The following is a 72,089-nucleotide window of genomic DNA, read 5'->3' as shown; positions in this document are numbered from 1 at the left end:
TTTCTCAAAAGAACGAATAAATATAGTTTTAGGAAACACAAAAAATTGTTTTTTTTCTGAAATACTTTAAATCGAGTTTTCAAAAAAACAATCCTAGGGAGTATTTGAGATGGTATAGAAATTTCTAGTTTGGATAAAGGGGAGGGAGTAACCGTCACAACGACAATTGTAATCGACACATGCATAGACCTCTTAGTTGCAATCTTGATCATGGGCGTAAACTGCGGATCTGGGCAAACAGTACATATTACAAGTTGTTAAAAACCCTACAAAATATTAATGAAATGAAAATGTATAGTCCATAAGTGAAAATGTACTAGAGAATCAATAGAAATGAAAAATACTTATATTACTATCTAGAGAATCCAACTTTTTCATTTTGCTGAACATAATGTTGATATCCTTCATCTTTTTCTTCAAAGTCTTGTAATGTATCTTCACATTACTGGCTAATAAATCAAAAGCAATTTTATTTAACAAGAAAAACTCAAGGAAACCTAAAGTTACAAGTAACTGATTTTTGATCTACACTCAATAATTACCCTTTTACTAAGCATTTTGTTCAGAGTATTTACCTGTTGTTAGGTTCAATCTCGAGATCTTTCCTGATTTCAATTTCATCCAAATCCAAGTTAGCCAACTGAATATATGTTTGAGCCCTTCTATAAAGTGCGTCTATGTTTCTGCTCTCGAGCTCCAACAACAGTTTGTCCATGTAAAAATCAGTTTGAGTTGGTTCAGTTTGGTTCGGTTTGGTTCGGTTGGCTTTTAGAAATAAAACCAAAACAAATCATACCAATGCGGTTTAGGTTAGTTCGGTTTTTAAAAAATCATTGAGCCATACATACACATATAGATGACGACATAACTTTTTACTTAGTCGTTTATGTGTTATCAAATAACAACAAAACTCGTCATATTTGGACAACAACTTTTCATTTAATATACAAAAATAAAATTATATAAAAATGGAATACATAAAATAGTAGCAAAAAACAAGATAAAAAACACTATAATGAAATAGAAAAAAAGAGGAGTGAAAGATTAGAGAAGATGGAAAAGAAAGAGTAAAAGAGAGGAGAGATTAGGGAATAAAAAGAGCATTAAAAACGTAATTGGAAGAGAGAACATTAGAATAAAAATAATAAGATGAAAAAGAAAGAACTTAAGAGACGAGAGACTAGATACGAAGAGACGATATGTACTTGGAAAAGAAGATGGGAAGATAGCGTGATACTGCTAGGCGAGATTTGAGAAGACTTAAACTGAAACATAAAGTGTGTGGAAGAGAAAATCATTCGTAACCTAAAGCTAAGGTATAATAGGTTTGAGTTTGGGTTGGACGTGGGTTAAATGAATGTTGGTTGTAACGTAATGCGGTTTGGTTCGGTTTGTAAATTAATAACCACAAACCGAACCGAACAATGCGGTTTCGTTATAAATTGACTTAAACACATCCGAATCAAAAGGGATTTTTTGCGATTTCGATTTGATTTAGTTTAATTTTATAGTTTTTTATTGGACCGGTTTGGTTTTGAACACCCCTATGTGAAACAAGTTGGTGATTTTAAATTTTTCACTTTATGTATGTCATCTCTTTGCCAAAAGAATCCTAAATTTAATTTCTATGATTTGTTCAAATGGTTGTGGCAAAAAGGAAACTATACTTCGCCTATTTTTTCCTATGACTTTTTAGGTTTTTGTAGAATTGTATCATCAATTGTGTGGGAATTTCGTGTGGGCTACCTAACAATGTTGGTTTGCCTCCTTAACAATTTTGTAGTTTTTTTTTTGTTTCGAAAGATGGTCACATTTGTTTCTAATTATTTTTGATGACTTGTACTTGAATTATCTTGAAATAGAGAAATTTGATAATTTTTATGAATAAACAATCATCTCTCGTTCAAATGTTGGACAATGTTAAGATTCTTTCATGTTCATAGCTTTTGGTGGATTAATTATGCTACTAGTATTGATTATCCATGAACACTCGAAATTTAGTTGGATAATAATATCTTCATTCAATTAAATAAGTTTTTTTATATTATTTTTTAATATTATTTTATTTTAAAATAAATAAAAAATAAATAGGCTGAATTGTTTATTTTTTTGGCACAGATGCACACAACCATGTTTGAGGTTGAATTTTTATTTTTTTTTGCGCATATGCAAATTAATATTATTATTTGTTTCTTCAAAGTACTAATTTTGCTGCTCCCCTTCAAATGAGTAGGCTGGCATCACTGATCCCCTTGAATTCCCTTTAGCACTTGACGGTTTGGTCGGCCTCAATTTGGCATTTAAAGTCAAGTGGCAGCCTTCATAGAACAATGTTACTGTTGTATCCATCTACGAAGACAAAGCTGTCATCAAGCAGCTAGAGGATTCAATGGCCCAAGCTTTGGTAATCTATTTTATATTACTAGTTCATTCCTTCCAAGGCTATTTCAAATACTAACTACTAAACTTCTTACTGTTTCTTCTTTGCTACAAGGAACCATCTCTATCATCTCCAACACCAAACAAAATGCAGGTATCAAACATTGCCGGTTTTTTCTCCAACTTATTTATTCATAGCAGCCAAACTATTTACGCCACTCTTTTATTTTGTATGTCGTAGATTATTGAAAGTGTGACTGAATCTTTGCCAATTGACGATTGGAATATGGTTGATGTAACTATTTTTCCTTGTTATCTTTCTTTAAATTATTAACGTATATACGCTGTCATAAACTCCGATATCATCGTTTCTTCGTAATGTTGTAAATCGCAGGACATTATGTAACCTCCAACCAGATCATGCTGACGCCTACCCTAAGTTCAACTTCAAAAAATGATGCCCCCCATCTATCTACCGACCACAGCCCTCTGCCAGCTACACCAACCGCAACATCGAAAAGAATTGCACCTCAAGTATCATCTGATGACACACTGTCTACTGTTTTCTGTGAAGAACAAGGTTCTTCTACAATTGAAGAAGATAATCAAGTTGGAAAAAAGTCCTCAAGACAAGTTACAAGCTTAGAAGATTGATTCTATCTATAAATATATTGCTTTTGAAATTATTGGCCTACGTGCCTGGTTTATTTATCTTTTGAGTACTGGCCTGGTTTTGTTAATTTAACATTAAGCCCTTATATTCCAATCTATTCAACAGTTGGCTTAGACTACTTTTTTTGTGTAATTTCCGTTAAACCTACTGAAAGTTAATGGCATACCATTGTGTTATACAAAATAAATGGTTATTTCAATATTTAACTTTATACAACTTTTTGCCTCTTTTATCTGTAAGAACAATGTGATGCTGTTGTTGCTGTTCAGCACAACGTAATGAATAAAAATGTACTGAACCTAATGAAAGTTAATGCCCTACCATTGTGTTAGACAAATTAATCTTGATAATTTCAATATTTTACTTTCTGCAAGTTTTGTCAAGACAGTGTAGAACTTTAAACTTACTTAAAGTTGTCAAAACTTTTCTTAATTCTTAAGATTAAAAGTCTAAAATAATTTTATGTAAGGTTGCTATTATTACAATATCTTTTTAATCCATACTATTATTTGAATGTAGTGAATTTTTAATATAACACACACATGTAAATATAGGATTGAAAATAGTCAGTGAATTACATTTTTACAAACTACTCAAGTTACATTTTTTTTACGAACTCAACATCAGTAGCACCATATGCTTATAACAATTATTATTACAACATCCAACATGAACATCTAACAATACATATCCACCTTCTTCAATGGTTCCATTATTCATACCACACAGTTACTGATATCAAGATTAATACGCCATCTAAACATCAGGTCAGCGGTTCATCTATAGCCATCCTCCTCTTGCAAGCTATTTAGATATGCATCCTTCAAATGAGATGTGCAACGAAACACCGACATCCAGGGCGAGAAAGCGAAGGAGACTAACTATAGGTAACAGAAATTTACCCACAGATGATGAAGACAGAAAATGTCAACCCATCACACACAAATCCTCAATCAATAACGCCTGTTTCATTCAACATTGCACCCCTTCAATGTCCTCCGGCAACGACTTCAACAAATCCACTCCATAGTAGGTCGTCTGAACGACATGACAACCTAAAAAGAACTTTGAAGAGAGCAAGAACTAATAATCAGCATGGAGTCAGTCTTATCGACATGTTCCTTCCCGCGCAAGCTTCTTCAAATGAATGTCCTAATGTCGTTGACAAAGAAAATGAAGCGCTATCACACACAATGGCTCATCCAAATACTCCTGTTTCAGACAATATTCCACCCCTTCCATGTCCTCTAGGAAGTTCATCAACTTTACCGGTTCATACTCGCTCCTCTGAACGTCATCACAACCTAAGAAAGACTTTAAAAAGAGCACGAGGTACTACTCAACGTGGAGTCAACCTTATCAGCATGATCGACTCTGCACAACCTTCTCTAAAGGAAAGTCCAAATATACCGTTGTTACAGAGCCATTATTCACCACATTCGTTAATTGTAAACATGCCTACAACATTCCCTCCCAACTCACTCCAGCCCGTAGATTCAGCCGATGACAATTCCAGCCATTCAGACTCTGACAACTCTGATGAAAACGACTCCGACTTGGATGATTGTGAAATACCAGTTGCTTTAGGAAATCCAAATGACCAGCGTATAAGTCTTTTCAATACCACCACTATATTTATTAACAATATATGTTGCATAACTAAATAGCTCCTAAGTCATATGTTTTACTTAATTTAAGTTTTAATGTTACATGCAGATGTGGTATCAAGAACATAAAGATAAGTCGAGACATACAACTGTCCCAAAGTTTCCACTATGTTGCAGGGGAGGGAAAATTGTCCTTGATTTGCTACAAACACTGCCACCTGTATTAAATAGGCTTTTGTTTCATCACAATCATCCCGACGCCGATAACTTTCAACAAAGCATTCGAACATACAACGCCATGTTTTCATTTACATCACCTGGTATGAAGTTGGACACTACACCTTCCAAGGGGGAAGGTCCTCCTACGTTACGATTACATGGTCAGACATGCCACCCAATCGGTAGTTTGTTACCGGAAGAAGGACAAACGGCAAAGTATGCTCAGCTATATATCTTTGATGTTCGGTTTCAGTTTTTCCCATAATATTTTATGTTTATACTAGCAGTCCCTGTAACCTCATAAAATTTAAGAAACAAGCTAAGATGCAGTAGTGAGAAATGCAGTATCACAACTTATGAGCAGATCATGCTGAATAATATAAGTAACAAAATGCGTGTTAGAGGGATCAGTAAAAGTTAAAGCATGGACTTTGACAGTTTGAATACGGTATTGACAGATAGTAACAGATTGATCAAAAGTAGCAGTTACACAACGACAAGTAGAAGCAAGGAATTGTCTTATAACATAATTTGCTCTAAGGTTCCTGTGATTGATTTTTAGATTGACAAAAAGATAGGATTGGATGTGATTGACAGAGTAAATGTGGTTGGATAATATGCACAACTTTTCTCAACAATGATACTTCTTTGTGTAAATACACAACAATATTAAGGCGGACGTGTTTCGGATGCAAGATTTTCACAAGTCTTCTTGCACCTTCAATTCCTTAGCTTCACCGGGACCTTGGCTTTGGTTAAATGTTGTATTGCATCATGAAGTACATATCGGAATATCAACGTGACTGCAATTCTATTGAAAAGAGGTGAATTTTATTGTTTTATTTTATTTTAATTCTTGAGTGTATAGACAATGAGGATTTGGTATTTATTGTAGTTCTGCGATGCATGTATTATATTGTTGGTTGGGTTATCGCTGCCTATACCTTTTGACAGTTGAAAATCTTTGTAACTACATTTTTGTTGTGCTGTGATAAATAGTCCATGTCAATAGGATAATAAACAGAAATACTTAAAAGATAAGAGATTTGTGCCATTGGTTTGCTTTAGGAAGTATTATGCTGTGATAAATAGTCTAGGTGTTGTGTTTGAAAAACACCGGAATTATGCTGCTATGTCACAGTGGTCAAATTGTTAAAAAAGAGTTCAACAAAAAGCTTTGAAAATAATCAATTAAGCCTACTAATGATCCTTTGTTTGAAAGCATTTTACATTTGATTAAATTTCATGGTAAGTTCCAGAAATATTATGTAACTACCAGCATGTTCGAATCATTCTAAATTTTTGATGAACATCATTCACATAATTTTTAACACCTAAGATTCCAAACTCTCAATCGTATGAACCAAACATCAAAAACCACGACAATTTTACCATTAGACAAAGTTAATTAACTATAAAATACAAATAAACTTTGCAAAGAAACTAATACACCACATGTATTTTAATGAAAATTTCTTTAGCCACCTCCCTATGGGGTCACCCCCAGCGAAAATTCCAAAATACCCCTGCTTCGGAAGTTCATTTCCGAAAGCGTCTTTTTTTGAAAAAATTGACTTATTTCGGAAGTTCATTTCCGAAAACAACATTTCAGAAGTTCACTTCCGAAATACTGCGATTTCTGCAGATTTATCAAAACACTCCCCCTCCCCCAATCATTTACCCTAAATCAAAACAAAAAGTGGCAAAGGCGAAAATTTGTGCAAACAGAATTCCAAAGCTGCATCAAGGCTCCAATCACACTGCTAAACAACATTCAAAAGCCCTCAATCCTAACACTTTGTAAGTTTTGAAATTTTTAGATCTATTATTCAAATGCATGTTATTTAGGGTTTTAATTGCATAAATGATATATGGTTAGGTTGTTAGTAGTATTTAGGTTGTTTAGAAGCATTTTGATTTGGTTTGAAGTTTGGTTTAGGGGTCTGCCATGGAAGTTGCAGAAAACTCCATCGCAGGGGTGTTTCGGAAGTTCATTTCCGAAAACACCTCCATCCCAGTTTTCGGAAATGAACTTCCGAAATGTATCAGAAGTTCAAATTTTTTTGTTTTTTATTTTGTCTCGCATATTAATCGATTTCAATTGTTTACAGGAACATGTCAGACAATCAACCAGCACGCAGGACTGCGTCTTCTAGAGAGGGTAGGGAGTGTCCGTTTTAATTTGCAAGTACTTTATTTTTAACGCCTTTGTTTATTGTGCCTGTTTCTTTGAAGTTTGTGTCCCTTTCTTCTTTTATAAAAGGTCTCATGGACCTTTCTTTCTTCATTTTTACGCAGGAATGGGTGGCGCTAAGGGAAGAAAGGGTTCTTCAAAGAAGGAGGTGAAGGAGGTGAAGGAGGTGAAGGAGAAGAAGAAGGTTTTGACTGGTTCTGCTTCTCGTCCCCTGGGGGTCCATGGCTCGGACGTGCAAACTCAGTCTTCAGGCGTGATCAACGCTGATGGTTCTGATACTGAGTGGGATGAGGATTGGTATAATTATCTTCATTCGGAGGAGTTCGCTCTTCGGGAAGAATAACGTGTTTTTATTTTGTTTGATGTGTATTTTGTAACGCTCGTCGGGCAGAATAACGTGTTTTTGTTTTGTTTGACGTGTTTTTTTTTGTTTTGTTCTGATTTCGGATTGTATCGCACAGTGTTTTTGTATTGGATTTATCATCTTAGTTTTTGGATTGTTCTGATTTCAATATGTAGATTCTTGGATTTCATCGCCGCGAACACTATCCATCTTCTGGATTATAAACATAGAACTTTGACTTTCCCAGCGCACCCCTTTGTTTGATTTTTTTGTAATGACGTCCCCTGATCAGGTAAGAAATGTGGACACATGTGCCTACGTAAGCCTTCTAAGACGGTTACCTTCTAAGAAATGTGGTAACACTTTCCTACTTAAAAGCCTACGTAACAAAAATTGGGAAGCTCCACATGCAAGCCCTATTTAAAAGAATAAAAAACCTTTTGAAATTTCGAAGTTCCCTTTTCCTTCTCCCCACCACTCTCAGACGGTTAACTTCTAAAACACTTTCCTATTTAAAAGCTTCTCACCCATTTTTCTTTCAAAATATCCCAAATCATTTTCGATCCTAAGTCTTCTTCTTTGCTTTAACGTTTTCTATCTCTTGTTACTGCTTTCATCACAATGTCTCGCCGCGGTGGAGGAAATCATCCCGAAAATCGCCGGAGTCAACCATCTCCTGCACATTCTCAACAATCATCCATCAATGCTGCAGGATCAGGCCGTGGTGGTGGTGGCCGTGGCTCTCGCGGTGGACGTACCTCCAATCCTTCTTCCTCCGGACATCCACCTCCTCCGTCATATGCTCCGGCCCCGGTTACCTGTCCTCCGTCTGTTGTTGCAGCTCCGGTTGTTCGTCCATCTGTTTCAGCGCCGTTTGTTACATCTGTCGCAGCGCCGGTTGCTTCCTTGAGTTCGGCTCTGATCTCCATCGAGAGCCTGACTGCTGAAGTTAAACAGAAGGCTACTCTAGAGTCGGCTCCGTCGTCTCAGAAGGAAAATTGGGAAGGAAAATTCAAGTTCGTGCTAATCATTTTCAGTTGCGAGTGGCTGATAAGGATCTACACCACTATGATGTAAGTATAGTTTGCTCATAAGTTTTTTGTTGTTGTTTATTATGTTGGTAAGTTACAATGTGGTATGGATTTCTAGAGGATCAGGACTTTCTAACCTGTTGCAGCGTCTCCTCCATCGTCTTCATCCGATTAAATAAAGCGAATCGTTCTTGTTTGTTATTTTTCTTCTGTCCAGACCTTTTTTCGGAAGTGAATTTCCGAATTCCTCCAAGGGGGGTGAGTTCGGAGATGAACTTCCGAAACACCACATTTTCTGAAAATGTAACTTTATTTCGGAGATGCATCTCCGAAATCAATATTTTATATTAAAAAAAACACGTTTTCGGAAGTTCATTTCCGAAAACACCTTTTTTTCAAAAAAAAGTACCTTTTCGGAAATGAACTTCCGAAACAAGGGGTAGTGTTGTAAATTCACCAGGGGTGAGCAAGAAGGTTAAGAGGTGGGTGAAGAAATTCTCATTTTAATATCACTTGTCCTCGTTACTTCTTTTCATTTTTCAGTGTTGTTTGTTTACTAAGTAATATAAGATTAATATAATTACAACTTTTAAAATTTTTTATTTGTCAAATATATAACTAAATATGATACTCAAATATTATTAAACATATTTTATTTTATGCTTAATAATATTTTAGTAAATATATGGTTCTTATTTTTTATTCTTCATTTCATTTGTTTTATTAAGAAAATGCGTGTCCCCTACCAGAATCCGTGCGTATGCGCGGATTTGTTACTAGTTTAGTTGGATAATAAATAAAAAATTAAAATTAGTTTTCAGTAAAAATACGGATACTCAATCAAAACTCATAAATACTAAATAATTTATATTTATTATTTTGCCTTGTAATTTCACTGTATGTTTGGATCAGTACAGTGTTTTAAAAACCGGACCGGACCGGCCGGTCGGACCGGTCGAACCGGGAACCGGTCTGGTAATCGGTCTGGTTCAATAGTCAGATCGGGTATGCCATCAAACCGGTGGGAACCGGTAAAAACCGGAAAAATCGGGAAAACCGGCGGTTTAATTGCTTTTTTTTGTTTTTTTTTTAAACTTTTTTTTTTAAACTTTTTTTTTAACATTTCTTTTAAACTTTTTTTTAATTTTTTTTTTAATATATTTAGTAGTGTATTACTTAAATAGCATTCTCACATAGTTTTTTTCGTTAGTGACAAATCAAAAACTTTATTGTCTATTTGTTATCTTTGCTAATAAATTTTGTTAAATAGCATAAACATATTAAATTTTAATTTAATTTTCTTTTTAGGAGGATCCTATTTTGAATTAAATTTGGTACACATCGGAGTTATTTTGTTATAAACTATTCAATTAGATTATGTTGTAATTAGACTTTGCTTGCAATTAGACTTGGTAATTTTTTACTATTTTGTTATGTGTGATACCTTTGTTTAAAATTTGAATTTAAGTTATGAAATTGTGAATTTATGACATGATATTTTTAAAAAATTTAAAAGTTAGTTATATTTTTTTAGAGACTGAATCATCCGGTTCGACCGGTTTTATACCTATATAATGATAGGTCTATTCAACCGAGTTATCCGGTTTAATCCGGTTTGGTCGTGCGGTTCGACCAGTGACCCAGTGGTTCGACCGATAAACCAGTGACCCAGTACCCTCACCGGTTCGATGACCGGTCCGGTTTTTAAAACACTGGTTCAGTAGTCTAATTTTTCTAATATTTGAGATTTTCTTGTTTTGTCCTTTTCTAAACACTCCTTATGTAGTAATGTTTGAAGGATAGTGATCCCCTGCATTCGCATACTGTCACGCTCATATATTTAATTAATAAAATTACAATAATATCAACAAGAGGACATCAAATTTTTTTAAAAAAAAACACACATCAAATTCAATATCAAATTTTTACAACCATTTCTTCCATCCTTAATTACAATTTTGAACTTGCAAAACTCTAGTCTTTCAAGCTACATTCATCTTTATTTGTTTTTGTTAATTATATATCTCTTTCATTTTTAATCATGATAGCATAATAAAAGAGAAACAAGCATTTTTAGTCAATTCAATATTCATCTTTAAAGTCTCATGAACAAAAATAGCTTCCTGTCACCAATATACCATAACTTACATACAAAAACAAAACCAAACAAGGCCTAAGAGATTCATCAACCAACAAATTTAACATTTACATATTATCATCTGGTTTTTCATCCCATCTACTCTTGCGCCTTTGTATCTGAGGACCTTCCATCTTACCAATCATTTTCTCTATATGTTTTGGTAATGATGGAGGAGGAAAGTATAAAAGGTCCACATTATCATCACTACCAATCCATCCATGACAGCGTCTACGTCTATTGCATGGAAGCTTGTCACTTGTTTTTGAGGATTCAATCATAGAATTCTTCATAATAGTGGTTTCAACATTGTTAGCAGATGTTTCATGATTGCTTTCTTTTACATTGTTCATTGGCTTTGGATCATTTTTAGATTTTACACTAATGTCTTGTTGATTTCCACCTCTCTTAGTTGGCACATCAGTATCCTTATTATCTGCAAACATTACTACAAAAGCATTAACAAAATAATAGTATTTAGAGTAAGGTTTTGACTTAACTTAACATTGCTCTTTAGGAAAATTTAACATCTTTTTCACAATGCAAATATATTTTTTGGAGTTAGAAAATCATGCATCTGACGTAGTCATACCATTTTAATTGTGTGACTAAGATTGACCAGTTCACATTCTAACTTTGATAAATCATGTCCAACACACGAAGTTGAAACATGAGTAGTCTTATCTTAATTCAAAACAAAGTTGAAACATGAATAGTCTTGTCTTAATTCAACAACTCATATCGGCTATGCATGATTGTATCGAGTAAATTCATATCCAAAATACTTGACAAAAAACTTTTCAAACTAGGTTTAGGTTTCACTCGGCCGGACCTAAACTTAACCGGGGGCAAACTTTGATTTAGGAACTTATGTTTAGCAAGCTTGTATTTTCTTAGCAGTGAAGAGTAATGCAAACAAAATCAAATGAAAGGAACTAAAGAAGGTTAGAATCAAATTACCAGCTTCTTTTTCTCGAATGATAGTTAGAGCAGAATCATGATGATAATCATTTGTTTGAGATGTAGAGTTCAAATCATCACTAGCACACAATAAGGAGTCATGATCTACAAGACGAGAAGAGCCAACTTCAATCATTCCAATTGTGAGAGTAGCAGCTGATGATGTCTCACCAACATCATTCCTTCTTTTATCACCCTGCAAACAACCCTCTCTTTTTTTGTTATTAGTTCTAAATCATAAAAAGTACCATTTGTATAAATAACAATCTATGTTGACTCAGACACTCAGCGTCAAGCCAGAAAGCACAGACATAAACACCAGACACGACAAACATTGTTACGTATACATAAACAACAAACACTAGTAAAAATTTCCCTTATGAGTGTTGAATGCTAGCAATCTTTTAGTAGTGTGAGTAGTGTCATGTTAGCAGATAGCTGAAATACAGAATCTCAAAAACAAAATCATTACACAATAGTATATTGCAATGAAACTATCAAAATTTCCAAGAAATAAACACATTAGCAAAATGTTTACCTTGTCATCAACACAAATTAGTTGATTGCTAAGTAAAGTTTCAATTAACAGCTTATAAGAACCCTCTTCAATAAAGGGCCATCCTTGAGTTCCTTCATAAACCTAAAAAACAATGAAAAATCAAAACTTTATATAAGAGTAATCAAACCAATGAAAAAATCAAAACTTTTTAATAAGTATTTCAAGAAAAAAAGAAAAAAAAAAAAGAACCAACATGAAGAAGCTCCTCAACCGTTTTCTGAACATGTTTTTTCCTAAATCCAAGCTGTCGCATTGCATCCAAAGCAGCATCCATTCTCGTATTACCAGTCTTATTTTTTCAGACAAAAACACAAAACAACATTAAAAAAAAAGGTAAAATGCCATGAAAACTAAGAAACACATAAAGGTGAAAGGGAAAAAGTTGAAGACCTTTTTGAGTGGTCTTCCTCTTGGCGCCATTGTTGTTGTTTTTTTCTTTCACAAAAGGATTTGAAAAATGAAAAACAGAGAGAAAGAAATGATTTTTTTGAAATTTAAATGATGTTGATGATGATTATGGTGAGATTGAAAGAATGAAATAAATTAAAATAAAAATAAAAATTGCTATTTTTATTTTCGCTGAATGTTGCTATTTTTGTGACGTTTTTCTTAGTCTGAAAGAGTGATTTTGGTCTGAAAACGTTACAAATAAGGAAGAAGAACGTACGGATACGGAGCTGGTAAACGACAAGTCATGTAAATAAGTTACTAGTACTATTTAATTGTCATTTTTATATCTAATCTTTGTTAACCACTTCTTTGGATGACAATTAGTATGAGAAGTGGAGTTTTGAATGGTTGATACATCATGCTAGAATCCTTATTATCCGTTACATCATATTATCATTTTATTTTATATAATATATAAGTCAGGATCCATATCAGATATGAGATTAAATCTCAACCGTTAATTGTATTTTATTAAACGATTTTATAAATAGTCTATTTTTTAAGAGAAAATATATGTTATTTATATTTTTTTATTTGATATGACTATTTGATTAATTTTGTAACGGTTGAGATTTGGTGTCAATCATTTTGACTTATATCTGGTGTTAACGGATCTTGCCTCATATATATGTATATATATACATTGTCCGTCAACAAATCACCATCATGTATTATCTCAAGTTATACTGATACTTGTAAATTAGTTGTGTGACATGACTGAATGATGAATATTTATTAAATGATAATAAATTTTACACTATCAATGCACAACATTTAATCTCTTTGATTATATATAAATTATTTATATTTTAAAATTTTTAGAATATTTTAATATTATTATGTGCAATTTAACCTTTTTTTTAATCAACTTAATCATTTACTATATCAATATCAAACTCAATAACATTACATCTAAGAATTTATTATTCGTATCTTTCAATAACATAAACACTGCAAAATGATAATTGTTCTACCAATTGTTAGTTGGTCAAATGGTAATTAACGCTAGGCTTGGTAGAGAGAACCATGATTCGATTCCCCACAACTACAATAAAAAAGAGACTAGAACCACTTGAAGTTCTTCTTCTCCTCTATTCAATCAATATCAAAAACTAAAAAACAAGTCCACTGAAAACTTCTAATAAAATTCTTTCTCTCTTTTGTAGAAGAACACTAAAATCTCACCACATATATTTTGACGAAAAAATCATTCAAATTTACATAGTTATTTTTCTTCTCTTCATCTAATTCCTTAAAACCAACATCAAAAATTATTTTACTTTTGAGAAAGATTTATATCTAAAATTTTGTTATTTGATGTTTGTAGATCCAACTTTTTAGATCTAGATTTTTCTAAAGTTGAGCTAATTGATTTGATTACTACTTTGACACAGTCAGAATCATGAAAGATTAGCAAGTGCTAAGCCTATAACAAAAACAAAAATTTGTAAGCGACAAATTTTTAGATAAAATTTTGAAATCCAAAAAAAAAAAAAATACTTGAATTTTATTATGATCAAATATAACCTTAGAGATCACACCCAAATGTGTTTAAATACATAAAAAGAAATCTCGATAGGCTTTTAATTCAAAAACAAAAATAAAACAAAAATTCAAAAACAAAAATAAAATAGAAAATTGCATAAAATATTAAAATATTGTATTTGGGCCTGGAACAAACTCGAATGACTTAATACTAGTCATTCTTTTGTCAGACGTCCAACCTGTACAATTCCTGTCGAACCTTTCTAACACATAACTCTTTCTTCAATACATGCAACATGTCTTCCTACATCACTCTCCCCACCTCTATAGAACAAGACCTCAAGTTCTCTTCTTGATAAAGAGCCACATCTGTTGGATAATCATGAACATCAACAACATTGAAAATATTTGATATATTCATGGAATATGGGAAACCTACCACATAAGCATTATCAGTGGTCTTTCGAGTCACTTTGAATGGATCATATTTGCGTGGTTGCAGCTTGTTATAGGTACCAACTAAGAAACTCTCCTTACGCATAAATATCATCACATCGTCTCCCACATTGAAAACTTTAACCTTCATGTGATTATCTCGCATAAGAGACAAATCATGTGAAAGTTCATTTGCGATTAACTCCTTAAAATCCACTAGGATCTCAAGCACTTCTTCTAGAATTATTGTTTCCTCGTTTACATCACTCATCAGCCATTTGATCACCACTGGACAGAAAAATTCAGTTTCTTCAAAACCCTCATCAAGCTCTTTTTCACTTTGCGTCATCACCTAAAAACTAGACTTCTTTCCTCCTTGATTCTTATCAAAATGCAATAGAGGAACCATAGCAATTTTATGTGTTTCTCATGTAAACATTATCACGTTATCCCGCCCTCAATAAGCGATATCATTATCAAACTGTCAAGGCATACCAAGTAAAATATGACAAACATCCATATCAAAAACATCACAAAATACCTCTTCTTTGTAATATTTTCGATGGAGATAGGAACTCTACATGATAGTGTTACTCAAACTTTGGAGTCATTGCTTACCCAACCGAAGGTGTATGGCTTCTCATTAAGTTTTGTGGACAACTTCAAATAATCTCCCAATCTTCGTGACACTAGATTCTTCATGTTGTCACTATCCACAGTCAGATTACACACCTTATTCTTGGTAGAACAATGTGTTTTAAACAAATTCTTGCGTTGCCCTTCATCTTTGGATGCTAGTAAAATTTTCTACAGTAAAAATTTTACCCTTTCATTATATTCTTCATCTGCAAACTCAACCCCTATATATTCATTGTTCTCAACTCCGTGCCCTTCTTTTCCTCTTTATCATCCATTTCTTCCGCAACTGCAACGACTCTCCTTATTGGAGAAACATTTGATATGCGACCTTTTCCATTACAATAATAACATGTGCCTCTTTTAGGTTTAGCATTAATGTTATTCTTCCTCTAGGTTGGTGTTTTACCCTGGTGCACACCGCTACAGCTGCTAGTCCCCTTTTTCTCAAGGTTGTAATCCCTGGTTGTTGCATTATTTTCCTTGTTTCCTACTGATTCAAAGTTATTATGGGGCGAATACCTAAAAGATGAGAAATTTCTAGGGGATTTCTCTATCAATTTTCCTTCAAAGCTAGACTGGATGCCTCAGCTACGGTCCATACAATTTGCAAACCTAATATTCTCCTACAAAGATACCTTTAGTCCACTGATGTATCAAGCTACCTTCTAGCTCTCTAATACTCTTATTTCATTACGCTCAGAGAAATGCGAGGAACTCAATTGTGTATTCTATTACAGTTCTCTTTCCCTAAACACAATTAATATACATCTTATAAAGAATCTACTCTAAATCCTCAAGGTGTATTGACGAACTGCCTAAGTTTGGGTGCTTAAACCATTTCATGGTAGGACCAGGGATGTACATTCATCCTCTTGAATATTTATCTAAAGAAGAGAAATATTAGAATAATAAGCTTACCAATTTCTAGGAAGGCCTTGAATTTTTTGACGGTGTTGGACCCTTCGGTGTTGTGTTTGGGAAGAAGAATAAATGATATATTGAGACTCGTCTGCTGGTTGTGGTGGTCACTAGAGATAAGAGGCATAACATCTTTGGTAGGAATGAGATCTTTTCATCTTTGTTTAATCATTATGTATTGAGTGCTCTTATCAAATTTCCTTTGCATCACTTTATAGATAAGACATGATGCCTCAAAACAATGCACCTGATGAGAAATACTCAGGATAAATAAACCCTCACTATTTGGTGTCGTGGTTGCGCAGAACTCAAATGAGGCTCCTCCGAGAGGAGGTCTTTCAAATCTCACATCTTCATCTCTTTCTCAGTCGGAGTAACGTGAAGTATGAGGTTCTCCCAGTCCATATATGATAAAGCCCTAATATAAGGGTCTTTTATTGGGCGGTGGTTGAGAACGTTACTAAGTCATTGTTGAGAGTAATTGGTGAAGATTCACAAAGAATAGGTGCCAATGGTGATTCTTTTAATTAGAGTGAGATAGGCTATAAGATACCTCAAGATGAGGGGCCATATTAGAGAAGGTAAGGCCACAAAGGAAAGTCCATTACCAACCTCAGAAAACATGTCTTATTCGTTTCTTGTCTATCCTGGTCCCATAACGGCTAAAGAGCACCCATCCTCTATTTTTAAAGAAGACCGTGCATACTTCGAAAGTAAGACCGAAGCGATTCATACAAGAAAAAATAGTAGAAATGTTCTATCAGATGCGCAAGGTTGCTAGTATATTGTCTTTTGAAGCTACATGGAAGGGAGAGGTTTTGACTCCTCGGTGTCTTTGAAAGGAAAATTAAAGGCTAGAAGAGCGTCTTGGTGCGCTTGTTATTGAGAAGGATGAGCTTCTTCTTGAATGGATCATGATTTTCTACAATCGGCAAATTAATGGAGTCATGCAATCACATATTTTTATTTATTTGATTTAGATCTAACGGTCTAGATTTAATAACAATATTTTTTACTATACAGTAAATATTCAATATGCATTATTTTAAACCATTAGATCAAAATCAGACTGTTACTGATGTCCTAATTGTGTGACTATATGAAATATTAGCTCATAGAATCTTATTTCTTCACGAACTAGTGGGTCGATTAATCTCTTGAGTGAAATAAGTTTGTGCATCTGGGCACCCCTCTTTATTAGTTGAGAAGATGGTTATATTGCCTCTATTAATAAAGGATATGGTTCAGAAGGCTTTGTTTAACACATAAACTGATTCAACCAAACTAAACAAGGCTTTAGATTCTTCTCATAATATGATACAGGAGATGGAGAAATCCTCGAGTGAAGTCCGAGGTACGGTTAGAAAAGGTTCGTCTGGCCAAAGAGTATGAAAAAATCCTAGAGTTTAGGTACTCCATTATTCATATGGCTCTCAAGAATGCCTTGAAGAAAGTGGAATTCTTTTAGACTGGAACGAAAATCTCTAAGGAGAAAATTCATCCTGAGGCGGAAATACAGAAGAGTGGTAATTATAGGTGAGAAACTGGCCTCGTAGGTTGTGCACCATATATCTTTTGAATTGTTTTCCTCTAGTACTGTCTTTGTTAGAATATATCTAACGATTGAATCGTGATTCATGTTCTCTCTTATTTGTATGGTATTTTTTATTTTCTGGCTTCCATGTTTCCTTTAAAAGTTTTAGGCACAAGGTCGAAATTATAGGTCTCTGTAGTTGTTACAAGGTTGTGCTTGGAATCTTTATTATATATCTTTGGAGAATGTACTTGGTAAGGGTCTGCTCTTCTTCACTTATTGCACTCTAGAATGGCTAACTACCAAGAGGGGGTGATCCTAGATCATCATTTTTATGTTTTCCTCTCCATCAATCTAAGTCCACTTTAGGATTCCATATTTCTAAACAAACCTCTAGACTTGAGGATAAGATAGAATTAAAGGGCTCATGAGTGATTAGTAACAGGTAAGATTCGAGGAATGGAGATAAAGGTGAAAGGTATACAAACACCTAACTCAAATAAGCCTCTACAAAACTCTCAATTATTGTCCATAAAAATAGGAACATTATTTTTTGTTTCTCTCACATTATTTCTTCAAGTTGGTTTCAACATGAAAAAAGATCCTAACCCGAAACGTCATATCTTTCATGCTTTGGTATCATTAATCTTCACCAACACAGATATCTAGTCTAATAATACTAGATATGTTAAGGGAATAAAATCAAATGATTCTATCTATGTAATTGAAAAGGCATACATCTTAACTTGGTATCAATCACTACATGCCAATTACCAAACACCAATCCTATATATGTTGGCTATAATCAAGTTTATAATTATCTAAAATGATAATGAAAACATTTCCTCAATAAGAGGACAAAAGCATTACCAATAATGTATCTTTATAGATATGAAAAATAAAAGGAGAGGGAAAATATGAGTGAAACAAAGAAGATAGAATAGTTTTATTCATGTGACATTTTTCAGTGATGCATAGTGTGGTTTGTTGAAGGTGCTAGTTTTGGTGGACATTGGTAGCATTTAGCAAATAGTCCAAATGTGTCAACTTGTTTGATGAAGTTTGTCATACTAGCCCAACCTCCAAATCCAAAGCCTACAATAGTAACCCATATCACCACAAATGTATTGATCACATACATTAATGTCCAACTTGGCATAAATGAGGGTAATTTCTCTGCAGCATTCTGAAAAGAAAGAAAAAAAGATTAAAAAAAAAATAGTAACAAGTAAATTAAGAACAAACTTTCGAGAAGATAAATTGTATTCAGACATGTAATTTACGATATTGATATTTCCCCGTCCGTCACTTAAAACAGTAGTAGAGTTGTTCACAATTCGATTCAGAAAAAAACCGAACAAGTATTATAAATTGATAATGACCTAATAGGGCTGTTCATAGTTCGATTAAGTAAAAAAAAACGAATAAGTGCTGTAAGTTGGTCATGTCCTTGCATATTTAAAAAAATGAGGGGGCATGTGATTTAAATAGTATTAATGGTACTATAAGACTATAGCATATAACTAAATGAAAAAGAGATGGCACCAACCTTATAAAATTTTAATATGAATGATTAATAGAATTGGTGGGACTAGAACCTATATTACCTATGACATGGGAAGTCACTTCCAAGTTAAATCATGAAGCTAGAATCATATTCTCAAAGCAAAAGTACACTATTGTAGCATTCTTCATTGAAAGTTTTCTTCTAAAGTTTTTAGGTTTTTCCTAGGGTAGGACAAGAAAAAATAGTGCCTAATTTAATTTTGTTGTACACTTTGTACTACTACATGTGGTTACCAGCTGTACATAGAATTTATGGCAGCATAATAGTAACCATGTTGACTATGAATCTATTTGGACAAAATTTTCAAAACACAATTATTGAAATGTAAAATTGATATGATCCTACAATGATAATGAACCTTCAAACTAACAAATTATTCTCATAACCTCATGTAAAATTATTTTATGAAGTCATATAAATCTTTGGTTTAATCGTGACAAATTTTGAATTATGAGCGATAACATGATTTCCGTGTCCTTTAAGACGGCTCTGATGATTGAACCTTATGAATAGAATTCCACTACTTATATTGGAATTATATTGGAAGAGACATGTATTGAGTATATCATATGAAAAAAAGATAAAGATGTGAAGAGATAAGAGCCTTTACCTGTCTTGCAGAAGCAGACCTATAAGTGAGCATATGAGCAGTGGCAGGAATGACATAGACAGTGAAACTAACCAAGAGAGCCCCAACAGCTGAGTTAATAGGACCAAAGAAAGGGAAAATGATAGCCAAAAACCATATTGGTATCACCACAGGTAACCTTGCAAGTGCCCTTAAAAATATGCTCTTTGTTTCATGCATTCCTATCACTTTCTCCCACACAAAGTACAGTGGTGTACAAGCAAATCCAAAGGTAATAAACTGCCATTCACATACAAACAAAACCACATCATCATCAGTCTCTAAAAAAAATTATTTATTTAGTATATTACTATCATTTTAATCGGTCCTAGGACCAGATACCGAACTTACCTGGTGAATGAGCATCAAGATAACACCGGCATCACGCCATCCGTTACGAGGAAGAAGAGAGAAAGCATTGGAATGATCCAAAAGTTGGTCACCAAAAGCCCAATAAACAGCAACGGAAGATGGTAGGGTAAGCGTAAACACATAAATTGTTGCATAGAAATAGATAGATTTGAACTTTTGAGGTTTCCACATTGCATGCATGATTTCTCTGAAAAAATAATAACATTAGTCATATGTTCCACGTTATTTTTATAAGCGATTAATGTGTCAATTGTTATATTAGTATTTTCTCATTCACCAGAAATCAATCAATGATTTTTCAACTAATGATGACTCTGCACACCTATTAACCGAACTGATATTTGAGGATTCACGTGATCCATGTTAGTTTCATATTGAATAAACAAAATGACACAAACATATATGCTCTGCTTTTTTAAAAAACAAATTCCTTCTATTTTTACTATTATGCCTCAAATAATTGTTCATGTCATATGTTGAAATGTGTTGGAAAGGTTTTCTAGCTAATTTTGTACCCTTTTGTTTTCTAGTGAAAATGCAATGTATTATCCCAAGTGGTTAAAATATTATACTAAAGTTATATACAAGCTGTCCAATAAAGAAATTTCCTTACATGGCAAAGAATAATTCATTTTTAGTACTATGTACTTATCTTATAAAATCCATGGCCCCATGCATCAAGCATGGACGTGTCCAATTTCCTCTTAGATGATACATAAATCTAAAGAGCAAGTGCATATATAAAAAATAAAGTGAAGAACGTCACATTGTGATCTCTTAAGAAAACATAAACTTGACTTTTAAAAAATTAAAGCAATTTTTAATTTCAAAAATAAATAAATTTGACCATCGGCTAGCGAACAGACATGAAATTTTTTTTTTTTAATTTATCTGTTTTTAGGTCAGATATCAAATTTTGAAACAAAAATTAGAGATACAAAAAAAGGTTAGATAAACAAATATGTCATGATTTATTTATTTTTAGAAAAATTAAACAATATAGGCTCACTCTATTAATATATTATTAATTGTTCAAATATTTTAAGAATATATATAAATATAAATAAATGTTATTGTCAAAAATTAAATTATAAATCAATTATTCACACTCATTTATTTCAAATAACACGTTGAAATCCATTATTCACCAATCTTAAAATATTAAAAGCTATGTATATTATAGTACAAAATGTCACTAACTAATAAAGGGGTAATCTTAATTCACATGGTGAGGTAACATGTCTGATTAGGGGAAGGCATAATCTTAATTCAAACCTTAACATTAAAAAATATTAAAGGGTATGAAATATTTTATTGCTAAAGTCAGAGAATAACTGTGAACCAAGATATAGTGTAGTGCATAGTGGGTGCTCAAAAAAAGTGCCAGATTTTACTGTTTTGTCTCACATAACAAGTCCTCATTAGAATTGATGCAAAAGCTGCAACTATAGTATAAAATTATTTATCATTATTATTCTTGTTATAAACTTCTCTAACTAATTTTGAATGTTTCATTGAAATGAGACAATAAAGAAAAGCATGATGATTAGTTAGGAAAATAAATTAATAAAAGATTTGGTGGATTACACTGTAACGGCATGTCCGCCGAAAGTATAGAGTATGTTTGTCGCTCCAGTGAAATACCAAACCATTTTCTTTGGACCCGAGTGAACCACATTTTCAACCTGCAAAAAAAACCGGGTTTAAAAGTTTTTATTTTTTAAGATTTAATTGATGATTTGATATTAAAAAAAAAAAATGTTTTTGGTTTTATTTTACTATAACTTACCTGGCCATGAGCAATGGCTGCAACAGTCATATACCAAGCTGTGTATGTGGTCATACCAAGTCCAAGAAAAGACCAAATTCTATAGTTATGAAATGAAGGTATGAAGACTGTTGTTGCACAACATGCTCCAAATATGTAAGTCCAAGTTCTCTTGTCCAAGTGATCATTTATGTAGTATATGTTACTGCAAAAATCAAAACCATGTTATTTAAGTCCACAAATGTTTGTATACTTCAATTATCTAAGATTAATGAATGTTAGTATAAAAAAAATGAAAAATTCAAACCTTGCACAAGCTATGAGCTGGATAACAGATCCAAAGAGAAGGAAAGTGCAGTTGAAAGCCAATCCAATTGCTTTCCAATAAGGTCCAAGTAGTCCCTCCAACACTTCAAACCACTAAACAAAATCAAATTAAACCATCAATAATATCCTTCTATAAACATTTTAACCTAAAGTTCTTTAAAATAAATTTAAGACCCTAACGACAAATATTTTGGCGTCTTTGCAACTATAATTACAACCGCAATCACTATAACTAACCACAATTTTGTTTGTAAAATGGATAATTACGACAAATATTTTGATGTCAATACAACTGCAATTACAACCGCACCAACTATATGTAACCAAAAATTTAGTTCGTAACTGCAATTAAAATTTTAAAAAAACTCTAAAATTTAAAAGAAAAAAAAGTTTTAAATTTTATATGAGGGTGTGAGTGTGACCTGAATGACATGATTTTTGAAGTTGACATTCTCTTTCTCTTTCCTGCTTCTGTACTCAATATACAGAATGCTAATCAAATAAGCAGTCCAACTACCAAGCAATCCATAGAAGATTTGGAATATGATCCCAGAAATCATTCCCAACTGAGAGAATGAGTATGGCAGGGTCAACAGAACTTGAGCAACCTGCACAATAAATAAAAATAGTCTCGTTAAACCAGCGCAGTTCTCAGTCGATTGTTCAAGGATCAGGGGTGCAGAGACGCAGGTTCGAACTCTTAAACAGATAAAAAAAAAATTAAAATAAATAAAAAAGAATCAAATTCTCTTACAAAAAAAAGGGTCACATCACAGTCAAAGAATCTAAGTTCCAATGATGAGACTGAAAAAAAAAAATCTAAAAAATCAGTACCTGATTTGAAGCACAGCTAAACCAAGCATCATAAACAGAACCACCATGCCAGAGAAAATTCTTCAAACCAGAAGTTGAACTTCCACTTTTTGCTTCTTCTCTTTCTTCATTCATCGCCTCATTTGTTTCATTCAGGCTTGACATCATTATCTCTTCTCCTTGTTTCTCTGATAACATTGTTTCTGAGATTATAAAGATCTTCAAAATCAAACTTAAAAAGAAACAATTTTGACATAACAAAAAAGTTAAAGACGAGATTTTGTTACCAACCCATGAAGTAAAAACATAAAGGGTCATCAAAACTCACCTGATATTCTTCAAGTTTGTAGTGGAATTCGAAAAGGCTTTTCAACTAGATTTATAGCACAAAAACAGAGAAAAAACAGAGTTTTTTTTTGTTTTTGTTTTTTTAATAAGGTGTGTATGTGTTTGTGATGTGAGAGAAACTTTCTTGTAACTGATACCAAACACAACACGTAACACTTCACAATGGAGGCAAAAAAGAAAGAAGGTAAACAAAGGAACCTTATTGGGCAATTGTTGCGGTAAAAAAGTTGAACTTCACTCTCTCTAGGTTGAGTTGTTCACCAATAGAGAGATGAAAAACCAGTCTTAAATATGGTTTGTTAAGGTAACTGAATCAGAGTCATAAATGTGGGTTCTGTGGAGAGAATTGGCAGAGAAAAACAGTTTTCAAAGCATGAGATATGATGGAGAAAAGCTCAACATGCAAGAAATAGTTTATGGTTTTATAGAGAATAATTTAAGAGGTGTAAATAAAAGGTTCAATTTAGAGGATTGAGATCTACCCAAAAAAAAAAAAAAAAGTAGTACTAATATATAGTACTACTTGAGATGAGAGAGAGAGGGATATTTTAGTTGAAGAAGGTTGAAAAAACTAGAGGTTAATTGGAAAAATGGGAAGAAGTTGAAACTATGTGTTTGGATTTATGGGTGAGAGTTTATAGAGATGTTTGGTTGTAAAAAGGCTATTGAAAATGTTTGTGTTTAGTCACTATATTGTGTATTTGAAGGTTAGTATAGTATATTGTATATGAGTAGAGTAATAATGTTTATAAATTATTGGTGGGGTTAAAAGCAAAATCAATTATCACTAGGGAACTCTAGTAGTAATACTCTTTGTCCCCAATGAATAATAAATTATTATTGGAAAAATCAATAGGATTGATTAAGAAAATAAATTGTTGATTTATTTCTATAAATTATAATATAAAATATGAAGAAAAAAAATGTTATGGCATAAATAAAAAATGTACAAAAAAAATTTATATATTAAATGAAAACTAATATATCGATAGCAGCACAACTACACAAATCATGAGGGAACAAAATCACTAGAACCAAATCAACTCAGATAATTATATCGGTAGCCCAAATTTGAACCATAATCTTGTTCTTCCATGCAATCCTAAAACAACATGACACCAACGATAGGAAAGCTATTTCGTATGGGGTTTAGGAAAGGTGACATGCCGTCGTACAACTACAGAGAAGTGTCACAACACTTAATCGGGAACTAATTTTGACAGCAAAGGTCATTCATTGTCGATCTACGCACAACATCCCCATCAGGGTGAAAGGTGATCGGGAGAATCAGGACGATCATAACACCCTTTCTTAGCCAAGACTCTGTTTGGTAACACCAAAAAAAGAGCTTTTAACTTTTTAGCTCATATTAACAAAAAAACTCTGTTTGAAAACTGTCATTTAGCTTTTAGCTTGTAGTTTTTTTTCTCAAAAGCTATTTGAACTAGCTTTTGAGCTTTTAGCTTGTGACTTTTTATTTCATTTATACCCTTCTTATTTTAACAAAATATAATTTTACCTTTATATATATATATATATATATATATATATATATATATATATATATATATATATATATATATATATAACAGTTTTTGCATTGTATAATTATACTCGTATCGATTAAAAAAATGCAATATTTAATATTTTTTTAACGACATTAAAATTACATGCATTGTAATGAATTTAGAGATAGTGTTGCTAATTTTTAAATTTGTGAAACATTAAGAGATTATTACGACGACGAAGATTCGTAATAATATTGGAGTTTTACCGTAAAATTGACAGTAAAATTATTTTAGATTAATATAATTGAATTCAAAATCGTAATTACTATGTTATTTTATATATTTCATTAAATTTATATATAAATTTTATTATATAAGTTCATTTAAAAATTTTTATATAAATTTTATCATATAAATTCATTTAAAAATTTATATATAATTGTTCGATATATTTTGATGTTATTTTTAATTTTAATATTTATTAATTTTTTTTGCGTGTTTGCTAATATATGTCATTTTGTATTTATCAGCTAGTATAACAGTTAATTTATCAAACATTCAAATTAATTTATCAGCTACCAGCTATCAACTATCAGCTACAAATTACCAGTTACCAGCTACAAATCATCAACTACCAGCTATCAACTACAAATTATCAGCTACCAACTATTAGCTAGTTTTACCAAACAGAACCTTACTACATCTTAAAGAAAGTTACTTTTCATTCAATTTTGTTCACAAATAATTTGATTAATAGAAACTAAATAGTTTTAAAAAAAAAGAGTGAAGAAACCTGTCTAATAATAATAAAATATGAATTATGAGATTTTTCCTCTCTTCTTCCTCTCTCAAAGTGACATACAATTGAAAAATGGGAGAGAGATTTTTAAAAATTTATTTAAAGATCATTCTTAAGAACGAAAAAATGCATTTGATTATATTGCTTACAACAATGAGAATTATTATGAGTTTATATAGTTACCTCTAGAAGCGTCAAAGAGAATGTCGTCCCGTTTCTACTTAATTCACACAACGGATGTCTTGGAACATTTGGATGTTGGCTCAAGATTTATAGAGTGGATACTCAATAATATTTACTTTTTTAATTTAATATTTTTATTTCATTAATACATTAATATACATTTATGTATTTATAGTATTTTAATTAATTCAATAATTTGACCAACAATATTAGAAAGATTGTTTAGGTAAATATTTTCTTATTAATATTAACACAGCTAATATTTTCTTAAAAAGTGCGAAATTTAAAGAAAACACCATTGACCGATATTACTTTTTTAAGCAAAAAGTATGAGGATAATCTATATTTTAAAAAAATATTTTAATTAATCTAAATAATAATTATAAATAAATTGGTGAATATTTCGGTATTCTTTAAATTGAGTTGAAAAGGTATCCTTATTCAATCAAATATCATTATCCAATGTCATATTATATTTTAATATTATTTTAGATAAAAAAATATTAAAATTATATTATTTTAGGTAAAAAAATTAAAATTTATAGATATCAAAAAATTTATTAAAGGTATTGGTATCCAACCAAAACCAACAAAATTTACCTTTTAAATAAGATTATATTAATAAAAAAACTCAATTGATTATTAAAACTAACATAATTAAATATTATTTTTAATAGTGTACAAAATTCAAAGAAGACACAATTGTTCACATATATTATATATATTCTTTGATTTTAAAAAATACAATTTAATCTTTAATAAAAATTGAAAAAACTATCTCATAATCATAAAAATTTGAAAAAACTCTTTTGTCAAGATATCTTAGAACTACTAGTAAGATACCCGTGCTGAAGCACGGGTAAATTTATTTAATATTGTATGAAATTTAATTAGATACATATAAATTTAAAATAAATGATTTAATTGTAAATGAAAAAATCATATAAATTTAATTATATTAAATAATTATATAAAAAAAGAATCTGTAAGATGAAGATAAGAAAAATGAAATTTTAACATTTAAAAATAAAAATTACCTCAATTTATAGTAATTATTGATTAAAATAAAATAGATACTTTGTTGATAATGACCCATGAAATAAAAAATTATTTGATGCGATATAAAATATATTTAAATACAAATGTAAAATGAACAATAATCATATGAATTTAATTGCATTAAATAATCATTAAAAAAGAATCGTGAAATGAAGAAAGAAAAAAAAAATAGGGATATTATCTCTCTAATAAAAATAATGATTGATTAAAATAAAAAAAGAATTGTGTTGATAGTGACCAGTGAGATTACAATATTTTTAATTTTATTAAAATTAAAAAATAAATTACTTTTTAGAGTTGATACATAAATAGAGAAAAAAAATTAAAATGAAAGCAAGAAAGTGTGGGAAGAAAATTTGAAAGAAATTTGAAATTTTAATTAAGATAGAGAAAGCATTTAATGATCGATTAAAATAAATTAAATATTGTATTGATAGTTTAAGTGACCCGTGAGATAAATAAATATTTAATTTTATTAAAATTTTAAAAAATAGATTATTAATAATTTTTGTGATTAAATGGAAAATAATTAAAATGAAAGTAAGAAAGTGTGAGAAAATTAAATATGAAAGAAATTTGAAAATTTAAGTAAGAGAGAAGAAGTGGTTGGGAAGAAAAAATTGGTTATTGAAAAGTCAAAAAGTTGGACCAATGAGAGACCAACAATTGACGCTTGGTTATTGAAAAGTTGAAAAAATAATATGTGATTTTGTTAGTTACGGAATTGCCCTTTTTAGTGGATAAAGAATTTTTTAGCAAAGGGCATATTAGTCGAATTGGTCAATCTGTTATTAATTGTTTGTATAGTTGATATAGTAGATAGATGAGGATCATTAAGAATTTGTATGTTGACCTCTTATAACTCTCAAATAATTTTAAAAATCAAGACATTTGATTTTTGTTTATATATCAAAGAGTTTGTCATTGATTTTCTCGGAGATTGTCCTAGAAAAAAGTAAGGCTTCTTTTTTCATAAATTTAGCTATTAAAAGTCAAATTGTTTACTTTTACATAATGGATATAGGATACTATATATTGATTTCACATTTACATAAACGTGAAGAATCTTTATAGAAGTATGACATTAACTATAATTGGATTCAACTTACGTCAATGAACGGATCAACATGTTTCATCGACTATTAGAGCAGATTTAATATTAGAAGATTATGATTTGGACAATATTGTTCATCTGTTTGTGATTAGCATCATTGTAACTTCTTTACAATGATTTTTTCGTATCTAAGCAACCCTTAATACTTAGTATTTATGCTAATGACATATGGTGCATCTAAGCTAGTCCATATTATAGTGTAAATAATTGATCCAATTATGAAAGCATATGATTTCTTTTCATGTATTACACATATTACCTCAAAACAACATTATATGATGTATATATTAATCATAAAGCATAGTGCGTATCTTAACACTTTGTTGATATGTATAGCAAGAGTAAAATTGAGGTGTATCAATAATTTATCTCTTTAAATTTTTATTTCTATTCCTTTAAGAAATCTCGTTTAAGCATTTTATCAAAAATATTTTTTAACCATACCCTACATATGTTGTGGAGGGAATTTATTTATATTGTTAGTATGTCGCTCCATGTATCCACAAGATATACATTTGACATTTATTAATCTAAGTTTTTATAAAACTTAATTAACAAAATACCCAAGTCCAAGAAGTTTGCTCAAATTCTTAAATGAATTTGGATAACTTTTATCTTTTCTAGCATCATTTAGTTTTACAAAACCATTTATATGTCACTGACATATATGAGGTATTTCCAATGTAACTTCATTATTCATCTACTAGAACATGTAGTCAAGGAACATGACGATGAAAATTGGAAAGAACTAAATTTAAGAGTTAAGGCCAAAGTAAAAAATTTCATTATGATTTACACTACAATTTTGCATGAAATACTCTACCACCAATCATATATGAAAGGTACTCAAAATATTATATGTTTCGTAATGGAACCATAATTAGGATTGATTGGTGACGTAGGACTCTAAAATCGGTGATGGTCATCTTCGATACGGTGACATGGGGTGAACATGCAAGTTTAGCACTCCCACACTAGATTCATTTACGGATTCTAAGATAGTTATAATGAAAAATGTAGATCATAAAAGTGTATCTTAAATTTCATGTGTGCGGACTACATATGTTGGATAATCTTGATTGGGCTATGCATGATTGGGCTCCCGCCTTGGACCTTTAACTGACCCATAATAATCGCCCCTAAGGCTTTCCAAGTGTGTACTAGCAGGAAAGTCTTTCAAAGTTGCAACTAGTACCTAGCAAATACGTCAGACCATAGCGAGAAGTAGGAAGGTTAAGGAACAATTACAAAAGTAATATGGGGAACATGGTCATTAAATTTTATCCCACCATTGAAACATCTTAGTGGTTTTCCAAACGCGCGACTACTTTAGGCTCGCACGTTAGGATATGGTGCTTTCCCTAACGTACTTAAGTTCATTTGCATTTCTTAGGTGAAATATGGCCATTGATTTTTAACTTCTTGTTTCCCATGGATATCTGGTCAATTTTTTGCTTGCCTTTATATAAAGGTCTATTGTCTTTTGGGAGAACATTAACCATTATTGAGATTCAATTTCTATTTTCAAGCGTAATTTCTCCCCTTCTCAGGACGTTTCTTTGAGCATTTGCATTTTCCATAACAAAGCTTCCCCTTCCGCATTTAACATTCACCTTCGTCATCAAACTTTACTCCTTTCTGGCACCCTTCTTACCCTGAGCTTGTTTCATAACTTTCGATTTTTACTTTAACACGGTCAATATGAATGACCACCCCATAATATTTTCTAGTAATTTTTCTCCTTTCGTTAGGACATAACCATCCTTTAGTTCTGATTCTCGCTGCCTTGTTAATGATCAACCGGTTCCAGTTGTTATACATGTGTTTGATGATTATGAGTTCAAAAAGCTTTATAGTGATTTTATATGTAAGGAAACTTTCTTTAATGAGTATTCCTTTGATGCTCTTTTTTCTAATGAGGATGTGAGAAGTGATCGCGCAGTCAATTATATGCTTACATCATCTAGAGTTGCAAGAGTTTCGGCTTCCCCCGCTTTGACCACCCCAGATATGGAGATCACTTGTTTAGAATACTATAAAATGTTTATTTATCAAATTTTAAATTTTTTTAAAATGAGAAGAATAAAATACGATTTTTTTAAATTTTAAAAGGTAATTATAAAAGTAATGAAAATCTTGACTTAAAATCAAATTTTGAGTTTTTTTTCTAAATTTTTTTTAACGTTCTAAACATGTATGCAAAATAATCATTAAAAAATACGCATTAGTTTAACAGTAGGACTACAACTATGTGTATAATAATTTTGTATGAATCAAAACATGTCATTTTTTATAGGAATCAAAAACAAAATTTAATAATTTTATAGGGATCAAAAACATATTTAATTTATTTAATTATTATGATTGTATTTTTTTTATTTGAAGCTATTTTTTAAACTAGAACGGACCTTCGAATTGATCGTTCGGTTTCTTCTCAAAAACTAACATAACTAGATCCGTATGTGAGGAATTTTGTGTGTACATATAATATAGACCCTAAACATTTCAACTCCTCTCATTTGGTAGGAAGCTACTTACTACTAGAAATCAATAGTCTAACACACTTTAGAGTAGTTTCTTCAGGAACAAGGCATTAGTCAAACACCATATATCTTTTCTATTCGGTATGATATTAAGCATTCATTTACTTAATGTGTCAATATTTCACTTAATAACACATATCATTTCTATGTCATCAAATTCTAGCTTAGTAAAAATAATTGCATAAAAAATAAACATAGGTGGAACTTTTAGTAAAAAGAATTAGGTGAAGGAATTAACATATATCTATCATTATCAATATCAGCATTAAGTTTCCTTATCAAATAAACTAAATTGACATGCTTAGTGATTAGAGGGACCACTCTCCCTTGATCACTCGGTTTCTAACTTTTCCATAATATGCTCCTTGTCTCCCTTTTTCTCTCTTACTATTGACTCATTATTATTTGATTCAAGGTTATTATTATTTTGCACATAGTTGAGCTTTATCCTCTATCTTATTTATTGTTCATCATGTCAAATCTACCTTATTTTAGTGGAGTATAATTTGTGCTTTCTAGGTAGTTCCAATCACTATTACTAGTTAATGAGAATATATGATCATTAGGTGAATATATTTTCACACCATTTATGAACATGTCTTTTTCCTACAGCTAGTATTTTTAACATAGTAACATCAAAGCATGCATGCAGTCAATCATACAATCTCAGCCATCCATATTATTTTAATCAAAATATTTGAATTTCAATTTATTGAAAAATGAAATAGAATTTCCAAATAATAATTAATATTAATAATGGTGAAAAGCAAAACCACAAATCTAGAAGGGTTTAATATCTTAGACAAAAAAAACTTATCTTTATAATTACTTTCACTCTCTAATCTGAATTGTAGTATTTAGTAACAAAAATTTCGTTTGGTATAGGTTAAGGAAAGAGATGTTAATTCTCTTTATTTTTATGGTTTATAAGTGACTAATAAAAAAAATAACAACGCTATAGATAGCATGGAAGTTACACGATTTAGATGGAAGACATGAAAGGTATAAGAATTTTAATGTTTACTTGTATATTTTAAAGAAATTAGATGGTCAGTACATCGCAACTATTCATAAATAATATTTTATATGTGATTAAAGAAAAAGTTAAATATATATTTAAAAAATTTAACGGTTATAATTTACTGATAGAATAAAATTTTTTTACACTGGCGGTGTATTTCAATTAGTTTTTTATTTTATTTTAGTATACATTCAATTAAAATTATTAGACAATACATCAAATCGTTTATTTTAGATAATATACTCAATAAAAACTTTAATTTAACTGGTAAATTTAAATTTATAATAAATTATTAGACATGATAAGTAAATATCAAGCTACTCTTGAAATAAGTCTATTATTGAGTACAATTACAAACATGAAAACCATGCATAAATGACTACTATATTCCTCTAAAACTTGATCACTTATTTGTGACAATAATGAAAGCAGATTAGGTAAGAAAGCATTAAGAAGGAAAAGAGAGAAAAAGTTTAAACTTATCTATATTTTCCCTAAAGTTTCAAACTAAAGATTTGATAATCCACAAATGTTTGGTAAGCATTTCGTGGGTTCAAATCAACAACTATTAACATTTTGTGGCCATAATAGTGTATTTTACTATTTACTTCTTTTTTTTTTCTTTTACATAAGTATTTCATTTTTCAGATATATTTAAAACTTTAATAGCCGTTCGATTTTTTATCTAACCGATCAAATTAATATTTTATATTTTGAAATATTTTTTTAAAAAAATAATACTCCATAAAAAGTTTTTTTAAAATTTTTTTATTAAATAACAGATATATCTAATCAATATATAAAAAAAATACATAATTATTTATTACACATAAAAAGTGATTTTTTTTAATGTTCATCAACATCTAATTCTAAATACATGATTGTGGGATCAATTGACAGCAAAAAAAAATCAAATTTTTAAGACAAGACCTAATGAATATAGCAACTACAAATTGGAAGAATGCACTACCTTTCTAATCAATATACTAATCAATATGACAGTATAAGATACTCCACTTTGTAATTGTATGCCGCCGTTGGATTGTGTGTTTGAGTAACATAGTGAGAGATAATCCATGAACAATAGTGTCCAAGCATAAAATGATGATTAGAAGGAATTTTTGTGGGGTGCCCACAATGAGAAAAAGAAATTTTACTAATAAAAATACTACCAACGATCTAAAAGGAAAATATTGGATTTATTTGGCTTTCCCTTATCTACAAAAGCATCTTTATGAATTCTATATCCCTTAAAAACAATCATATATGGGCTAGCTTTCATTTGCTTTTTGAGGCTAAACCTCAATTCTCCCTCACTTTCTTTCTTTGGAATCGACTTTATTAAGATTAGAAACAAGCATCCTAGGACACGCTTATGGTCTTTAGTCCCCACAATTATGTTATTTAAGGGTTCAATCATGCAAAACATAAGGAAGAAAAAAGCTTTCAAATGTCTATTTATATTTGTATATAATCTAGGTGAATAAAATGTATATGTTTTGAATTCATGTATACGTATTAGTATTACCTCAAATTATTTTATGGTTTGAGCACCCTTTTGGTGAATAAAATGTATACGTTTCAAATTCATATAGATTAGTATTACTTCAAATTATTTTATGGTTTGCGCTCCCATTTTTGGAGAATGGGTGGAAAGATCAATCTCTATTATGTTTATCTTTTAGGAGATTATTTATAACATTATTTCTTATTTTAAAGTAAAAAATTTAAAAAAAATTGTCAAAAAAAATAAAATAAAACTTTTAACGGGTTGAGATAATGGGATGTAGTTAGAGGTCTTAAATGGCGGTGTAGGGGTGTTAATTTGGAAGGAAGAGTTGTTTTATATTTTTAGTGTTCACTTTAATTGGTTTGATTAAATCGGTTTTGGAGGATGTTTAGATCTAAAAGGTTGGTAAGGAGGGAGGCTAGGCTTGCTTATAGGTTTTGTTTTATTATCTTTGTTAGGGGGCATCGTAGGTCTCTTAAGGTGATTTGGGTTTTGGTCAAGGATTAGTATAGTTGAACTCCATCAAAGTGTGGCGGCTTTCTTATAGAAAAGAAATTCTTTTTAGGCGTAGAATATTAGCCAATCACATTGGCGTGTAGTGTGTCTTGTACTCGACTCGGGTTGAGTTAGTGAATCATTTGTTTGTGATGTGTGGATTCACGTATGCTCTTTGGTATAAAGTCTTTAGGTGGTTTGATAGAGACGTGGTTATTTCTCATTCGATTGTCGAGAGTATTAAGGGTTTAAGTATGAGTAAGATTCAGTTTCTAGGTCATTTATGATCTAGAATACTATTATTTAGATTATTTGGAGTTCTCGTAACAATCTTAGGGTCAGTAAGATTATGTAACTTTCTTGAAAGTAGGTTCAACTTCGTCTTCTAAAAAATTTACCCTTTCTTTTAGACTAGGAGAATGACCATCTCCCGTGCTTATGTGTGTACGAGTGCGTTGTGTGGCCAACTGACTTCTCTGGAGCCTTTGGATGTTTTCTCAACTCTCCTTCAATTTATTGTTTTAAGGTAGTCTCTTGCTCTTTGGTATTTTGGTCCGCTAATGCGGCTTGGGTAGTCGTCTCTAACTTTGTTTTCATGGTGGTGGTTGTGGTTGGAATTTTCCATGTCCTGGTCAACTTGGCTGAGTTTGGGAGGCGGTGTTTTGTTGCTTTTGTTGGTTGGTGTTTTGTTTTTAGGGTGTATTTCCCCTTATTTTTTATTCCCTATTATTTTTCATTTTGTTGTTTTTTGGTTGTAATGTTGATACTCATAGTATGATCTTTATATATATATATATATATATATATATATATATATATATATATATATATATATATATATATATATATATATATATTACTTCAAAAGTACACCAGTGTAACTTTATCATTGAAGGCTAATAAAGTCTTTGTCGTATATTATGTGAATTATGTGTATCTTTTTTCTTCGTGATTGTCTCCTTATATAGTAGCTTTGACTCATTCCATACTCAAGGTCCACTAATGACCATTTAAGGTAATTGTCCTTAATTAGTGTGATCTCTTAATAGTAATTGGAATCAGACTTTATTTTCTGATCTTGAGCCATAATGTTATCAATTAGCCATAAATGCATTATCCCTCATATCTCATTCCAAATATTCCCTATGTACTAGTTCTAAGCCAACTAACTTGATCGATCTTGTTCTAACAACCTATAATGCAAGGTGCACTCTATTATCTCTGGGTTACAATCTGGCCCATTATTGACAATCCAACCCAATAAGTCGAGCATGTACACAGTCCTCCAACTATGAAATGTGTAGGGGCAAAATATTTCCTTGAGACCTATCTAGAGGTCGGATATTTACTATATATATATGTGTGTGTGTTAAAAAAAACTTGTAGATATAACACAAATTTCTTTAAAAAGTTTAAGATATAATTAGCTTTTGTTGTAAAATTGAAATGTGGGATCACAACAACAAATTTGATGTGAGGACAAAGAACAATGACAACTAAAGCAAATGGCGTTCAACAAAAATAACTTTCTATGCAATAAGAGATAAGCTTAACTTTGCAGAAGAAGATAAAAGACATGAAATACAATAACCTGTTTTCCTAGTTTGATTAAACAATCTACAATAGCCTAGATCATCAAACATGCTTATGAATAACATATTTCACTTGAGCTCTGGAACATATTTCACGTTCTGAAGAAGAAACTCACATCATCTAACATTTTAAGTTTGACCATACCAAATACCATGAACCTTGCAAGTTTTATTGTCACCGAGTTGAATTACGTACTCCACCTTTCTCTAACTTCAAATTCTCAAAGTATTCTTTTCTTGGACACGTGGTGTAAGAGAAACCCGAGTCAATGACCCAATCTTTTCCAGTCTCCAAATTCAACATGTCTAGTTCACTATCACTCTCATAATTATCCTCATACGAGGCAACAAAAATCTGAATATAATCTTCATTGTTCTCCATCTTGAGACAATGTCTCTTAAAGTGACCAGTTATATTTGACAAATAAAGCACTTTAATCATGACTTGTCAACCCCCCCTTTAATTTGGACATCCATCTAAGCTCATTTCCTCCTCTTGAGACACTCAAAACATCACCATTATGGTCAATATTCAAATATTTCAACTTTGAAAATTCTTTGGATCTCATCCAAAGTAATAATATTTTCCTTACAATAAAGAAGGATATCCTTAAAATTCTCAAAGGACGTGTCTAATGAGATCAACAAGAGTAGAGTCTGGTCCTAATATTTAATATTCACCTCAATACTCTTTAGATCGTCAATGGTCTTATGAAAGTTTTTCAATTACTCCATAATGGATTTGTTCTCTATCATTCAGAATAAATAGAATTGTTATTTCAAACACAACTTGTGTGTCAAAGACTTGGTGATATACAATGATTCAAGTTTTGCACACATCATGGCCACAATCTTCATCTCGAGCGATTTCCCTTAGAATTTTATCCTCGAGGCACGAGATAATGGTACTTCTGACCTTATCTTCCATCTTGGTCTTCTCTACTTATGTTAGGCACGCATTGATGTGTCACCCTTTAATGCTTCAATACACTTATCTTGAGTTAATATTGTTTTCATATTCACTTTTCATCACCCAACATCGTTATTTGCAGTAAAAATTCTCAATCTGCCATTTAGAACCCATGGTGATCACTTTTATTCAAAACTCCTTTTTCCCATTATGAGTGTCATTTGTTGTAAATTGAAAGGTTCAACCATGTCAAAAAATTTGATGTGTTGGGACAAATAACAATGAGAAACAAAATAAATTATCTTAAAAAAATAACTCTCTAACGGATCCATAACTGCTGAAACTCAACTGATCCATAAAAAGCCCAAAACAATACTCATTAATGAATAGATCCACGAATGAAAATAACAAATTCCACTATGCGCGAAACGAGAAAATCAGACTTGAGCTCTGATAGACCGACATGCCCTCTGCATCGGCCCCACCTTCAGGCTCCTTACGCGCCGCCACATCGCCTCTGCCGCCAACCCTTGTCGGCTTTTGGGCTAATATCTTGTTTCTACAATGTCGAAACATATTTTCTTTATCTTCATCACTTAATATTTTAAGGCATACTTCAACTATTTGTATTCAAATACATAATCATAATATCAATTAGACATCTCTAAAGCAAATAGTCAATAAAATAAAAAAGAAGTTAATTGTCTATTCCTGCTAACATGAAGGATTGGAGAAATCTTTGACTTGAAATTAACTCGATATTGACCATTCGTGTATTTTCTAAATTGGATATTGTCTCTTGGCATCTTTTGATTAAATGAAAGAATACTTTACACACAATACGCTTCTTTAAATTCAAGATATCTCACATTTTTAGATAGGGAAATGTATGTGCAGATACGCTTCTTTGTAATTTTGAAAGTTTTTTTAGAGATAGGTTGAGCATGTCTAACTATCGTTTTTGCTAGTTTTTTATGGGTTAGATTTTACGTTCCTCATACTTTTTTTTTATTCAATAAATTGTATTTGTTAAAAAAATAAAACATAATTATTAGTATTATAACTATTCATGTGCAATAATATCAACTACTTGATTACCGAGTAAATAAGAAATCAATGGTATTCATGATTTGTTTTGAGTATATATATATATATATATATATATATATATATATATATATATATATATATATATATATATATTTATATTGTGTTTGAATAAACAACTTATTTGGAGCTTATATCATAAGTGCTTATCAAAATAAGTACTTATGAATAAGCACTTTGTTGTGCTTTAAATTATTTTCATAATTTTTTTTTGAAAACTTGTAAAAATAAGTTCCAAAAAGTTTATGAAAAATGCTTAATTGTCCTTCAAACAGTGTCACAAAATTTATAGCATGGAGATAAGTTTAAATAAGTCAATCTAAACACGCTTATAATATCAATTTACTTGACCACTTTCACGTAAGTAGTCAGTACAATAACATAATCAATAGTTGATATTATAACCTCTGTAACACCGATATGTACCTCTCAAAAAATATGTGCTCGTGTTATGGTTGGTATCTAAAATTGACACTGACACTTGTTTTTTAAAATTATTATGGTGTCGATGTGTCAGTGTCGATATCACGATGTTTATATTTTAGAGATTACAACTACTCCTAATTTATTTTGCAAGCGCATATAATATCAGCAAATTAATTATTTATTTGCTTATAAGAATGAGTTACAAAAGGGTGCGTGGGGTAACTCGGCTGACACTTGTTAGTTAAATTAAGAGTGTTGTTGGTTCAGGATTCAACTCCAACAACAATTCACATAGATCATAGAATTTCGGAATAATTAAGTATAAAATAAAGAGGTTAATTGATATGTACACAATTAATACATCATAACAATTCACATGTAATACTTTAAATGTGATTAAAGTAAAAGATAAATATTTTTAAAAATATATAATTATGATTAATTTATAATGTAAAACTGCTTTATATTTTGTGTATATCAATTAAATTCTAAAATTGTCTCAATTTCTTTTTATATGTGATTATTAGCTACACTTATGAAACTTGTATAGTGGGATAATAATGAACGTAGGACCATGAGTTATGAATGTCGAGCATGGAACTTGTATCATATATGTCTTCCATAGATACTAGTTAACTTTCTACATAGTGCTCTATCTAAATTTTTAATGCATGGTAACAACATGATTGATTCTTTAAAGTGACAAATGAGTTGGCCTATATATACACAATCCATTGGATGAATTAGGTGGCAAAGTTTGAGAACACCATTCCATCTACGCAAACTTTTTATCTCTTTCATGATATTTTTTTGGGGGAGAGAGGAGTTGTAAAAGTTTATTTCATGATGTTAATGTGGTATACGCTATCATTTTTTGTTGCAACAGCATGACTGTCAAGTAATCACTACTTTACTTATTCGAATTATTATTTCATATTCCTTCTCTCTTTGGTCGACATCTTCAGTCTTTCTTCTAAGCTATTTCATCATTGCTATACTTGTTTTGATTATTAGTAGTAATTGTTCAATGCTAGTAGTAGTAATTCCGTTCCATATTAGTGAGAATATTCCATACATGTTTTGGTTATCCAGCCATCCTTCACTAGGGGACAATAACTTATTAATTTCTAGACGTATTATAATTCTTTACTTAAGGATTTCAAATTCATGTAAGATGTTGATATTTCTCAACAAATATATAGGAGTATTTGTATGCATTCTTATTAGAGATTACATGCTATTCTTACACGCAATTTTTCACATCAATATTTCCACTGTATATACTATTCACTGTATTTATGTAATGAACAGTATTTTTTTAATAAAATAATTTTATTTTAAATAAAAAAATTTAAAAAATTAATTTAATTTTATAATACAAATATAAGATTGTGTCATTAACCAACTTCACAACTCTATTAACCACAAAAATGTAAGTCATTAACCAATTATTTTAGTTATAATTTATTAACCACTTTCACTACTTCATTAATGTGTGCGTGTGTGTGGCTTAGTGGTTAAAGCTTGGGTCTTGAGGGTGTGCTCCCCTCAAGGTCTCAGGTTCAAATCCGAGTGTATCATTAGTTAACACATAATCTCCATCATCTATCATATAAGAAAATTCAATGATCTTCAAACTCCTATTTTGCCCTTCTGTTCTATTATGCTGCCACATGTATGGTCTCATAGAACTCTTTTTTGCTTTTTAACCATCAGCTCATATTGTTTAATGTTTACTACTTCTTCTACTTAATAAACAAAATAAAAAAATGTTCCTAATGTCTTTTTCTTTTCTTTCTATATTTCCTTTTCACTTTCTCATTTCTTTCTCTTTCTACTTTCTCTTCCCTCTTCTGGTTTCACATCAATGTCTACTTTTTCTTTCTCTTTAGTTTGTTGGTTTATGAACTCATGTATTTGTTTTAGATCTTGCAGAAGCACTGCTTGAATGCAAAGAAAATGTTCAAGATCTCTTATGGTATGTGCAATAAAAGGTGCAGATGAACTAATCGATGAACAACGGTATCTTTAAATCGAATGTTATTCATAAATATTTTTTCAGATTCGAGTACTTTGGGGTATGGGTTGATTAGATAGATTATTTCTTGCAGACTATTCCACTTTTTTTATTTTCTACCACCTATGTTGTGTCAAATTACTATGAAGGTTGAAGGATGCAAATGTTAGAGCTCGAATCTCTCTCACATGTTTCATATGTATAAGGTTAGAGTTTCGAATCTGTCGTGCATGTTTCAGATCTATAAGGTAAGATTTTCTTGGGTTGATTTCGTTAATGTATTTTTTTTTATAATTTTTATTTAACTTTGATTTACATATTTGTTATTTTTTAATGATGTTTTATTAAGATTTTATTCATTTTTCTTATTATTTTTTGTAGGTTTCTAATCTTTCACATCTTCATGCTCTAAATGGAAGGTTTATATTTTGTTTTTATTTGTCTTCTTCCTTCTTACTTTTTTGTTCCTAATATTTTATCTTATATTTTATCTTTTTTATTTCATATTTCAGTTGTTGCTTTACAGATCAGTTATGTTTAACAGGATTGAAGCTGATATATTTGATGAATTTATTTGTTAATACTTGATTTTGAATAATTTTATTTATCTTAAAGCAAACTTTGAATATAATTAGAATCAAATTAATGTTATTCTAATGTGTCATTAATATATCTCATTTAACTCTCTTTAATTTCTATTTATTTCATAATTTATTCTAATTTTTATTTATTTATAATTTTTAGATTGGTGAAATTATTGTAGGGAGACTATTATTACTTAAATTTATTCTAATCAGTAATTAAATTTTCTTAAAGTGAAATAAGTTAGAAAAAATGAATATAAATCTTTCAAGCTACAAATGCAGCTAAAATTTATAATGATAGATAGATTTATATATAATTTTGTTGAAAATAAAAAAATGTTATAAAAAGAGAAAATTAATGTTTTGGTTGTATCAAAGAAAAATTATATAACAAACTATATAATAGGTTTTAGTATACTGTTTTGTTATCAACTATATTTATTTCAATGCCTTTTTCCTTTTCATCATTACACATGTCTTTTAATGTTATAAAAGACTGTGAAAACAATTGCTACAATCAATTTGAAATACATGATATTATCAAAAATGTACAAAGTAAATTAATTGAAAAAGGCTGTTAATTATTATAATCCATGATATATATATATATATATATATATATATATATATATATATATATATATATATATATATATATATATATATATATATATATATATATATATATATATATATATATATATATATATATATATATATATATATATGAGGAGGGTTATTCTTACTCCAGGAGGAAGTTATCAAAACTTACTCCTCATCATGGCCATTGATTTTTTTCAATTTAATGGTTAAAATTAATAAGCAATTAAATATGGAGAGAGAAAAATAATACTCATTAATTTTAACCATTAGATTGAGAAGAATCAATGGTCATGATGAGGAGTAAGTCTGGATAACTTACTCTTGGAGTAAGAATATCCCTCTCTCTCTCTCTCTCTCTCTCTCTCTCTCTCTCTCTCTCTCTCTCTCTCTCTCTCTCTCTCTCTCTCTCTCTCTCTCTCTCTCTCTCTCTCTCTATATATATATATATAATAACTTAATTTACATAAGGAATGCAATTTTGGAAAAAAATAAAATCACATATGATTACTATAAGAAGCAAAATAATCTATATAATGTTCCTTATTGCAATGATTCAATGGTAGTGAAAAATAAAGTTAATATAGTTAATGGAAGTAATTAATTTTTTTATAAAATGTGAAGTATGTTAAATAGTGGAGGTAAAATATTGTATCAAAAAAAATCTATAGAACAAAGATAATATGTCTTAGTATAATGTGTTGTATAGTGCAAGTCAAAGTCACATCAACTATATTTATCTCTATGTCCTTTTTCCTTTTCATCATCACACATGTTTTTTAATATTATAAAAAAACTGTCAAAATAATTTTTTATTTTATTTAATGTTACATATTCAAAATAAATAATAATTACAATGATAATTAATAATATTCAATATATTTTTTTATACCATTTATAATATATTAAATGATTGATAAGATGTTAGTATTATTTTATACTATTTATAATATTTAATAATAATTAATAGTGTTTGTATAATTGATGAAAATATAATATTATCACATTTCTTTTCATTTCATGATGCTACATTACAAGATAAAATTTAATTCAAATATTTAAATCTTTTTTTGGAAACCCAAATATTTTCTTTCCCCTTCTATTAATCAATGGTTTTTTATACTCCTACCTATACTCTCACTTCATTCTCTCTCTTCAACAACCTTCTTTTACACTCAACGGCTTTGGCTAATATGCATAAGAATTTACTTATGCACCATGCATAAGCCTACATAAGTCATTGGATCATGTTTTTAATCCAGTATTGAGTGGTGAGTATTGAGTATTGAGTGGTGAGTATTGAGTATTGAGTAATAACAATTGATGTCTAGAATTTGATCCGAGGGTCCATAATAATCTATGCATGGTGCATAGATTTTTATCTATGCACGGTAACTGCACCCACACTCAACCATCTTCCCCAGGCTAAAACTCAATCATTTTCCATCTTTTTCTTACAACTTATTTATTCCTCTAATATTTATTTTCTTCTATTTTTCTATTACATTTTTTTTTAGCTTCTATTATTCACATATTTTATAATAAAATTATATTTTGGATTAAAAACTTTGATCTAAATGTTTTTAAATGTACGAGGCATTTTTCTATATATTAAATTATTATTTTTCAAGGGTACCAAACATTTTTCTGTATATTCAATTATTATTTTTTCACAGGTACCAGATATTTTTCAATATATTCAATTTTTTTCACGGGTACCAGACATTTTTCTAAACATTCAATTATTATTTTTTCACGGGGGTACCGGACATTTTTATATATATTCAATTATTATTTTTTCACGGGTACTAGACATTTTTCTAAACATTCAATTATTATTTTTTTTTGGGTACCGGACATTTTTCTATACATTAAATTATTATTTTTCACGGGTACCAGACATTTTTCTAAACATTCAATTATTATTTTTTTACGGGTACCAGACATTTTTCTATATATTCAATTATTATTTTTTTCATGGGTACCAGACATTTTTCTATTAAAAAATATACATCTGAAACAAATGCGCGTCTCATACCAAAATCCCTGCGAACGCATGAGTTTGTTAATAGTATTTTTTAAAGGGAATGAATCAATTGACACCAAGGTTTGACACCAAATACTATCCATTTATTATTAATATTAATCTAAATTGACAATTATTTTGAGACAGAGGAAATATATTATTAATGACAAGTGTTATTTTTAAATTAATGACTAAATTTTAATATATTTTTTAATAAATGGGAGCAAGTTTTTTTAATCTAAATAATTTTATTTTTTAATCCATATATCAATAAGCTCTTTAGTTAAATAATTTTGTTTTTCTTTTTTACATTCTTATTATATTGATTATTAACGGGACATGGAATTATCGATCAAAAATATTAATTATTAACGGGACATGAAGTTACTGATCAAAATATTTTTTATTAATTGTACATTCAATTATTTACTTTTTACGAATAACTAGATATTTTTCTATTAAAAGTACATCTGAAACAAATGCGTGTCCCGTTCCAGAACCCGTGCGAACGCACTGGTTTGTTACTAGTTTATTTTAAAATCTAATAGTTCAGATTCATTCTCATGTTCTCATATAAAAATGTATATATATATATATATATATATATATATATATATATATATATATATATATATATATATATATATATATATATATATATGACGTATCATATGAGAATGACATTTTTATATAATAATGAATATGGACCAATGAATTTTAAAATAAATGGTAGGGATTTTGTGTCATTATTTTTTTCTCTTTCCTCCATTATTAAAATAAATAATGGAGGAGAGAGAAAAAATAGTGAAAATGAATAAGTTATATGAGAATGTGAAAATAAATAAAATCCATCAAATTTAAAAGAAAATGGTTGAGATTAAATTGTGATCTTCAATAAATCATGTGTCATTAAATGGAAAGAGAAATCATTAATCAAATTTTAAAAATATCTTTTAATATTAACCATTAATTATAAATCCAATGGTTGTTAATTATAACAAAAAAGGTGAGACAAAATAATATCAAAAGTTCTTGCAAAACATGATCAGACAAGCACCGTGAAAGAATATACACCTATTTCTTATTGCACTACGGTGTATAAAATAATATCAAAAGTTCTTGCAAACAGGTTGAGTAAAGTTCTCTGCACTATCATTAGCAACAGTCAGGCTGCGTTTGTGCCGGGAAGGAAAATTCATGATCATATTTTACTTGCATACGAGCTCATTAAAGGCTACAGTCAAAAAGGTGGTACGCCGAGATGTATGATTCAGATGGACATACAAAAAGCGTATGACTCGGTTGATTGGAACTTGCTGCGAACAATCCTGTCAGAGTGTGGTTTCCCTAGAAAGTTCGTTAGATGGATTATGCATGCAGTGGAAACGGTAACCTATCAATTCAATGTCAATGGCACGTATACGAATGCGATGACAGCTAGAAGAGGCCTACGGCAAGGGGACCCCATCTCCCTCTTGCTGTTTGTTATCATAATGGAGTACCTACATAGGAAACTACAAAGACTCAGTGTGATCCCAAAATTTAAGTTCCATGGAAAGTGTGAAAAACTCCAGATCATTGATGTCAGTTTTGCTGATGACCTCCTGTTATTCACAAGGGGGGATACGAAATCAGTACATCTCGTTATGGATACTTTCAACGATTTCTCTCAATCAACAGGTTTGTTTGTCAACCCCCAGAAGTGTAAAATTTATTGTGGAGGTATGAATGAAAATGAACAGAATCAGATGGCCGGAATAACAGGCTTTGAGATAGGGTCGCTGCCGTTCAGATACTTGGGAATCCCGTTGACAGGTCGTAAGCTTAATAATTCTCAATGTGTGGGACTGGTGGATAAAATTATGAACAGAATCAACCATTGGAGCGCCCATTTGCTGAGCTACTCCGGCAGGGCCCAACTATTACGCAGTGTCATTTTTGCAACAACTAGCTATTGGATGCATTGTATGCCCCTTCCTAAGGGTGTGATCAAGCGGCTGGACGCTATATGTAGATCCTTCCTCTGGACGGGTAAAGGTAGTGTCACTAAAAAGAGTCCCGTTGCGTGGAGTACAGTGTGCTTACCCAAAAATCAAGGTGGTCTGAATGTTATAAATTTTCAAAGATGGAATAATGCTTGCTTGATGAAACTCTCGTGGAACCTTTGCAATAAAGAAGATTCTTTGTGGATCCAATGGATCCACACCTATTACACGAAGGGCGCAGACATTATGACAACCCCGATTAAGGTTTCGTGCTCGTGGATATTGAAAGGTATTTTAATCCAGAGAGGGAAGGTGCAAAGTATGATGCAGTGGGCTGAACTGTGTCAATCTCGAAAATTCTGTATCAGCAAATTCTATTATCGCCTATTAGACCCGCAGCCGATGGTTACGTGGAGGAAAGTGTTCTTCAACAATGAAGCTCGACCTAGAGCCTTATTTATTCTATGGCTAGCATGTCATAATAGGTTGGCTACTAAAGAAAGACTGTATAAGTTTGGTATGGTGGAAAACGATCGGTGTGTGTTCTGTGGTGATATAGAATCTATCCAACATCTTCTTTTTACCTGTGAAAGTATGCAAGGTACATGGAAGACGATACTGGAGTGGTTAAATGTTGATCACATGCTTGAGGGATGGGTACAAGAATTGACTTGGATTGAAGGAAAAAGCAAGAGTAAGAACTGGAGAAGTATCTTTCTTAAAACAGCTTTTGCAAGACGGTATATAGTTGCTGGAAGTACAGAAATAAAATAATTCATGATAGTATAGATACGACAAATATAGCGGAAGAGATTATAGATACCATAGTTCATCGATTGTGGATGAAGAGAAAATATAGAGAGCATGTTGCTCATCTTCTTATGAATTAGTTTTTTCTTTGTTTTTGTTTTGGTCTGTTCCTTATCTGGACCCTAAGGGCCGATTGTACTTCATTGGTTTTTGGAATATAATAATATATTTCTTTTTTCAAAAGAAAAAAAGTCACAAATACGCGCACACGCGCACCAACACACACACCCTACAATATAAATAAACTAAATTACTCTTAGCCTAATCATAAAAAAAAAGTCAATTACCAATTATCTAACACCTCTCATCAAACTTACGATTTATCAACATGAAAAATCAAGAGTTTTATTAGAGTGTGTAAATATAGAAATGATGTTATTAGAGTTTATCGTAAATAATTACTCAATATAGACAACATTATTAGGAATACAGTTGTTGAGGATTATTCGGATTATATTCATGTTTATATATGGTACCCATATTAATAAGAAGACACAATCAATATTAATCTCTATATCATGGTATCAGTAAACTTCAGTACTGACCTCGTCCACTAAACCCTATTGTCGCTCTTCCCCACTTAACCATAATCTCCAAATTTCCTCTCCCCTTATCAAACACATCTTATTCCCTATTCTTCCATGACCAACGATAGTAACAACTGTTCTCTCACTCACTCCACTTAACAATCATTTCACGGTTCAATCTCAGCCTCAAACTTCTCTCATGCCTACTCATATTCACCCTGCTTTGATTGTGTCCAACATCACAAACTTCACCAAAATCAAACTGAATATTGAAAAAGGAAAGTATAATAAATGGTCCGAATTTTTCAAAATGCATGCTTGTGTTTATCAATTGTCAGATCATATCTTCTTGAATGTTGGCTTAGCCTTGATGTTGTTGTGTTACAGTGGATATACGACATGATCTCTAATTAGTAATTACCTTCTTCATACCATTATTGAACATGACTCTACTGTAAAACTTGCTTGGAACATGTTGTTTGACATATTCTATGACAACAAAAATTCTAGGGCTATATTTATCTAGAGCCAGAGTTTTCACGCGCTCATATGTAACAATTCTCGAATGCATCCTCTTATTGTCATCATCTCAAATCCCTCTTCGACCAACTATCTAATGTTAGGGCTCCTGTCTCTAATGAACGGTTGGTTCTTCAACTCATCTTAGGCCTAACTGATGCCTATGCTACTATAAGCTTACAAATTTGTCACATGATTCTCTTTCGCTATTTTAAAAAGCACGCTTCATGATTATATTAGAAGAAACATCCAAAACAAAAAAGACATCCATTGCCACTATCAACAATGCTTTCATCGCCTCACACACTTATGCATCGGCTCTTGCTCCTTCCAACCGCACCAACCATGGTGGAGGTAATAACAATCATGGCAGAGAAGGTAATAGTCGTAACTACCGTAGTAGAGGATAAAATAATGGACGCGGTGGAGGTTGCTCTCAACATCCACAATGGACTTTACCTCCCTACCCACATCAACAATAACAATGGACTTATCCATCATATCCCATCAAGAATCAACAACTAGAAACTCAAACAAGCAAGCTAGTATTCTTGGGCAAGAGCCAAATTATCATGCTCATGTAGCGACAGTTGCACTATACCAGATGAATCACCAGGGATCCTCTCAGTATGGTCCAATAGACATTCATGTTGCTATGCATACATTCTCTATTTCTCATCCATATTAATAATGGTATATAGACATCGAGGCTAATTTGCATATAACGATGAATAAAGGTAATCTTATGTCTTGTTTGAATACGAGCAACAATATTATTGTTGGTAGTGGTTATAATATTGCAGTTATTAGCTATGGACATGCATCATTACCTACCTCTACATACTCTTTAAATTTACACAATATATTACATGCCCCTAAACTAATAAAAAATCCCATCTCTGTTAAAAAATTTATCATTGATAATGATGTTTTCATTGAAATTGACCCCTTTGGTTTCTCGATGTAGGATTTTCAGATAGGAATGCGTTTAATGAGATGTTATAGCTCCAACGACCTCTACCCACTTACCACTAAACCTTACTCTACATCCCAACCAATGTCTACCTTTGCCGCATTATCTAATGAAATATGGTATAACTGTTTATGACACCCTGTAGCACATCATGTCTTAAATTCTTTATACCGAAACAATTATCTTATATGTAATAAGTTTTGAAACAATTTATTTTGTCATTCTTATCCACTTGGGAAACAAATAAAATTACCTTTTTTTATAATTCTTTGTCTTATACTTTAATGTCTTTTGATATTGTCCATAGTGATGTTTAAACATCACATGTTCTTATTTCAAGAGAACATCATTATTATGTGTTACTTTTAGATGATTTGATGGACTTATTGTAGACTTTTCCATTATAAAATAAATCTCAAGTTCATTATATGTGTTCTTCAATTTTACGCTCAAATTAAAACCTAATTTGGACGAGAAATCAAATATTTTCAATGTGATAATGGGAAAGAATATGATAATGCTCTCTTTCAAAAATTAAGTGACCTCAGAGGCATATTAGTTATGTTTTCATGTCCTCATACTTACCCTTAAAATGAGATTTATTCACTGCTCAATTTGCTGATTGTCATTTTGATGAATCAAATTTCTCAACATTATGGGGGACAAAAATAAGCTAGAAAAGAATATCAGTTGGAATATCTCATCTTGTTCCTCGAACAAAACAATGTGAACTAGAAGTTCAAAAGATAATTCACTTGCAAATCTTAGCAAATCAATTACCAAATGCATTCATTGATCCAAAATGTGTGACTAAATCATATATACCAACAACCAATGCCCCAATAAAAATGGATGTCCATGATGGACAATCTAACAAGTCTCAACCATGGTTGAAGCGTGGCAGACCAATTGGTTCCAAAGATAAAATTCCTTGAACTAGAAAGGGAGCTAAAAATAAAGATGGTCTGACCAAGGATATAGAAAACTTAAAAGAATCTTGAGACATATTAAACACTTTAGCTCCAGAAGAGGCTGATTGGGTACCTAAAATTCATGAAAATAAAGAGATCTCCATAAATTATGTCCATAATGGAATACAATGAAACTGACACGAAGTCGACATTGATTATATTTTCAATGCAATATAGCGCTAAATATGATAAATGAAAAAGAGGATCAAGAACTAACGTCTATTAAAAATTGTAGACAATGTGAGAATTTACCAAAATGGAAAGATGCAATTGAAGAAAAATTAAACTCTCTTTACAATAGACAAGTTTTTGGACCTGTAGTCTGAACACCTCAAGTGTGAAGTCGGATGGATACAAATGGATTTTCATGCAAAAACGAAATGAAAATAATTAAATTGTGAGATACAAAGTTCGACTTGTCGCTCAAGGGTTTTTGCAAAGACCTGAAATTAATTTTAATGAGGCACGTTCACCTGTAATAGATGCATGTACTTTTTGATATTTAATAAGCTTTGTATTACATGAAGGGCTTAATTTGCACATGATGGATATTGTAACAGCTTATTTGTATACTCACTTGAGAGTAAAATTTACATGAAACTCTCTGAAGAGTTCAATATACCATATGCACATAATTCTGGATCTCGAAAAAGCTACTCCATCAAATTGAACAAGTCTCTGTATGGGATGAAATAATATAGACGTGGATGGTGTAATCGTCTTAGTGAATATTTTCTAAGGGAATGATATACAAATAACTCAATTTAATCTTGTATTTTTATAAAAAGATCTGGAAAATAGTTTGCAATAATAGCTGTCTGTGTGAATGGCATAAATATTATTGGAACTCCTGAAGAACTGATGTACCTTGCTAATTATACATGTCCGAATATATCATTTGCTATCAATCTGTGAGCAAGATATAGTTCTTCACCTACATGAAGACATCAAACAGAGTCAAACATGTACCTCGTTATCTTACAAGTACCATGGACATAAGTTTATTTCATTCCAAAGTATCCAGATTCGAATTAACAGATTATGCAAATGCAGGTTTCATGTCAGATTCATAAAAGTATATCACAGACAAGTTATTTGTTTGCACATGGAGGAACAACTATTTCTTGGAGATCTGTGAAATAAATCATAGCAGCAACTTCATCTAATCCTGTAGAAATTTTGGCACTACATGAGGCAAGTCGAGAATGTATTTGGTTAAGATCCCTAACTCAACATGTACAAGAGACATGTGGTTTGGCTTATGGAAAAATAAGTACAACAATCATATATGAAGATAATACTGCATGTATTACTCAATTGAAAGATGGTTACATTAACGGAGATCGAACAAAAGACATTTTTTTAAAGTTCTTTTTCACTCATGATCTTCAGAAGAATAATGATATAAGCATCAAAAAATTCGTTCATGTGATAATTTTGCAGACTTTTTCACCAAGTCACTCTCTAATATAACTTTTAACCAACTAGTACAGAAGATTAGTCTTCATCGACGAAGAAATGATTGTTCAATTGAAGAGGAGAAATGAATTTTTCTTAAAAGAATATTGTATTCTTTTTCCTTCAGTGGATTTTTTCCATTAAATTTTATCTAATAAGGTTTTAACAATACATATTTTTTATCAACATCCAAGTAAAAGTACTATAAATGGCATGATTATGGATGCTTTATTTACTACATATGTTATATAAATATGACTCATATTATATTTGAAACACTCTCTCAAAAATAGAATAATATAATAAACTTCCTCTTCTCTTTTCTATCCACCATTCACCATTGCTTCTAACCAGTGCCAACCCTGAGGCAGGGTAAACAACCCAGGGCCTCTAAAATACAAGGGGCCTCAAAAAAAATTATTAGTATTAATATAGTGTAGTTCAAACAATAAGTTCAATTAGTAATAGACCCAGCAGAATTAAATATCTTTTCAATACCCATTGCTAAGGTAAACAAAAACATTATTGTATTTTTTTCTTTCACATCCATTCAATTAATTATCATTAGCTATTGTTGCTTATTAAAAAAATTTTAAAAGTTACAGTATATAAGTTACAACAACTTTAAAGAAAAAAATTAATAACTTTTTGTTTTAATTGGTAGATGATACTTATTGTTGTTTAATTTCTATTTGGTAATTTTATTTATGTAATTTATTAATTTTATTTTTGTGTAAGTGTTATTTTTATTTACTAATAATCTTTATTTTTATTTTTTTATCGGTTCAACTTCATTGCTCCGGAATTTATCGATTCAATTTAATGTTGATGTTATTTACCATTTACCGTTCTTTTTAAATAAATTAGATTTTATTAAGAGTTTATTTTTATTATTCGTTCAGGACCTTTAAAAAGTCGGGACCGGCCCTGCTTCTAACTAAGGAGAAAACTTAAAAACAAAATGTTTATCTTTAAAAATTGTATAATTATTATAAATTTTTTAGACAAACTTTTAATTATAAAAAGAATTCAACCAAACATTCTTTATGCACTCAAACCTTAAGTGAGTTCATTAACTTTAGTGCCTTTCACGCCTCTTAAAAGAAATTATTGTCATCATGATTCATGGATATTTTCTACAATTCTCTTCATCAAAAATCAAATAATTGAGATAACTTTTGATTTACTCCAAACCATAAAACAAACGCTAAGTGCAATACAGAGCGTTATCGAGCAAATAATTTCTTTTATTGGTGTGACATTATGTTGTATTGTATCACAAAAACAATGAATGGTTACATCAAATTGGATACATACATTCAACACAAAGTCGACAAATTCTATCAAATGATAAAGAGTTATCAGAATACAACAAGTATACAGTCAATTCCCAACCAAAATTATACTACAATCAATTTCATATGTACTTCCCTTGAAATTCATACATGCATTATACCAACTTTTCCAAAGTCAAGGGTTACGCTACCCTCTTAATTTTATGTGTAATAGGTATCACTAGTTTTCTAGTTCTTCCAAGAAGATTCCACTAAAATTAGACTCTCAAGTCTAATTGATTGACACCATTCGCCAGCTAAGAAACCTATCATTGGCATAAATAAATTTTAGTCACTTAGCTCTCATAAGATGTAGCTGCTACTTATAGCTAGAATTTCTTAGGTGTCACAATAATGGGTTGGGAAAAAAAATCATTTTAAAAATTTAGAAAAAGTATTCATGCTTGAATAGTGTGAGTTGAAATAGTAATGAATTAAGTGTAAGTAATAATATTACACACTTACACTATGTTTGGTTTGATAGAATTAGGGGAGAGAGAGGTTGGGAAGAGAGAGATATGAGAGAGATGGTGTATTTCTTCTGCTTGGTTATCATAGAAATAGGGAAGAGAGATTAATAAAATGTGGGTCCCACTTGATTTCTATTTCTTCTATAAACAGCGAAGAAAGAGCGAAGAAATACACAAATCAATTTCTAATTCCATCACTGCCCTTCTTTGCGCGCCAAAATTTACCGCTTTTTCCCATAGCTTATCGTTTTCATCCTTATGCCATGTTCTTCCTCCACTCTTCCTTCAACTATGGTGCTGAAACAACATATTCTTCTTAGTCGCCCTTCTCAAATCCCTAACCTACCACATCAAAACTAGATCTAAAAACGAAAAACTCACAGGTATGACTCTGATTTTCTTCTCAAATCCCCAACCTTTCTATGTAGTTTTCTTTTGTTAAATATAGATGAATCAGATTTTTATGCTTATCACTAGCTTGTTTATATTCAGTTCAGTTGTGTAACATTCTCTACAGTTTATTTGTGTTGTTGCTTTCAAAAACCCATTCAATAAACTTATTTTAGAGATTAGGTTTATAGATAAATCTGATTCTGTAGTTTTGTTGTTCTAAACTTATTTTAGAGATTAGGTTTACAAATATTGAACTGTTTGTTTTTGTAAGAAATGGAAATGTTTTTATTAATTTATTTTATCTTTGTTATTGATTTTTGAAGAACAAAATTTTCATTGTAATTTTATTTTTATTTTTTATACATGTACTATGTGTTGGAAAATCTATTCAGTTGCTTCTTAGAGCTAAATAAAGGAGCTTTTAGGAGTATCACATGCTTATGGAGGTAATGGAAAATCTAGATAGTGTTGGAGAATTAAGCATTGATGATCAATATGAAATAATAGATGAAGTTGACTTGGATGAAGATGAAATTATTGATGTTGGAATGTCTATTCAAATGCAAATTTTAAATCACTCTAAAAAAGAGATGGAAAAGAGGCAACATATTGGTTCTGTTATCATATTATGTCATGTTGTCCATGCATTGCATTTGAATCAAATTTTATCAACATGTCTGCATAGTCGAGTCACTTATTCTCCACAGAGTGAGCGTAGACGTAGTGAGTTAATGAGTTATCTAGTACATACAGAGAAGTGTCGCGATATCATACGCATGGGGCCTGGAGCTTTCATGGAATTGTGTCAAAAAATAAGAGGCACTGGTATAGTAAAGGACACTATAAGGTCTACAGTGGAAGAGCGAGTAGCAAAATTCTTACATATTATAGGACATAATGTTAAAACGCGTACTGTGTCATTCTTCTTTTATCGCTCCGGAGAGACAAATTTTCGCCACTTTCACAATGTATTGCATGCCATACTTGCATTAGGAGAAGAGTTTTTGATCCAACCATCAGGTACCGATGTACCACCACAAATACTTAACAATAGCAGATTCTATCCATTTTTTAAGGTAATATTATATTTTACTTTGTTTTTAAGGAATCGTTATATTCTATTTATTCATAGTTATATAGAACCTTTGACTCCAACCCATATACAACTAACTAGGCCATATATGAATTAAGGATTGCGTTGGAGCTATAGATGGCACACATATTCGAGTGAAGGTTCCCAGGGCAGAAGCCCCTCGTTTTTGTGGAAGAAAAGACCATCCCACTCAAAATGTATTAGCTGCTTGCAATTTCGATATGAAATTCACATATGTGTTAGCTGGGTGGGAAGGAACGGCATCTGACTCTAGAATATTAAAAGATGCTTTAAGTAAACAAGACCCTTTAATAATTCCCGAAGGTTAGTTAAAATGTTATAATACTGTTATTAAAAAAAATTAGACTGATTTTGACTAAAGATTGAGTAATAATCTTTACAACTAATTTGTAGGAAAGTTCTATCTCGGGGATGCGGGATTTATGCTAAAACGGGGGTTACTAACACCATATAGAGGCGTCCGTTATCACTTGAAAGAGTATTCCACTAGAGGGCCACAAAATCCTTGAGAACTATTCAACCTTCGACATTCTTCACTTCGAAATGTTATTGAGAGAACTTTTGGTGTGTTAAAAAAGAGATTTCCAATTATTGCTAGTGGCACTGAACCCCATTATTCATTTGAAGTTATGATAGACATAGTCTTTGCTTGTTGTATACTACATAACTTTTTAATGGGTGTGGACGTTGATGAAGGTTTGATTGCTGAAGTTGACCGTGAACTGCTTCAAAATGAGATAGATAGATCTCAAACACAACAACGTGATGAGGACTACAGACTAGGTTCACTTTTAAGGGATGCTATTACAACTGAAATGTGGAACCTATATGGAGTTTAATGTAGTTATGTCATATTTATGAAACATTGTAGTTTACTGGTTAATGTTATTATAGACTATAATTATATATTTGTATTGGTTTTTGTTTAGATGTTTTGTGTGTTGTTATGTGATTTGTATTGTTGTATCTTGTTTCTATTGAAACCAAGTGCATTTATAGGTTGAAAAATGGCAAAGAATAAAGGTCAAAGTGTAGAACATAGACAAGTTAGTAAGGAAATTTTAAGGTGGACAGATGATATGGATCAAATATTGTTGAATGCTTTGATGGAAGAAGCAAATAAAGGGAATAGGCATGATGGTGCATGGACAACAGAAGCATACTCTAATGTCGTAGATGCTTTACGGTCTCTCGTTGCTCCAACCATGACAAAGCAACATATAAAAAATAGAATGAAAACTTTGAAAGATCATTTTGCTGAATCATATGATCTATTTGGTAGCCTAAGTGGATTTGCATGGAATCCGATATCAAGGAGGTTCGAGGCCGAGGATGAAGTTTGGCAAGATCTTATACGAGTGAGTATTTTTTTGTTCATTTAATAATTTATATACCTTTCATTGTATTTCCAACAAAGTATATTATATTCAGCTGCTAACACATGGTATGATTAATAATAGGAAAAACCACATGCTGCAAAGTGGAAAACCATGCAAATTAGGCATTATGATGTTTTGAAGGAGCTTTTTGGCCTCGATCGAGCAGTGGGGAAAAAATCATCTACTAATAGAATGAGACACAATCAACTGGAAAAGGAGAGGGAAAAGGAAAGAGAAAAAGAAAAGGATAATGTTGATTTGAATGACCCTGTTGATGATACTTACATGGAAGACCAGCATACTAGTATATTTGATGAAGTGCGAGAAGAACCCCCAATTGTTGACTCATATAGTCCTCCAGCATATGGGCCATCATCACATCAATCTACAGGGACATATGGTTCTCGCGGAACGAAACGTAAGGCTCCAATGAATGATTTTATGGAAGCTCAATTGGATAGAATGACAAATAGCATTGGACTTGTGGCTGATGCTATGAATAACGGTAATAACATTTCTGATCAATTGCATGATGTGGCTAAACAACAAATAGAAATATCTGAACGACAAGTTGCATCTATTGAAAAGCGCAATGAAATCTTACAAAATAGCAGACCTCGAGTGTATACAGGAGCTGATGTATGGAACATGTTGTCTGAGTTGGATCTGCTTCAGCAATTTCGTTTGAAATGCTATGAAGTTCTTTGCAATGATAACAAAAAAAAAAGAGCTGATTTTTGGTGTGCCCCCTGACATCCGCCTACAAGTTCTTTTTCAAATGATGGATGTTCCCTTTTATAACTGATGTTATTTGTTCTCTTTATGTGTGATATATATCTATGGTTCTGTTTTTTGTATTTAGGTAGTTGGCAGTAGATTGTATGATGATTTTGGCTTAGGCTAACTATGATTGCCACTTTAGGTAGTTGGCAGTAGATTGTATGATGATTTTGGGTTAGGCCAACTATGACATTTGATGGCAGTAGATACAAGTTTTTTGTTCAACATATGCCATAAATGATATTTTGTATGTAGTTTAAATAATTTATGGAAAATTACATATATTTTGAGAATGCAGGTTTTTTATATAGTAATTGTGATATGTTTTGTTCAATGTATTTGTTTCTTTATTAAAGAGTTAGATTGTTATAGAACTTACAAGCAATCAAACAGGAACTTATTATCATATGAGGGACTGAAGTTGAAAGAACAATCTTAATAAGCTGTCATACTTGCTGGAATATTTCCCCTTAGTTTGTTATTAGCTATATTGATCACTGATGCATAATACAAGTGATTTACCAAAGCTTTGAAGTTATTGAATCTAAGGTCTAAGTAAATTAAGCTTGACATATTTAAGGCTACTAAATGGAAAAAAACTGAAAGTTAGTAGTGTTGAGATGATGAACTGTTATATCAAAATATAAATAAAGTTCTTTTACAAGTGTTCTTTAAATATTTGCATGGTTGAGATAAATTCCTACAACATGAATAATTTCACAAAAGGTTTCTTAATTCAATTTGTGGGTTTTATGCATCTTTCTAAAAACTCTTAAAACATATTTATTACAAATTTGAATGACTGCTATCAATATGGCTACATTAATTAAGTTCTATAGTTTTTTTTTTATGATACTTGGGGAAGAATGCATGAGGAAGCCTATCTCATTTTGCTTGTCAAATTGGAGAGAGTAGGATTTATCTTGTAATAGACAGTGAAAATTCTTCAAAATTATTGTAACTTATTTGAGTAAAATGTTCTATATCTAATAATTAATTCAATTGAAATGAATCAGCTTCCATCCAAATGGTTAATTGAATGATTGTTATTTGTATTATTTTGTTGCTCATATCTCATTTAGAAAGACTAAGCAAAATTGTCAAAACTAATTTTATATCATAATATAGATTCATTCATACAGTACATAAAGATACACATTTTGGTTCATATCTCACTTGGAAAGATTAAGCAAAATTGTCAAAAATACTTTTATATCATAACATATTTTCATACAGTACATGAAGAAATTGGAATATATAGTGAAAATTGGAGTACAAGATCATGATATAATTTTATATGGTGAATCTTCATCTTCAAGAATCATTTTCTCTAACTTCCAACTTCAAACTCAATGTCTTCCACTAGTTTCCTCTAATTTCATCCATATACAATAATCTTTGTAGGAGGTATTGAGTCTTCACACTTCTATACTTCCTGCTAAACTAAATTGACATTTCTACTCTTCAATATCCTGCTAAAACAATTGATCAATATGTATAAAAAACAAGGTTTTAAAAAACGATTGTTGTTGCGTAAAGGCTTCCGCGACTTCGATTGGTACAAGTATTATGACATTGATCGTGGCCGTCGCGGTTTGAATTAATCACAATTTATTCTTTGAACTAAAAACGGTAAATAATAGTTTTAGTATCAGCACATGACGATATTGTTTTGTCACGATCATTTTAGCCGTCGCATGCCGTTTTTTAAAACTAAAACTTAAAACACCCATAAAACTAATGATATCAGTGGCAACAAAGAGAACTATATAGCATTTAACATAACAGAGTTAAACCAAAGAGACAAAGGGGTTACAACTACAAAGTTTTTTTCTCAAAAACAGCAACTGTTAACCACCACCGTGAGCCATGGCTGATATCAAGTCCTTGACAGAAAATAATTTGGAAGCCTGATATTTATTTCTTGTTCTAAGAAGTTGGTCAAGAGTCTTGATTTATTTTATTATAAAGTAAGGGTATTTTTGTCAATAGAAAAAATATACCATTTCTCTCTTTTCACTCTCTCCTAAACCAAACAAGAGAAGAAGGGAGTTTATACTTCTTTCTTTTCTATTTCTCTTATCTTTCTCTTATACCAAACAATCCCCTAAATTTATTCTATTTCTTATCTATTTCTCTCCTTTCATTCTCTTTCTCACCTTATTCTCTCTTTTGAATTTCTTCCCTTTGCCAAACATAGTGTTAGGGTGTGTTTGGTATAGGTGAAATAGAAGAGAGAGAGGTTGAAGAGAGAGAGAGATAGGAGAGAAGACTCATACTTCTCTTGTTTGGTTGTGAAGAGAATGAGGGAAGAGAGAAATAAAACATGTGGACCCCACTGTTTTTAGAGTCTTCTCATATATGAGAAGAAATAGACTATAGATGCACAATATTTAAGGTATTCCAATTATATCCTCCATAAATAGTGCTCATATAATATAATATTAGGTTTATTTTTTTATTTTTTATTTTATTTAAGGATAGTTTTGTCATTTAAAAATAATCATATTACTCTCTCTCTCTTCTATTTCTCTTCTATTTCTCTTCTACCAAACAATATATTAAATCAACTTTATTTCTCACTTCTTTCTCTCTTTTCACACTCTCTCTTACCTACTTCTCTTTTCATAATTTCTCTTCCAAACCAAACACACCCTTAAAGAGTCTTCACATCATCAATAAGATTTAAACTAAGAACATTGTAGAATTTGGAATGCAAAATTATAAACAAGATCAATCTACACTTATCCAAATAAAATGCTTTTAAAAAGTACATATTCTACTAAAATTTTATAATAACAAATGATTTTGTGATTTTATCTAATGCTGAGAGCAGGAATGCTTTACAAAGACTAAAATACATTTAACTTGAGTGCAATTTTGCTTTTGAACAAACAAATGCTATAATTTAAGTCTAGCAAGTACGGCAAATTAAGGCATCCCTCTCTAATAGATATTCAAATTGCTTTATGTTAGATTTCTTATTGACTATTGTGTGAGACCCAAGAACGCCAAACTACACTTTATTTCACTTTAAAATTGGACCATAAACTACCATGTATGCTAAATAAAATTGGACCATGAACTACCGTGTATGCTAAATAAAGCAGTGTTTTAAAAACCGGACCGGACCTGCCGGTCGGACCGGTCGAACCGAGAACCGGCCAGGTAATCGGTCTTGTTCAATAGTTGGATCGGATATGCCATCAAACCGGTGGGAACCGGCGAAAACCGGTCAAAACCGGGAAAATCGGAAAAACCGGGAAAACCGGAAAACCGGCAGTTTAATTGCTTCTTTTTTTGTTTTTTTTTTAAACTTTTTTTTTTAATTTTTTTTTAACTTTTTTTTAACATTTCTTTTAAACTTTTTTTTTTAATTTTTTTTTAATATATTTAGTAGTGTATTACTTAAATAGCATTCTTACATAGTTTTTTTCGTTAGTGACAAATTAAAAACTTTATTGTCTATTTGTTATCTTTGATAATAAATTTTCTTAATATAACATCAACATATTGAATTTTATTTGATTTTCTTTTTAGGAAGATCCTATTTTGAATTAAATTTGATACACATTGGAGTTATTTTGTTATAAACTATTCAATTAGATTATGTTGTAATTAGACTTTGTTTAGATTATGTTGTAATTAGACTTTGTTTGCAATTACACTTTGTAATTTTTTACTATTTTATTATGTGTGATACCTTTGTTTAAAATTTGAATTTAAGTTATGAAATTGTGAATTTATGATATGATATTTTTAAAAATTTAAAAGGTAGTTATATTTTTTTTAGAGACTGAATCATCTGGTTCGACCGGTTTTATACCTATATAATGACAAGTTTATCCAATCGAGTTATCCGGTTTAATCCGGTTTGGTCGCGCGGTTCGACCAGTGACCCAGTAGTTCGACCGATAAACCAGTGACCCAGTACCCTTACCGGTTCGATGACCGGTCCAGTTTTTAAAACACTGAAATAAAGTGAATATAATCAACATAGCATACACACGTTGACTATTCCAAACTCTTAGCATCAGCTGCATCAATGAGGTACATGATCCAATTTTTATGCAATATCTTAGTTTTGCGAATTTTTCTTCCTTTCTTCATTATAACTTTTCTGCACTTCTCGGGGTGGCAAAGAGACATGTCCATCTTATTTAGGTTCGTCTTATAAAAACTCGCAAAAATTTGAGACAGTGCGGTAATAGTGGAGGGTGCGGATTTAAAATCTTGACCCGTCTTACAAAAAAATGAAGATGGGGCAGGTTAAGCTCGCGGACACTACATTTTTTAGGTTTAAAAATGTAAAATTTATGTTGATGTATATGCCCGCATAAAAATTAGAGCGGGACGGTCACACTAAAGGGTGATGGCCTAAAACATTGGTCTACCCCACACAAAAGTGCGGGTAAAACGGACATGCCAATGAACCGGACCTATTTTACCACCCCTCCCTGCTTGCTTTTTCAAAACTCTCTCATTTTCTGTTTCACTTTCTAAAGGCACACTTAAAAAAATTGATTTTTTTGTAACAGTCAAAATCCATCGAGATCGAGACAACAACATGTAGGTAAATAAATATGTCTAAAATTTTGAGTGGCACCCTCCCGTAGCGTCGACTATAAGGAGGTGTGGTGTTACAGTAGATGGATGTGACAATAATTCTTAAGTATGACAATATATTTACCTACAACGGCAACAAATGTCATTATATGTTATATTAGAGTTAAGAATACATAAATTATACCTACAATTTTATTGGAGCGCTGCTACTCTTACATCCAAAATTTAACACCGTATCCTTATACCTAATGAAATATAACAAAGACATTTATTTTTTTATTAAAAAAAGTGAAAAATAATAATTAAATATAATAAAGTAATTAAATAGTATAAAAATACGGGTGTAAGTTGTAACTTTTAGTGTACAACTATTATTTTCTATTTTATTGTTCTTGTAGGCGTCACTAAAACTTCAATAGAAATAATAAAGAAAAATTATATCAAAAATATAATAAGCTTAAAAATTCATTTGTTTTTAATGTAATTGAAAAATTATTAAATACAATTACTAGTTAAAAATATTTTATAATACATCTGTTAAGAGTCCCATATCGGACACTGTTATCGGGCCACCCACCATTTATTTCCTTGCTCCAGTTGTCTAGTTCTGGGCGTGAGGGGGTGTGTTAAGAGTCCTACATCGGACAATATATGGTCTGAACATGTCCTTATAAGTGAGGACAATCCTCACCTTACAAGTCGGTTTTATAGGGTTGAATTAGGCCTAACCACACTTCTTAACAGCATCATCAAATTGTATGTTGATATACTACTATAGATATACACTTTCAAGTTTCAAATATCCTTTGAGATATACTTCTAGCTTGATTTTTAACTTTTTCTTTGAACTACATATTGAAGAGTAATTTAATATTCAAAAGATGGATTGATCTTCTGATGGTTACTCAGAAGATAGTATTGACCAGAAGATGTTATCTGGGTCCCATTAGCTTAGCTGTTTAGTAGTAAGGGTACTTTAGTATTTTTGTAGTACTGTCCTGTTTGTACCTTAGACTTGTTCACTAAGTTTACTGTTTTAGGGCTTATGTGGCAAGATTTTCTTTTCTTATAAATAGCCTTGTAATAGCTATCATTAATAGTAGAATACAACATTTATTCTCTCATCTCTTTTGCGCCGTTATTCTATTATTCTCTTTGTCACCATCTTTATTCATTGTGCATCAACAATTGGTATCTAGAGCTCCGGTTCCAAACACAGGGAAACACGAGTGAACGTGAGTTTGTGTGACTGTGTGATTGATTTTGTTTCTGGGAAACAAAGTTGTGTTGAATCACATTTTTCTTGATTGTTTGTGGGTTGGGAAACACTGTGTGAGTGTGAGTGAAATCTGTTTTTGTCTGCACAAGTTTAAAGATGAGTGGAAGCAACTTGAATACCAAACTTCCAGTTCTTGATGGTAAAAACTGGAATAGATGGATGATTCAAATGCGTGTATTATTTGGTGCTCAAGATGTTCTAGATCTTGTCACTGGAGGATATATTCCGGTTGCAGCGGATGCAACGGAAGAACAAAGAGAGGCGCAGAGAGAGACGAAGAAGAGAGACCAAAAGGCGTTGTTCTTCATCCATCAGTGTGTGGATGTGAATGTGTTTGAGAAGATTGCTGATTCTATGACGTCAAAGGAGGCGTGGGATATACTGGTCAGGTGTTACGGTGGTGACGTATCAGTGAAAAAGGTGAAGCTTCAATCCCTGAGAAAGCAATATGAGAATCTCAACATAAAGAACAATGAGAAAGTCTCTGAGTATATCTCTAGAGTGATTGTGATCACTAATGAGATGAAGGCTTGTGGAGAAACTCTTTCTGAACAAGTAATCATAGAGAAGATATTGAGGTCACTTACTCCTCAATTTGATTATATTGTTGTATCCATTGAACATTCTAAAGATCTGGAAACCATGAGAATAGAAGAGTTGCAAAGCAGTTTAGAAGCACAAGAGTTGCGTTTGACTGAGAGAACTTCTGAGAGAGAAGTTGAGCAAGCTCTGAAGGCTTCTTTTGTCAAGAAGGACCAGAAGCATAGACGTGGTGATAAATTCCAGAAGGAAGCCTCAACTTCTGATGAGAAGAGATATCAGAAGGGAAAGGATAAGAAGAAAGTTCAATGTTACTGTTGCAAACAGTTTGGCCATTTTGCTAGAGACTGTTTGGAAAACAAAGGAAGGAGATCAGAAGAAGCAAATATAGCCAGAGGAGGATCAGATGATGAACCTGTGCTATTGATGGCTTCAGAGTCGGATAAAAGATGTTCGTCAGAATGGTGGTATATGGACACTGGGTGTTCAAATCACTTGACTGGAAACAAACAATGGCTGATAGACTTTGACTCTGAAAGGAGGACAAAGATCAGATGTGCTGATGATAAGTACCTATATGCAGAAGGTATGGGAAATGTCAAAGCCAAAGTGAAGAATGGAAAGACTGTTCTAATCAAGGATGTTTGGTATGTTCCTGGAATCAGAAGCAATCTGATGAGCGTAGGTCAGCTCATTGAGAAAGGTTTCTCAGTTGTTATGAAGAACAACCTCTTGAAGTTGTATGATTCCAATCAGAAGTTGATTATGCAATCTGAACAGGGAATCAACAGAACATTCAAGGTGAATGTAGAAACAGCTGAAACAGAGTGTCTGAGTGCTGAAGGCTCAGAAGGTGATAGTAAGCTGTGGCACAAGAGGTTGGGGCACTTGAACTATAGAAGTCTGGGGCATCTAAGTTCTAAGAAGCTCGTACGTGGCATTCCTAAGATTGTAAAGCCTGAGAAGTCATGTGAGGTATGCATGAAAGGCAAACAACCCAGATTTCCATTTGTATCAGAAGTTGCTCCAAGAGCAAAGCATGCTCTGGGAGTAGTGCACTCTGATGTGTGTGGACCATTTCCAGAACCTTCACTTGGAGGAAATAGGTATTTTGTGTCTTTTGTGGATGAGTTCACAAGAATGACATGGGTAACTCTCATTAAGTTTAAGAATGAGGTGTTTACAGAATTCCAGAAGTTCAAGGTGAAGGCTGAGAAGCAGAATGGTCAGAAGATAAAGATTCTCAGAACGGATGGTGGAGGCGAGTATAACTCTACAGAATTCCAGAAGTTCTGTGATGATAATGGAATTGAGCATGAAGGTACCGCTCCTTATACTCCTCAACACAATGGTCTTGCTGAACGTAGAAACCGTACTTTGCTTGATATGACGAGAAGTATGCTTAAAGAGAAGAAGCTTCCTCATAATCTATGGGGAGAAGCTGTTGCTACTGCAGCATATGTGCTCAACAGGTGTCCAACGAAGAGGCTGAAGGAAATTGTTCCTTTAGAGAAGTGGACTAAAGAGAAACAGAGTGTTAGTCATCTGAAGGTTTTTGGTTCTGTGTGTTACAAACACGTTCCAGAAGCTAGAAGGAAGAAGCTGGATGATAGAAGCAAAGTGATGTTATTGATGGGGTACCACAGTACAGGTGCATACAAGCTCTATTGTCCAGAGACTAACAAAGTTGAAGTCAACAGAGACTTCATTGTGAAGGAATCAGAAGTTTGGGATTGGAGAAAGTCTCAACCAACTTCTGATGTAGAGATAACTTTTGAAGAAAAGTTAGAGTCAGAAGATGAAGAATCTTCTGAAGACGAGTCAGATGGAGAATCTGATTCTGATCCAGATTCTGATGATGATCCAGAGTCTGGTGGTAGTCATGATTCTGGAAGGGAAAACTCTGAAGACATAGGGTCTGGAGGACAAGCTTCTGGAGATGATCATGGAGGTGGTGACTCTGGAGTAGCTGACTCTGAAGTAGCTCAGCGACCACAAAGAGTCAGAACTATACCAAGAAGGTTTGCAGATTTTGACATGTTGCAAGACACAGAAGTTGACTCAGAAGGAGAGGTCATTCAGTGCGCCATGTTAGTAGATTCTGAACCAGTGAGTATAGAAGAAGCGCTCAAGAAGAAGGTCTGGCTGAATGCCATGAAAGAAGAACTTGAGGCTATAGAAAGAAACAAAACTTGGAAGCTGACAGAACTTCCAAAGAAGAAGAAAGCCATCAGCGTCAGATGGGTTTTCAAAGTAAAGCTGAAACCAGATGGATCAGTTGGTAAACACAAAGCAAGGCTAGTGGCTAGAGGTTTTCTTCAGAAACCTGGACTAGATTACTTTGAGGTGTTTGCTCCTGTAGCTAGACATGAAACAATCAGACTGCTGATTGCGTTAGCTGCGAACAGAGGCTGGTCCTTGATGCATCTGGATGTAAAGTCTGCATTTCTGAACGGTCCATTACAAGAGGAGGTATACGTGTCACAACCCCCTGGCTTTGTGAAAAAGAATAAGGAAGGGATGGTGTACAAATTACACAAAGCTCTGTATGGATTGAAGCAAGCGCCCAGAGCTTGGAATTTGAAAATTGATTCATTTTTCAAGAAGCAAGGGTTTCAGAAGTGTGAGATGGAATATGGAGTTTATGTGCAACATTCTGGATGCAATATGATTTTGTTGTGTCTTTATGTTGATGACATATTGCTTACGGGGAGTTGTCCAGAAGATCTGATGAAGTTCAAGAAGGTGCTGATGAATGAGTTTGAGATTAAAGACCTTGGGAAAATGTCATATTTTCTAGGGATGGAGATTCTGTACTCAGAAGATGGTATCATTCTGCATCAGTTGAAGTATGAGTTAGAACTTCTGAAGAAATTCAAGTTGGAGAATTGCAAAGCTGCTGTTACACCGTCAGAAGTGAATCAGAAGTTGGACTCTGATTCTGAAGGTGAAGATGTTGATGCTACGGTATTCAAACAGCTGGTTGGTTCTCTAAGGTATTTGTGTAATACCAGGCCTGATATATGCTATGCAGTTGGATTGGTTAGTAGGTTCATGAGTAAACCTAAGTGGTCCCATTACCAAGCTGCTGTCAGAGTCTTGAGATATGTCAAGGGAACTCTGAAGTTTGGCATATTGTTTCCTTCTGGGAGAAAGGAAGAATCAGAGTTATTGAGTTATTCTGATTCTTATTGGTGTGGAGACAGAGTTGATAGAAGGAGTACTTATGGATATTTGTTCATGTTTCTGGGAGGCCCTATCTCTTGGAGTTCCAAGAAGCAACCTGTTGTTGCTCTATCAACCTGTGAAGCTGAGTACATCGCAGGCGCTGTAGCTGCATGTCAAGCTGTGTGGCTTCTGAATCTATTAGAAGACCTGAAGATTAGGGTGAAGAAGCCTCTGAAGCTGATGATTGATAACAAGTCTGCAATCAATCTTGCCAAGAATCCGGTGTTACACGGAAGAAGCAAGCATATTGAGACTAAGTATCATTTCTTGAGAAGCCAAGTCCAGAATGGAACATTAGAAGTTGTGCACTGTAGCACTCAGAAGCAAGTGGCAGATGTTCTGACGAAGGCGATCAAGACGGATCAATTTCTGCTCTTGAGGGATGGAATTGGCGTTGTCAGTTTTGATTGAAGAATATGAATTAAGGGATGGTATTGAAGAGTAATTCAATATTCAGAAGATGGACTGATCTTCTGATGGTTACTCTGAAGATAGTATTGACCAGAAGATGTTATCTGGGTCCCATTAGCTTAGCTGTTTAGTAGTAAGGGTACTTTAGTATTTTTGTAGTACTGTACTGTTTGTACCTTAGACTTGTTCACTAAGTTTACTGTTTTAGGGCTTATGTGGCAAGATTTTCTTTTCTTATAAATAGCCTTGTAATAGCTATCATTAATAGTAGAATACAACATTTATTCTCTCATCTCTTTTGCGTCGTTATTCTATTATTCTCTTTGTCACCATCTTTATTCATTGTGCACCAACACTACAACAAATCTTCTAAGGTTGCTACATCTGACTTTTAAAAACTGAGTAATCTGTTTGTAGCAAAAATGAATGGGTTAGAATATAAATAATTAAATATTGTTCAATAAATGTCTTAAAAGATATTTGTTCGAGTAGAATGATAGAATAAATATTTATTACTGATGCAGAAAAACAATCACTTGATCACTTGAGATTTGAATAGCAACTATAAACATAACAATAAAAGCCAATGAAATCATATCAAATCACTAGAGAATATGTAGAAAAACAACTATTTTATCACTTATTCATAGGCATTTTAAGATAAAACTAACATATTTCTTAGGCATTTTTAGATAAGCATGGACATCAAAACAAAACTATCATGTGGTGTAGAATCACTATCACTGATATTTACTTGAAATAGAGGAGAATTTAATTTAATGTAAAAAATCTAAGAGGCTCGAGCCCCCACGTTCCCCTTAACACCTGTAAAGAGTAGGTTTTCAATTTTTTTTTTTAAAGACATACTTATAAGGCTTAAATGCACCTTTGGTCCTTGTAAATTAGCGAGTTTTTTATTTTCGTTCCAGTAAGGTTTTTTTGTTGGTATGAGTCCCTACATCTTACTTTTTGCTTGCGGTTTAGTCCCTAAAGCCAAAATCCGCTGGAAAATCTGCAGGTTTTCCTGCGGATTTTCCTGCGGATTTTGATTTTAGGGAGTAAAACAAACGCGAAAGTGAAATATAGAGACTCAGACCCAGAAAAAAAACTTACACGGACGAAAATCAAAAACTCGCTAACTTACAGAAACCAAGGGTGCATTTAAGCCTACTTATAATATTAAAACAAGTCATAAAATTATTATTAGAATATGATTTAAGCCAAGTTTTGAAGCACTCCCTCCTTAACCAATTGATATTCTTCAACCGAATGGTCATCTAGTAGAAGCACTGAGTCTGTTAAGATCTCTATACCCCTTAAAAAAATTCAGCTATATCTAGTATTGATGAGGTTCAAGAATTGCTTCATGTTTTATGTTTTGCATAAACATCATGTTTCAATGAGATTTAATAACAATTTTTTTTTCAAGTATCAACCTTAGTATGATTTGATGGTAGAATATAAAATTCCAGAGAATCAAGTTTCTCGAAAACATGGAATATAATAAAGGTTTCGAATACTTGTGTTAGAGTATAGTTAGTTGATAAGATATCAAATAGTTAGAGAGTAGTTATGGCTGTTAAATTTGTAGTAACTAACTCCTAACACATTCACACATTATTATAAATAGATAGAAGCCATTTGCTTCATTGAGAGTAATGAGAATGATAATGAAATCAAGCAAAGCTTAATTCTCTTCCACAACTCTTCCATGCAATCAATCTTCATCGCCATGAGAATTTTCTCATTCAACATGGTATCATATGTCTAAGGGGATCGTAACGTTTCTTCTGCTACATTCATCACGTTCTTGCATCGCCATCTTCTTCCTCTTGATCTACTTATAGACTTCGGTTTCAGAGAAATTGCAGTCAACGTCTCCATTGTGCTTCTTTGATTTTAGAGAAACTAAGTTGCACAAGTGCAAGCAAGAACGTGCATTATCTCTTCATCAGAGTGTCTTCTGTTTTAGAGAAATTGATGTTCCAGTTGTTGGAAAGGATTGCTACTATTGCAACACAAATCAAAGCTTCAAAGAAGCAGTATATCACAAAGTTCAATCCAAAACTACATTGATTCTCAAAAAACAACAACGGCAAACCTTGAAACCTCACCACAAAGTGAACAACCTGGAGTGTAGAACTCACAGACTACTTCAAAAAATTATGGCTTTCTCAAGTTCAACTAACACCCTTGCTCAAAAACTCTCGACTAAGCTTCAAGAAAGCAACTTCCGACTATGTAATTAACAAGTTAAAGGTGTAATTTTGTCACACAAACTGCACAAGATTGTGGTAAACCCTCGCATTCCACCAATGTTAAAAAATGATCATGATTGAATTGAAAAAATTGTATCTGAAACCTATGAGGAATGGGTTATGCAAGAGCAAGATTTGTTCACCTGGCTATTGCAACAACTTCAGAATTTGTGCTTCCTCGAGTCCTTTCTTGCAAACATGCGTAAGAGTAGGGATGGCAAAACAGGTTGTGGCCAGCCAGACCGACCCACGCACCCGCCATAAAATGGCGTGTTGGGTTGGGATTTGGGGTCCACCGTCCACCAAAGCATGGCCCGCCAAAATCCGCCTCCCGCCAAAACCCGCCGCCTGCCAAAGCCCGCCCGGCCTAATCATTTAGTCCGCCCCGTCTTAAGTCCGCCATTTTTTAGTTAATTATAGTAATCTCAGTTCTGATGGTTTTATTTTTTTACATTTATTTGTGAATATATGCAACATTTTTAAGTAAAATTTGTTAAAAAGATGTTTTATAAAAAATTGTTCTGAAAAATAAGAAAAATTTAATTGAAAGATAAAAAAAAAACATATTAACCTATTAAAAAAGATGGAAAATAAATAAATAAATAGGAGTGCAAGACCGCCAACCCTCTACCTTGGCAGAACATACTTGATTTTTATGCCCATTTTCACTTGCCAAGCTTGCCTGCCCCGCTTCTTTTTTGGCGGGGCGGATGGCCCAATTTGCCACCCCTACATATGAGGTATCAGACAAGGTGCGCATACACTATAATGCTCATATGAAGGCAATAGTTCACCAACTAAGTGCAGAGCTCAAGCTGAGCGAGAAAGGTACCAAAATCATCTCTAAATTTGTTCTTAGAATTATAGCTATTGCATATTCACTCATGGCAACTGGAGATCCTATATTTGAATGTGATTAAATTGATTCCATTCTCCAAGGACTACATGAAAAGTACAATTCATTCATCATGATGGTTTATAGCAAAATTGATCCAATGGACATCTATGAAGTAAAAGGTTTGTTATATGTTAAGGAGGCAGAACTTGACAAATATCTCCAATAACTTGTAACACCAAATACAACAACCAACACTATTCAAGTAGGTGTGAATATTGTGGCCACCAATTCATCCAATTCAGGAGGCTCAAGGTATTACTCACGTGGCAGAGGAAATTCTCCTAGAGGAAGAGGTCGAGGCAGATCCAACTTCAACTTCATAACTTAAAATCAACTAACTTGACAGTTATGTAACAAGTATGGATATTCAGTGGTTGATTACTATCACAAGTTTGATGAACATTTTGAACCTACTCCACCAAAGGCTTAAGCTAAAAGCTCTTCATCCACCAATAACAATCAAGATCAAGAAGGAAACAAGAATCAAGACTCAACTTCTCCTACTAATGCATATCTAGTTTAACAGGGTCAACTACAACTACCTCTGGGAGTGGAGTCTCAGGCATGGTTTGCAGATTCACGTGCCTCCCACCATATCACTTCTAACTCTTCCAATATGCTATATATTAAATCACGTGTTGTCCCAAATAAAGTAATTGTTGGAAATGGATATATCTTAGAAGTCCAGGAAATAAAAAATATTAAATTTCATTCCTCTTTTTTGTCAAACACTTGCCTTCAGTTAGTTGATCTTTTACATGTTCCTAAGATAACTAGAAACCCCACTTCACTTTCAAAATTTCCATAAGATAACAAAGTCTATTTTGAGTTCCATCCTAACAAATGCTTTATGAAATCTCGGGTATCTAGCGAAGTCCCGCCTGAAGGGTTCCTCGATGCAAGTGACCTGTATTACTTTGACACTCTGAAGGTGGAATCCTCAAGGGATAACTTGCAGCATAAGACACACACACACACACACACACACACATATATATATATATATATACACACACACATACACACTCACACATACATATATAACCAATAGTTGATAATTTAGTAGTTTCTTACAATTCCATTACTATTGGTAATCATAAATGTACTAGTTTAGATAAAATTTCCCTATGGCATGCTAGGTTGGGGCATATTCATCCCAAAGTTTAATAATGTTCTAAACTCGTGTAACTTGCATGTTAAAGAAACACATGATTTCTGTTAGTCTTGTTGTCTTGGCAAAGCTCACAAATTATTTCCACCATTGTCCACAACAAAGCACACTATTTTATTTGAACTTGTGCACACTTATTTATGGGGACCACCACATGCTCCTTCAAGCAATGGATACTCCTATTATATTGCCTTTGTGGATGCTTGTTCCAGGCACACATGAATTACTTACTCAAGCACAAGAGTGATGCATTAAGTGTGTTCAAGCTTTTTCAAAGTTATGTGTCAAATCAATTCAATGCAATGATCAAGGCTATGCAATTGGATTTTGGGGGTGAATTCAGGCCCATCACAAAAGTTACTTAGTGAACAAGGAATAATCCATAGGTTAACTTGTCCACACACCTCACATCATAATGGAATGGTGGAAAGAAAGCATCGACAAATTATGGAAATAAGGCTCAATATTCTTGCACATGCATCCATGTGTCGCAGTGCGAAAAATACCCAAGCATATGGAACGCTCGAAATAAGAAAGAGTCGTCATCGAACTTTATTTATTCAAAAGGAAAGGTAAAATATCAATAAAACCCGTGAAAGAAAAGAAAATGGTCATCGCAAACAAATCGGATTTGGGAGTCGGTTATGCAAGGGGAAGATATTAGCACTCGTCACATATGTTGTACTTAACGGAACCCATTTAGTTAGTTTTGAGAATGAGTGTTAGCGTGATGTTTATTTGTGATCTTCTAATTATTATGCGAGAAGAAAGAAATGGTTTTTAGAGTTTATTACTATTGTGCTCGCCAAAACTTCAAAATCATGTACCTACGTATTCCAAAGTGCAATGGGAAAATCAGAACTTTGTAGTTCGTGGTAGAAAAAAACTATGTGTTGGTTGATTTTATTAACCGATGCTAAGATCACATTATAGTATTTAAACATTGCTTGTATGCTCGCGCGTGGGAGACGAGTATTCGAAAGGCAAGCTATATAGCAGGTATCCAAATAATTGGGAAAAGATGGGGCATACTCCTAATAGTCCATTTTCCTCCCTTTATTGTGAAACGCATTTATTATAAGTTGAACTAAAGTCCATGGGTGAAGGTGAGCATTCAAATGACAAGCTATACAACGGGAGTCCTAGGACTCGGAACAAAGGGACATATGTCTACTTGTTCCTTCTTCACCTCTTAGGGCTCATGGAATTTGATTGTATTTATTAAGTTTTTTTAGTGAAGACAAGTATCCAAGCAATAAGTTATACACCAGGCACCTAAAATACTAAGGGAAGAGAGGGGCATACACCTAACCATTCATTCTTCACCACTTAGGGCTCGTGGCATTTGATTGCATTTATTACGTTTTCGTCACATTTGTTTTGTAAGTGGTTTGATCAATTTTTTGGAAAATATAACTCGATGTGGAATGATTTATTTATCTACAAAGTAAATGGATGTTAGGCGATTTATTTTTCTTGGAAAAGGTCTTGGTTTGGTTTTGAAAATAAGTTAATGTTGATCAAGCGTTTTATTCTAGAAAAATGTTGATTTGAGTTGTCCCATTATTTTAATTAGTAAAGTTATCTTAACTAAAACATAAATTAAAACGAACTAAAGTACAGTCAAGGGGTAGGGATACATTTTCAACATGGGGATAAGGAGAACAAATCAAACGATAATGGAATTAAGATCCTACAAAAATAACAAGAGAAGCTATGAATTGCTAGCACAAGATGCGATCATCGCATATTAACGTAACAGAAAGGTAATGTAACAGGACAATGATAAACTGCAAAATACCGCATCGTAACGAATATTAACGTTACATGATGAAAAATAAAGTAATTAGAGCAATCACATGTTGTCGCCATGTTGAAATACTAATAATATGTACTAGCTAAAGTTAAATGTGACGAAATCAAGATGTCACACGCAAAGGCAAACAAAGCAACAAGTTGCTAGTGCAAAATATACGATCATCGGCATCGAATCAAAAGTATACAAAATGTGCTACACGATACGAATCCAGTATCACAATGCAATAACGTTATATTTACAACATTATAATACATATGCATAATCAAACAATGAAGCGAAAACAGTCTCACACACACCATCCAAATATTTACAGTATCATTATAAAC

General features: G+C 32.0%; 3 protein-coding genes and 2 long non-coding RNA genes across 9 annotated transcripts; 3 read left to right on the top strand and 2 right to left on the bottom strand.

Moving 5' to 3' along the window:
- Positions 1 to 6,526: 6,526 nt before the first annotated feature.
- LOC131617624 (uncharacterized) lies at positions 6,527 to 7,308 on the top strand. Its single transcript, XR_009288636.1, has 3 exons — positions 6,527 to 6,678; positions 6,990 to 7,039; positions 7,177 to 7,308. It is a non-coding gene; the product is annotated as an uncharacterized LOC131617624 (long non-coding RNA).
- Positions 7,309 to 10,527: 3,219 nt separating this feature from the next.
- Positions 10,528 to 12,736, bottom strand: LOC131617623 (uncharacterized). Its single transcript, XM_058888883.1, has 5 exons — positions 12,493 to 12,736; positions 12,296 to 12,391; positions 12,082 to 12,183; positions 11,544 to 11,739; positions 10,528 to 11,019 (listed from the first exon to the last, which is right to left on the bottom strand). Exons 1-5 carry the CDS (start codon positions 12,520 to 12,522, stop codon positions 10,652 to 10,654), a joined length of 792 nt encoding a protein of 263 aa, XP_058744866.1. The 5' UTR covers positions 12,523 to 12,736; the 3' UTR covers positions 10,528 to 10,651.
- A 5,620-nt stretch (positions 12,737 to 18,356) lies between these two features.
- Positions 18,357 to 23,890, bottom strand: LOC131620998 (auxin transporter-like protein 1). 4 transcript variants are annotated; one of them, XM_058892198.1, is made up of 9 exons: positions 23,367 to 23,890; positions 23,060 to 23,241; positions 22,648 to 22,833; positions 22,206 to 22,318; positions 21,920 to 22,103; positions 21,718 to 21,815; positions 20,110 to 20,317; positions 19,741 to 19,998; positions 18,357 to 18,749 (listed from the first exon to the last, which is right to left on the bottom strand). In XM_058892198.1, the coding sequence occupies exons 2-9, from the start codon at positions 23,234 to 23,236 to the stop codon at positions 18,528 to 18,530; spliced, it is 1,446 nt and encodes a 481-aa protein (XP_058748181.1). In that variant the 5' UTR covers positions 23,237 to 23,241; positions 23,367 to 23,890; the 3' UTR covers positions 18,357 to 18,527. The 4 variants fall into 4 exon arrangements, with proteins under 4 accessions (XP_058748181.1, XP_058748183.1, XP_058748182.1 ...); XM_058892200.1 differs by having other exon boundaries at positions 23,060 to 23,226; XM_058892199.1 differs by having other exon boundaries at positions 23,585 to 23,890.
- A 15,285-nt stretch (positions 23,891 to 39,175) lies between these two features.
- LOC131617622 (uncharacterized) lies at positions 39,176 to 40,176 on the top strand. Of its 2 annotated transcripts, XR_009288635.1 has the most exons (3): positions 39,176 to 39,675; positions 39,765 to 39,918; positions 40,052 to 40,176. It is a non-coding gene; the product is annotated as an uncharacterized LOC131617622 (long non-coding RNA). The 2 variants fall into 2 exon arrangements; XR_009288634.1 differs by having other exon boundaries at positions 39,765 to 40,176.
- Positions 40,177 to 54,441: 14,265 nt separating this feature from the next.
- Positions 54,442 to 55,566, top strand: LOC131619511 (uncharacterized protein At2g29880-like). Its single transcript, XM_058890599.1, has 2 exons — positions 54,442 to 54,792; positions 54,895 to 55,566. Exons 1-2 carry the CDS (start codon positions 54,442 to 54,444, stop codon positions 55,564 to 55,566), a joined length of 1,023 nt encoding a protein of 340 aa, XP_058746582.1.
- The last annotated feature ends 16,523 nt before the right edge of the window (positions 55,567 to 72,089 follow it).

Source organism: Vicia villosa, linkage group LG7 (genome assembly GCF_029867415.1).
Source record: "Vicia villosa cultivar HV-30 ecotype Madison, WI linkage group LG7, Vvil1.0, whole genome shotgun sequence".
Lineage (NCBI taxonomy): Eukaryota > Viridiplantae > Streptophyta > Magnoliopsida > Fabales > Fabaceae > Vicia > Vicia villosa.
This window is presented reverse-complemented; position numbering and strand designations above follow the sequence as displayed.

Bases quoted from the DNA above. Each gene is read 5' to 3' on its own strand.
- LOC131617623 (XM_058888883.1), bottom strand. From the start codon at position 12,522: ATGGCGCCAAGAGGAAGACCACTCAAAAAG. The intron at 11,740-12,081 runs GTAAACATTTTG...GGTTGTTTGCAG, and splicing joins TAATTTGTGTTGATGACAAG to GGTGATAAAAGAAGGAATGA. The intron at 11,020-11,543 runs GTAATTTGATTC...TAATGTTTGCAG, and splicing joins CATTCGAGAAAAAGAAGCTG to ATAATAAGGATACTGATGTG.
- LOC131620998 (XM_058892198.1), bottom strand. From the start codon at position 23,236: ATGTTATCAGAGAAACAAGGAGAAGAGATAATGATGTCAAGCCTGAAT. The intron at 20,318-21,717 runs GTAATCCACCAA...TTATTTTTTCAG, and splicing joins GGCGGACATGCCGTTACAGT to AGAAATCATGCATGCAATGT. The intron at 18,750-19,740 runs GTAAAGGCTCTT...CTTTCTTTTCAG, and splicing joins GGTCTGCTTCTGCAAGACAG to AATGCTGCAGAGAAATTACC.
- LOC131619511 (XM_058890599.1), top strand. From the start codon at position 54,442: ATGGCAAAGAATAAAGGTCAAAGTGTAGAACATAGACAAGTTAGTAAG. The intron at 54,793-54,894 runs GTGAGTATTTTT...GATTAATAATAG, and splicing joins TTTGGCAAGATCTTATACGA to GAAAAACCACATGCTGCAAA.